Below are 72,089 nucleotides of genomic sequence, written 5' to 3' on the forward strand. Positions count from 1 at the left end.
GGACCTGTGAGGTCATTCAGCGCTGAAACGGTAAATGACAGTAAAAGGTTTGAAAGGTGTAAAGGAGGAAAACTTCAAAGCAGTTTCACTATGAATCAATTGTTAGGAGAGGATGGAAGAGAATATGAAAGGAGGTACAGTAAAAGGAACGAATGGGGTTGCTGCTAGGGTGCTGAACCACCTAAAAGCTAGTTAGATACCAAGGAATTCCAATATTCCTCGTGGGTACCTTTTTTTACGTAAATAAATGCCAATTTTAACACGCGACCTTGCTATCTAGAACATTGGTCCTTAACCATTTTATTACCACGCCCCTTCTCTAAGAGTTGGTCCTTCCTCCACGCCCCCGCCCCCACCCTTATGTCTAAGAGTAAAGTTCCCTCCTAGATTTAAAGGAAAATGAAAAACAAAAGAGAAAGCGAAGGAGTTTTTTATCCTTTGTGGAATGAATTAGTGAGATACCTGACACTGCTTCTTAGCGACTCTTGTTAAGAGTAACGAATATAATTAAGAGAATTTTTTTTATTTTTCCCTAGGGCTCGCTGCCCCCCTGGAAATTGCTGGCGCCCCCCAGGTTAAGAGCCACTGATCTAGAAGAAGGTGGCCAAAGATATAAACGAAAGATGTACAAAATCAGTACAGGATCGCGACATGGAGGTCGAAGTTCCCAATCGACAGACACTTCTGTACCCGAATTTTATGGTCCAGAGGACCAGGTAGTACCCCAAAATACCAGACACATACCCTTACGCATTTAAAAAAGAAAAAAAACTATCCCTGTGTACTACCCGAGATGAGATAAGGTGGGAGACGTTCTTGACATGCCGAATACAACCAGTAACTCACCGACTCTCTCTCTCTCTCTCTCTCTCTCTCTCTCTCTCTCTCTCTCTCTCTCTCTCTCTCTCTCTCTCTCTCTCTCTCAAATAATCAATTCAAACACGTACCAGTTCCCAAGAAATATTTACTTTCTCATGCCAAACAAAAATTCTCTCTCTCTCTCTCTCTCTCTCTCTCTCAAAAATAAAGCATATTAAAAAAATACCACTGCTTGCTGATACTGCTCTCTCACGCCCAAAAATCTCTCCACGCTCCAAAATCTCTCTCTCTCTCTCTCTCTCTCTCTCTCTCTCCTCAAAAAATAAAGCATATTAAAAAAAGTCACAGCCTGCTGATACTGCCTCTCTCACGCCCAAAAATCTCTCTCTCTCTCTCTCTCTCTCTCTGTCTGGGCTCGTTCCATTCTTACAAACGAGACACCAAGTGACCATCGGTGTAATGTCCACTTAACTGCTGCCCACTGTTGAAGATTTAAGATAAAGGCGGTTCTCCTTTATCTTTTATAAAGGTGGTTCGTCCGTCCTTGGTTCCAACTTTCTCCTTTATGAAAGAAATTCCTTTTTGGGAATTCCTAGATATTTCCAGACGAACTCTTAATACAGGAGTTAAAGAATCTATCAAGTGTTGAGAGTTTTGAATTCCGGCGCGAAAAGAAGCACGTGACCTCATTCATTGCTCCTAGACATTCATAAATGCGAAGTAAATTCGTCCTTCTTCATCATGAATGACAATGTTTATTCACGAGAAAATAATAATAATTTTTATTATTCAGCAGATGAACCATATTCATGTGGAACAAGTCCACCACAGGGGCCATTGACTTGAAATTCAAGCTTCCAAAGAATATTAAGGTGTTCATTAGAAAGACATAGCAGAAAGTAACTGGAAATACAGAAAGAAGATAATTATTATTATTATTATTATTATTATTATTATTATTATTATTATTATTATTATTATTATTATTATTATTATTATTATTCAGAAGATGAACCCTATTCATATGGAACAAGCCCACCACAGGGGTCCATTTTACTAGAAATTCAAGCTTCCAAAGAACATTATGGAGATCACTTATTAAAAATTAAAAATTAATGAACAAACTAATAAATAAATAGATAAAGATGTAGGTAAATTATTTTAACACAAGGGAGGTTTTACCACAATAACTACTTTTTAAAATTACTAAGGAAATTGTCAAAAGTTAGAAAAAAAAAAAAAGTCCCATCATCAAACTAAAAGTCAGGAGGTCTTTGCACATATCCTTGACCCAGTGGTAAATCTGACAGGTATATATTTATGTCTTGGGGTCCATAAATAAAAAAAAAATTCGGACAGGAAAAATCATAAACATCAATATAAATGGTATCTTGAATATCTCTGGCATTTATTCATGGAACAACATTCATGGTTTTTCTTTGAATGAAACGAAGTTATTATTGTTATTATTATTATTATTATTATTATTATTATTATTATTATTATTATTATTATTAATATTATTATTATTATTGGTTTAGAATTCTACAGTGATGTCCGTTTAAATGTATATTAATATATATATATATATATATATATATATATATATATATATATATATATATATATAAAACGAGAGTTTGCAAATATACTATTTTATTATTATTATTATTATTATTATTATTATTATTATTATTATTATTATTATTATCTACAACAAAAACAACTCGATCAAAAAGCTCACTGAATTAATTTCCTTTTCTCTTCAACAGAACGTGTTTACTCAAAATCTCAAAATAACCAGAAAAAAACTCCCAGAAATAAATTCAAACGAAGAAAAATCAAGAATAAACAAGAATAAACTTATTCCCACAGCCAAGTGAATCTCGAAGATTAATTCCCAAAACATCCGTCCATGGCCGACGTCCTCAGGAGATCGCGGATAAGAGATAAAAATGAAGTTTATGACCATCTGGGCACGAGGAATTCAAAGAGGAAGAACGCTCCACGAGGGAGGAAATAAAAGTGAAATCTGGGAGTGTTTTCCAAAGAACCTTTATAGGCCCAAGCCGCGGGCCCCCACCCCCCAACCAAATCACCAGTGCATTCTTACAAGGCCTATAAACTTTGCATCTAATAGAACGTTGGTACTTACTCTTTACTCCATTATGTAATTCATGGAGAAAATATCGTTGGGACGAAGTAAATACCAGGAGAGATATATATTAACAATATAAAACAACTCCATTCAAAATTGAGGTCAAAGTTAATGAATGAAAAAAATATATTAACAATTTAAAACAACTGCATTCAGAATTGGAGAGTTAATGAATAGAAAAATTAATTAACAATTTAACACAACTCCATTCAGATTTGGGACAAAGTTAATGACTAAAACAAATACATTAACAATTTAAAACAACTCCATTCAAAATTGGGACAAAGTTAATGAATGAAACAAATATATTAACAATTTAAAACAACTCCATTCAAATTTGGGACAAAGTCAGTGAATAAAACAAATACATAAACAATTTAAAACAACTCCATTCAAAATTGGGACAAAGTTAATGAATGAAATAAATATATTAACAATTTAAAACAACTTCATTCAGAATTAATATATTCCCTTATGAAATATACATAGGAAATGTAAGTACTTATACAAGATGGCCATAAAAGTAATACAAATAACATTAAGCATTGAACAAAATGAGTCTTATGCTAGAATGTTTCAACAGTATCCCAGAGTTTCTAAAGTCACATCTTTCTTCAGATATAAAATATAGCTCTATATATTCGGGGCGTATAAAATTACATTGACATTTCATCGGAATTTTCCTTCGGAATTCTCCCATTTTAAAAGACAACGCTTTAATGCCCTAAGTCAAATTAATTACAGACTCCTTGCAAAGATCTCACTTCTATCATTCTGGGTACTTTAAATTTTCTATTACAAAACATAAACAATTATTCATTGACGTGTAACTCTGGGTGTAAGGCAAAGTTAAAACTACATTTATAATGCTTTCTAAAGACAAAAAATACCATAAATATTTTATTATATATCTAACAATTAAGTAAAACAAAGCAAAAACTATTTGCACAAATATCAGACTTGAAATTTACCGGATTGAATTTATCGTGATTTTCGAAGTTACCAAAAAATCTAGTTTATAGAACACACCCAAACGAGGAAGCCTATTTTTATCCTCACCTCTGCTCCCCTTATTTCACGTGTAATTACTGGTGAGTAACCGTAATAATACCTGCCATTAAGGCTGTGCCCCCAAAAGGATATTTCCCATCCTACCTTTTCATAAGTGACTCAACCGAATGATTTCCTGCCTTTCTCAGTCATCACTGACTCACCAGAACAATTCAAATGTTGTTTCATCGCTGACTCACCAAAACAATTCAATTGTTTTTTCATCACTGACACACCAGAAACATTTCATTCTTACTTTTTTTTTTAACCACTGATTCACAAGATCAGACTCACTCTTTATCATTTCATCCAACACTCCTTTGATAATGGTATCTTATGTATTGATATCTGCCAATTTTTCTTTAATACTTTATAATGGACCTGGCCAAGATTCTCGCTAAATTTCTTTAATGCTACTGGGTGCAGCTTTCAGCATCCAATGAAGTTTCTCAAACCGGAGATGGAATCTAAAAACAATTGGCAAATATTCCTCTTTTATTCCTCCATTGTATAATCCATATCTTCCTATCCTAGAAAAAACTAAGACCTAGCCCTGGACTATTTTCTCCTCCAACTGATATGCTGTCTGGGTATTTATACAAATGCTAGATTAAATTCAGACCTGCTTGCCATAAAATAATACGATTCTTCATCTCCCTCATCCAAGAGGATATTTCTACAGGATAAAAATTAAACATTTGCGAGTTTTTCTGATTCGCCTTGTCTTCTTGACTGAACTATTAACTGAGCATACCATTATCGAAAGGATACAAGCCTCTGAAGTGAAATTTTACTTAAAAACATATTTTCTCTTACCTACACCTTGTAAAAAAATTTTAAAAATTTATATCTCATTCAGGAAGACAGTTTCTAATCGTGATGACGTCAGTCACTCAACAGGTGAAAATCGGCTCCAGATTGTGAAAAATGGAAACAGAATTGCACTGTAGGAGCCGAGTGTGATTGGCCTTTCCGCCTGCCACCCAAGACCCCGTTTAAAACTGATTGATATGTGAGCAGCAGCAGCAGAGAGAGAGAGAGAGAGAGAGAGAGAGAGAGAGAGAGAGAGAGAGAGAGAGAGAGAGAGAGACCCAGCATTTCTTTGTTTGAGGTCTCGGTCTCACTTGGGTCTCGAATGCCACGGTGGAGGAAACAAGAAGAAGAAGAAGAAGAAGAAGGTGGTTGCTGTTGATCGTTGGTGTAACGACCATGTTGAGTATTTACGATGCAGTGCTTTTTTTCTCTCTTGTGTTTAAACAGTTAGGTGAAATGCTTACACGCTTAAAGAAATGAACACACTAAAAAGTTAAAATGTGTTCCATTAACACAAGTAAGACCTCAAAACCAATATAATTCAAATTATGTATTTCAAAAACGCCAGTTACAGTAATACCTCTCAAAACATAACTAAAAAACATTCGATCCTAAGCAAGCACTTGAAATTATGCATTTCAAAAACGCCATTACAGCAGTACCTCTCAAAAACAGCTAAAAAACATTCTATCCTAAGCAACTAACCCCAAAAATAAACAACCCCAGCCGCCTGTCAAACTGAAAACCCATCTTTCCAAAGCAGCAAGACCCAAAAAAAGCAGTCTAAGTATCTTCTCGTCTTTCGTGATGTGTGTGTGTGTGTATGTGTACGTGTGTGAGTGTGTGTGTACATCTGCCTTTAACCCACAATATAAAGCGACTGATCTCTAGCTCTAAGTGGATAATGATGACGAAAGAGCGAGATAGAGGCGTGCTAATAGCCAGTCGGGGCTGGCCGATGCACACACACACACAGGGAGATGATATTACGGCCGTCTTATCATGAATTCGTGCGCCATACCGCAGGCGGCAGCCGGCTAGCCAGCCTCTGGGAGCGTAGTAAGGTTACCTGGACGGGGAAAATGTTATATGCTATTATCGCCAATTCTAATCTGATTTCACTCGTTCCGTTTAGGAACTCGGCCGCTTTTGTGTTTTCAGCAATTCCAGCAATTTCCTTTCTTTATAATCTGTTCGTTTGTTGTTTTAACAGAACAAAATTGAATATAGAATTTAGGCCAAGCCAAGAGATGGGACCTGCGATGACGTCATTCAGCTCTGAAACCGAAATTGAGAGTAAAGAGGTTTGAAAGGTGTAACGGGGGAGAGGGTGGAAAGTCAGATGGAGGAAAGAGAATATGAACGGAGGTACAGTAAAAGGAATGAAAGGGTTTGCAGCTAAGGGGCCGAAGGGTCGCTGCAAAGAACCTTTAAGTAACGCCTACAGCGCATCGCATGAGGCGCACTGACGGCACTACCACGATACGGGGGTTGTTTTATTACCAAAATTCCTTTTCTTTAATTGTATTGTTAATTGTTTCAGTACCTCTGTTAAAACGCTTTTTTATTTTTTTATTCTATTTCACACTGAGACCTTGAGATTCCTGAATATTATAGCACTGGATGCTTGAGACCTTGGGTGTCAAGATAATGTTACAATTATTCAATTATTCCTGACAGTTATTTTAGAACTATAGCAATTGTAGTAATTATGAGAAACTGTGTGTGTGTGTGTGTGTATGCGTGTCCATATATATATATATATATATATATATATATATATATATATATATATATATATATATATATATATATATATATATACACATGAATATATATACATATATATAATATATATGTATATATATACATATATATAACTATGTATGTATATACATATATAATATTTCTTATTCTATCCTTAAGAATATGACGATGCCTACTTTGTTACCAATGATTTTAATCCCACCTCGCCACATAATTCTTCACTGAATATTTACGATCGTCCAAAAACGGCTTTAGAATTCAAAACCACCTCTTATTAAACAATAAAGAGAGAGAGAGAGAGAGAGAGAGAGAGAGAGAGAGAGAGAGAGACGACGCGCAAGTCAATTGGAGCATAAATCATGCTTGTAAAACCTTAATGATAGGGCCAAAGTGCACCTACTTTAAATAAGCTCGGCTGTGCTTGGACAGAGCAGTGGCATAAATCATGCAAATTGCCCCACCGAAGAAAAGTGAACTGCTTGAAAATTAGATCGCGTCGGTGCTTTTGACTGCACGAGCTTCGAAAATTAAGAAGGGAACGAGAGAATTTTTTTTATTAGATTTTTATTTATCAATTTTTTTTTTTTTTTTTTTTTTTTTTTTGCTTTTCGAGGTAGTAATATTATTATTTTTCTTAAGTAATGTCAGTCATATTTAACTGATACGTAGACGAGAGGATTTTTTTTTGGGGTAATATCATCATTACTGTATTTTTTTTTTTTTCGAAGCAATGTTCAACGAGATTTTTTTTTTTTTTGCTTTTTGGGGTAATATTATTACCATCATTATTTTTTTTTCCAAGCAATATAAATCATATTTAACTTATACGTCGACATTTGAGATATATATGTAAATAATTCTGTCCTTGAACTAACTCCTTCCAAGTTTATTATTGTGGAATCCCTTTGTATTAAAGATTTTGATAAGGAAAATATTTATTAATAATAATTTTGGCCTTAAACTCCTTCAAATTTTATTATGATGGAATTCCTTCACAACACAGGTATTTATAAAGAAAATATTAGCCTGCTAAATTACATATCAGATTCAACATTTGTGTGAAAATCAAGAAAATCTTTATATATATAAAAGTATTTTCAATATAAAAATTTCTTTCCTTTATAATAAATTTGATATATTATTCTATAAGAAGGCCATTTATGAGAGTTTTTAATCAGCCCAGACCGCTGGGCTGATTAAAAGTCTCATAATAATATTATTAAACTATTCTAATAATAATAATAATAATAATAATAATAATAATAATAATAATAATAATAATAATAATAATATTCTATAAGAATGAAAATCCTGATGCAGGCTGTTTCCTAACCAGCTAGATTATAAAAAAAAATTCATTTGAAGAGACGTCATACAGTGTCCTAAATTTAATGCAAAACGAACGCACAAATTATCATTAGGTTATCAATTTTATCTTTATTTTAGTCGTTCTTGATTTTTTTTTTTAGCCTTCACCAGTTGAGAATCGAGTTCATCGGCTTTCTTTTATTTTTAATTTGATTTAATTTGATTTTATTTGTTTCAGAGGCAAATGATCATAAAAGCTTCTATGAACTGATGACTGTCTTACCAAATGTAGATCATGCAATATCCGCCAATGCTTACTTCTTTAAAAACCTATATTTCATAACCTTTCATTTCTCCTCAAGCCTCAGAGGAACCAAGAGTGATGGGGATTGAATATAACACACTCAAATATCTACAAGTTGTGTTCAAAACGAAACCAGCTGAACTTCCTGTTAAACATTACACCTATAAAGCCTGCTTCCTGGATACAAGAAATTCTAAAGCCGATCGGGTAAAGGTCAGGAATTGGGTGTGTATCTTGAAACTGGTTAAAATGCATAACTGTTGTCTTATTCCCAAAGACTCAGAAACCTTGTTTCTAAGCCCAGCTTACAGTTTTATTGATTAATGTTTTTATTTTATTTCCGCAACCGCCTATTCAGGAGATAGGAAAAGATGCTGACAATTCCTTTACTAACAGTGTACTTGAAACCTCAGTGAATAACAGTTGCTACTCAAATAATACCAAAGGCAAAAAAAAAAAAAGAATAGTGACAAAGCACACTACCCTGAGGAACACCTAAAAAAAAAGTGACAAAGCACACTACCCTGAGGAACACCTAAAATAAAGTGACACAGCACACTACCCTGAGGAACACCCAAAAAAAGTGACAAAGCACACTACCCTGAGGAACACAAAAAAGTGACAAAGCACACTACCCTGAGGAACACCCCCCAAAAAAGGTGACAAAGCACACTACCCTGAGGAACACCCCAAAAAAAAAGGTGACACAGGAACACCCTGAGGAACACCCCAAAAAGGTGACAAAGCACACTACCCTGAGGAACACCCAAAAAAAAAAAAAAAAAAAAGTGACAAAGCACACTACCCTGAGGAACACCCAAAAAAAAAAAAAAAGTGACAAAGCACACTACCCTGAGGAACACCCAAAAAAAAAGTGACAAAGCACACTACCCTGAGGAACACCCCCCAAAAAAATAGACAAAGCACACTACCCTCAGGAACACCCCAAAAAAAAAGTGACAAAGCACCCTACCCTGAGGAACACCATCTTCCTGTCATCTCTCAGCAGATCAAGTATTTCCAGCTCTGACTTGGAAAATCTCAGGGACAAAAAGTCCTTGATGGAAAGAGGCAATTCTCCTAGCATGCCACAATCACACAGTCTCCAGAACTCCACATCTCCAGACAGTATCGTGTGCCTTCTCTAGGTCAAGGAAAAGAGTTACATGATGCTGGTTCGAGGCAAATGCTCGACATGCAAAAGAGGTTTCAAGCTGCTTTAAGAAGTCTATTCTGAAACTGATTTTTAGACAAATCAAGAGAGAAATGTCAGCCACGCTCCACGCATAAATATCAGCGATTTGTCTGCATTATCCCAATGAAATTATGAGCAAAGCATCCCCCAAATGCAATGTATCACAATACGCCTGGTAAGCACATATCTTTAGCATACACTTCACCATCCAGCAACGCTTTTTTGTCAGGGGTAAAATGGCCTCTCTGCCCGATTCGAAACCCGATAACTAAGGCGAGGCAAGAGGAGTGCTCGAAACCTGTTTCCATTTTCATCTGAGCAGAGGCCCGGCTGCAGAAATATGTTTTGGTTTTCGTGCTACGAGATTTTATCGAGGTCTCAGTCACGCATGTCGAAAAGAAGAAGAAGAAGAAGAAGAAGAAGAAGAAGAAGAAGAAGAAGAAGAAGAAGAAGAAGAAGAAGAAGAAGAAGAAGAAGAAGAAGAAGAAGAAGAAGAAGCCATTTTTCAAGGAGGACAAGTCAATGAGGACCATTTGATTTTTGCTGTGGGACCTAACGGGAAATTGCTGACAGGGAATAGGGTAATAATGTATTTAAGTGAATGGCTGATGGATAATAAACCTGAATAAATGAGATCTTATAAAACTAACATTCGTATGCAAAGGAGCAACTAAATTACTTTTCATCAGTCAGTTCTTAACTCATTTAAACTATGAAGTTCACTCCTCAAAAGTGTGAGCACTCATCAATTTTTATATTTTTACGTATTTCTCATATAGTATGGACATTTCTCTTCAGATTTTAGAAACAACTTTTCCTAATTCAATTTGCTTGCATGCAGTCAAAACCAAGTTCATTGGAGAGGAATACCCTAGTGAACTTTCAAAACTTTTCGATTTTGATACTTCAGAAGATAAAAAAAAAAATAAGCTGTTTTAACAACAATCACCTCTAATATCTGTTCATTATAGGTCGCGATCTAGAACATCTCATGAATTACAAAACTACAATCGTAAAACCAAATATAATCTACAATATCTCACAAACTCAATTACAACCTTGCTTGAATACATGTGACGGTAAATATGAGTAATTACAACTGCAGATGAAGTTAACCGGATCAGTTCTGTGAAAATGTGCATCAATAAATTGTGAACTGAATTATTATGCAATGATGATGCCTTTTTTTTTTTTTTTACTTCACGAGCCATGAACCTCAAAAGTAACTTTCGTTTTGTCTAGCAAGTGAATTTAGAAATCTAAATAATAATTATTACAGAAGAAATCTCACGTTTCAATCCTGGAAATGATTGAAGTTCAGACAAGTCTGCCTTCACATAATTCCAGAGATTTGAATTAGCCTTCCTCTCCTGTTTCGTATGTCTGAAAGGCTATGTTAATCCCAAGGCCCGGTATCAGCAAGATTTGATTATCATCCTATCGCATCCAAACAGCATTTTCTGAAACACAAATAAGCGAGAGCTTCTGCAAGCCAACAATTATAACTGGATTCTCACTCTTCCAAATATCGCAAAAGAATTATCTGTAGTCGAAGCATATAATCTTAGATTACCCTCCACCTAAACGACTGTGAACCGTTTAGTCTTGGAATTTAAAAAGGAAATACATTAAGTGCACAAAGGCTAAAGCAAGCAATATCAAACAAAAGAATAGATACTTGGGTTTTATTACATTATCACTGCATGGACATCAGCTTCAAATCAGCCGATTTCACACGACAGTTTAAGCGCTCCGGGGAACCTACATGATATTCTCCTTTTGACGCAACAGACGTGATAACGAGAAAATGCTGTAAAGATTTTTAAGATTCTTTGGACATACTAAATAAGGATCGACAGTTCTGAGCGTGGTGGATTTCACAATGGCTCGATTCGATTAAATATCAGTTTCTGGGAAGACAGAGGTTGTGGCATTTTCACGATTTTAAAAAGATTTCCACTTTTTTTATATATATTTGACGGTACTTTTATTCATTCGCCAGCTTACTGGTTTTTTTTTGTATTTATACATGTAAGGACATTCTCTCTCTCTCTCTCTCTCTCTCTCTCTCTCTCTCTCTCAGAAGCCCATGAATTTGATAATGAATGAATTCACAGTTTTTGAAATGGAGTCAGTAATAAACATAGGGAATGGAATGCAATGATAAATGATGAAATTACTACAGAAATTCTTTTAGTCTTCATTCAGGATGTGGAGGTAAAACCTGATAATTGGGAACTGGAAGTCATACTAATCAAGATACAGAAGAAATGTAGCCTAAATGAATTGCACTCACGTCGCTTTTGATAAAATATTCAATGTGCTAATTATCAATAATCTGGTTTTAGTTTCAGAGATCGAATACTTGTCATATTCTGCTATCTGCAGCTTATATCATCCCACTGATATCTTTATTCTCCTTATAACGAAGAATATATGAAACATTTATTGAATTGATGAATATAATGTTCTACTTGCAACAATACTTGCTGGCAAATAAGTTGTTGCTGCTTTTCTGGGAAATTTAAGGCATATGAAGCATATAGTAAAACTGCTTAGGAGTTATAAAGAGAAACGGGTAGTTCCAAGCCTCAAGAATTTCAGCTTCCATTTCTCATTATTCAATATGTCTAGACAACTAATGGAAGAATAATAATCCACAAGGTTTCTCCAGGTTAGTCTGCCTCTTGGTGATAATGACATTACCTAAAGAAACCACACAGTGTGGTTAAGGGGCATAAGGGAGTAAGAAGCCTGCTGTGAACTTCAAAATTCTGTCGACACAAATTACAGTTGTAATGAGAAACATGAGAAAAAATATCTTAACATGAATTACCTGCCAACGAAGACATATACACTTGAACGAAGATTTATATACAAGACATATCAAAGAAACTATCTCAGCAACACCAAAAAATATATCACAAAATTCTCGTCGGATTAAAGGTCTAATCTCCTGCCCCACCGTTCAGTATCAAAACCGGGCATCACTAGAAGATAAAGTTATGCCCCATAAATGTCAAAATTTCAGAGCCCGGAATCCGCGTGAAATTTTATGAGGAAATTTGAACCGTTGTGTCTTATTATTACCGAATTCTTCATCTTTTTTTTTTCTTATTTTTAGGTTCGTGATACAGTTTTTCTGCTATTAAATCAACCACGCCCAACAGCTCAAAATGCAATAACCACGCCATAAGCAACTGAATAAGATAATCTTGCTTTCTTGATATTACTGGGAGGATTCTCAGATTTATCACAGTACTAATTAATCATCTCTCTCTCTCTCTCTCTCTCTCTCTCTCTCTCTCTCTCTCTCTCTCTCTCTCTCTCTCTCTCCCCTGAGAAGCTTTAGCCTGACGAGAAAAACACAAGAAGTATAGACTGATTCAAAGTCTAGATAAAAAGACAGTCTCTGCAAATAATGCCATTGACTTCGATAGGAATTGCATAATATACATACATACATACATACATATATATATATATATATATATATATATAGATATATAGAGAGAGAGAGAGAGAGAGAGAGAGAGAGAGAGAGAGAGAGAGAAACACGTAACACCCCCCTCACAAAACCGATTAGCATGACAATGGTTTACTAACTACCGATCCCGAGAAAAACAAATATATTTACCAGAGCAACAAACAGCCTGACACATTCCCCATAAATATATCCGATAGTGTCAGGAGGCTATAAAGCTTCCTGGACCTTTGCAAGGGTTATAAATCTCTTGGAACGTTATACAGTATTACTTTGGTCTCTCGGCATTATAACCGAATAAAAAAAACAAGTAACTAGTCTACGGGTATAGGGGTTATACGTTATAACAACATGATATATCCATGGTTTTTATATCCAGGAAGATTGTGAATTACTGCAAGATGCATGTGATTGATTCAATGTTTGTTGGGGGTTCAACACACTGCTGAGGATACTTCTATGAAAGCAGGTTAAGCAGCTAATGTTTATGGAAGTTTTTTGCACAATGGTTCATCCACGATTCGGCATCTTTCATAATTTATTACCAATACACTACGTCTTCCCAGGCACTCAACGGCCTGCCTGCAAGAAAATCAATTATCAGACATTTTCCGTTCGAGTAATAGGACTTGAGAATATTACTGAGGTCAATCATTATAAATTTCTATACATAAACTCGCCCCTTTTTCATATCTCATTATACATCGTATAAAATTTGCTCTCAGATGACCACTGAGACCAGAAAATGAGACAAATAATTCAGGGATATTATCCGAGCTTCAAGTGGTAAAATTAATGCGGAGCAATATTTTGCGAATTATTAAAATAAAAATGAAAAACCTTCTAAACGCAAAACAAAAAAATCTTTGCAAAAGAAAAATAGATCATTTGATGAAATCAATAGGTGATGTTAATGAGTTAATGACAACCGATACATATGAAACAGACTTATAAATGAAAAGAGTGATGGTAAATACAATAAGGTAGAATAAATGGGAAAAAAATTATGGTCTCTTCATTGCAATGAGAAATATAAGAGACACCAAAATAAATATATAAATAAAACAACTAAATAAATAAAATAAATAGGACTGCAGTATCACACATCACCTCACCCGGCAAATGGAGATACTTTTGCTTGTTATTATTTAATATAATTCGTCGACCACACAGTGTAGAAATGTAATACTTCGATCTCCGAGCGGCTAGTACTAAACACGGCGTTCCAAGGAGCTTCCGCCATATTTAGTACTAGCATTTCGGAGTAAATGACGTTTAGATGACAGGCCAAAGTAGCACCGGATAAATCCTATGGGCCGCATCATTTACAACACATGAATCCCTGACTTGACCACTTGAATAAATCTTAAAAAGAGCAAAGGCAATAAAATAAACAGCTATATATATGAGCATGTGAGAGAGAGAGAGAGAGAGAGAGAGAGAGAGAGAGAGAGAGAGAGAGAGAGAGAGAGAGAGAGAGAGAGTCCAAGGAAGAGAAAACGACCGCAAAAGCTTTTCACAATACATCCGAAGGTCGTCCGTGAAGAGTAAATTCGGTTCCATTCCGGCACCCGAGGCCATCTTAGTCCCAGAGGAAACGGTTGTTGTGAATGATATGATCCCACTTCATTAAGCTGTCACACTCCTTACACAGCTGTTGCGAATAGGAAGCTTTTTTTAACAAAGCTTTTTTTTTCCACGAAGTGTTTAGTTGATTATCTGTTTACGAAAATTGTGATTCTTTAAATGATCTTGAAGCGCAAGGTATATATTAATTATGTAAACTTGAACGCATTCACATTATATATATATATATATATATATATATATATATATATATATATATATATATATATATATATATATATATATATATATTAATCATTTTCATTCCTGGAAGAGAAATTACATTTCGCTTATTTGCAAGTATTCTTGGGGTGAAGTTCCTAGCCCCACGCTTTTTTCTACACTGGCTACGACTCATCACAGTTATATGATTAATTATAACCAGAATTTATTATAATCGGGACATACAGGAATGAGCAGCCCTCCGCACAAACCCATGAATAAAGTTTGTAAATTTTTTTATCCATTATTCTGTCTGAAAATTTACTTTTTCAGGTGATTAGATAATTTTTTTTTGGTGGGAATTTGAAAATAAATCCTAAACCATATAATATTTAACAAAATCAAAATATTTCTTAATAAACAAAAAGACATGATATCGACTTCCCATTTCACTTCTGTATTTAAACATTCATCTGTACGTTAGTACAAAATTTCCACGACACAGGAATTACGAGAGACCATCCCATGTTTTAGTTAAAACTAAAAAAAGAAAGAAAGAAAAAAACTCATGGAAAAAAGCGAGTAAACAGAAAATCCTTGAGGAAAAAACCACTCTTCATTTCGCGTGGTCAGAGAATCTTAACGGCACCTGGGAAACAAATTAGCAGGTGACAACCACCTCAGCAAAGGTCTCGGGCAGGTAAATAAAACCAGGAACTCGTGAATCGTCAATAAAAAAAAAAAGGAGCTAAAAATAAAAAGGCTAGACTCGTGAATCGTTAAGAAAAAAAAAAAATAAAAGACGGAAAAGATAAAAAAAAAAAACTTACTTTCTTCCTGCCCCGAGACTTCCCCCAACCAAGTCATTTTTTTTTTCAAGTCTAAAAAATGACCATAACTAAAGTTTCTGCTCCCCCATCCCTATCCCACCCATACATACACTTCTTCCCCCTTCCCCAACTTCCTCTTTCGTCATTTCCTTAATTTATCCACATCACACGTTCTCTAAGTATCGTTCGATTTATTATTATGTTCCTTCCTCTCTTTATTTCATTCCTTCGCTGACTTGTAATATCATTAATTCCTAATAAATCGTGGCCCGTGTTGTTGCGTTGCCAGAAGCACGATTATGGCTAACTTTAACCTTAAATAAAATTAAAACTACTGAGGCTAGAGGGGCTGGAATTTGGTATGTTTGATGATTGGGGGGTGGATGATCAACATACCAGTTTGCAGCCCTCTAACCTCAGTATTCTTTAAGATCTGGGGGCGGACAGAAAAAGTGCGGACAGGAAAAAATGCGGACAGAAAAAGTGCGGACGGACAGACAAAGCCGGCACAATAGTTTTCTTTCCAGAAAATTAATAAGTAGCTAATAAAACAGCAACACTCGTCACAGAATGAACTTTATACGAGAAAGAAAACAAGAACGTATCCAACTGCGTGAAATTATATACCCTTCTTCCACTTAATAATTAGAAACAATCGACTTTCCCTTTCGTGAAAGCTCAACTGCCCGTTCATTTAAAAGGCTTTCCCTCTCGCTTTCTTTTTCCTTTCTCCCTCCTCCAACCTCGCGTGTCCTTCAGATTCCTTCGTGTTCATCCTACTCCCACAAAAAAAGGATAAAAAAAATAAATGCTCTCATCCGGCGATTTTGATAATAGGTCGTTTCCTTGTATATATCGTTCGCCATTAAAATTTCTACCTGTTGATTCTAGTTTAAAACGTGGCATTTTTTTCTTAACATCAATCTTGTGCAAGCATTTCTTGGATAAGTTCTTCCTGAAGTCGACAGTTTTAACCGAGCATTTATTCCCAGCGTTTCTCTTGAAATAAAAATTTTGAACTAAGCATTCATTCCTAATGTTTCTCCTGAAATTAAAATTTTAACTAGGCATTCATTCCCAGTGTTTTTCCTGAAATCAAAAATTTTAACTAAGCATTCATTCCTAATGTTTCTCCTGAAAAAAAAAATGTTAACTATGCATCATTTCCCATTTAGTTAAACATTTTTGAAATCAGAAATGTTTAACTAAAAACATTTATTCCCAACGTTTCTCCTGAAACCATCAATTTTATTACCAGCGTTTCTCCTGAAATCAATTCTATCTAAGCATATATTCCCAACGTTCTTCCTAATTTACCTCCCATAATAAATTTATCTCCCTCCCTTATCCATCGTTCTTCTCTCTCTCTCTCTCTCTCTCTCTCTCTCTCTCTCCTATAATCACTCCTCCTTTCCTTCAGGTGTCGTAAGATGGGTACGTCCTTGTGATCATTATATCATTCTCTCTCTCTTCTCTCTCTCTCTCTCTCCTCCTCCTCCTCCTCCTACTTTCCCAAGTGTCAAGATGGGTACGTCCTTCGATCATTATATCAGTCTCTCTCTCTCTCTCTCTCTCTCTCTCTCTCTCTCTCTCTCTCCTCCTCCTACTTTCCTTCCTTCAAGAGGTGATCATTATATCAGTCTCTCTCTCTCTCTTCTCTCTCTCCTCCTTTCCTTCAGGTGTCGTAAGATGGGTACGTCCTTGCGATCATTATATCAGTCTCTCTCTCTCTCTCTCTCTCCTCCTCCTCTTACTTTCCTTCAAGTGTCGCAAGATGGGTACGTCCTTGCGATCATTATATCAGTCTCTCTCTCTCTCTCTCTCTCTCTCTCTCTCTCTCTCTCTCCTCCTCCTCCTCCTTGCAAGATACGTCCTTGCGATCATTATATCAGTCTCTCTCTCTCTCTCTCTCTCTCTCTCTCTCTCTCTCTCTCTCTCTCTCTCTCTCTCTTCTCTCTCCCTCTCTCTCTCTCTCTCTCTCTCTCTCTCTCTCTTCCCCTTTGCCCTTCCCCCAGGGCACAATTTTCCCAGCCGACCCCAGGGAGCGAACAGCCGTTAAGAGTCACCATGGACTATACCCCTACCTCCACCCGGGGGCTGGAGCCATACCCGAGTCAATGCGAGGGTCATTAGCAAAACGCTTCTTCTCAACAACGGCGTGCAATTAAACCATCAAGAGGAGGCGTGGGCGGGCGTGAGGTGTGGGCGGGCGTGATCCACGGCTTAATGGAGGGAGGGGCTGGGGGGTGGCTTGGACCCTTTAGGTAAGAGAGCCTCTTCTTAATGAAAATGCTGAACTTTAAAGTCAGTCTCAATAAAAGCTTGAAAAAAAATGTTCAAACTGGTTTTGTGTATTAGGAGGCAGACGGATTTGCATAGATAAATGCGACTGATATAACTAATCTATCCCGTGCTTTCATTTAACTATTAATATCTGGCTATTTTAATAAAATGTGTAAGGAAAAAAAAACTATTAATAAGTAAAAGCCACATTAATGTATATGAGAGATTGTATTTCCAAAAAAACACAATCGCTTATATACACTATTGTGGCTTTTGACTTAATATTTCCGGTCGCATATAAGGCTTTAAAAATTCTTCAAACTGGTTTTGTGTTTTAGAAAACAAACAAACATGCATAGATCACTGTGACGAAACTGGAAACTTACAAACATGCGTAGATAAATGTGATGAAACTGGGAACAGACAAACATGCATAGATAAATATGATGAAAACTTATTCCGTGCTTTTACGTAACTAGCGAGAGTTGGCCACTCTCAATACATTGTGTAATGGGAACAATTATGTTTCGTAATGTGGGAGAGTAAGATCATTTATTTTTCAACGAATGCACCAGATAGAAACACGTAATCACGAAGAGAGAGAGAGAGAGAGAGAGAGAGAGAGAGAGAGAGAGAGAGAGAGAGAGAGAGAGTGCTTGAGTGCAAACTGTGAAAATGATGTTCTTTGTGAATAAAGACGAAGAAACAGTTTTAGGGAACCTTAGGAAAATGTAAAGGGGTATAATCCTATCACAACAGAGAGGAAGGATTTATGTACATAAATACTACGGACTGAAGGAAAAGGTTTATCATTTTAAATCAATTATTTGGGTAAAACTTAGGCCTCAAAATGAGGAATATGAATACTATACAAACTGGGGAAGAAGTTTATCTTCTAAAGTCAATTATTTAAGTAAACCTAAGACCGAACCTGAGGAAAGGAAATCAATGTTCTAAATGGAACTGGATTCGATAATAGTTAGAACAAACAACATGAAAATGGGTTTTAATTCAATTAAAGGAAACGACTTTATTAAATCCTATTTATAAACTCTTCAGGACTTTAAAAACGTCAGTGAAATATGTTCACTCATCAAAGAATAGTAAAAGACAAAATGTATTATGAAAAGCAAGACAGTAAAAGTGTGATAAATGAATTACATTATACTGAAATCATTATACTCTTCAGGAACAGAAAAACTTCAACGAAATATGTTCACTCGTCATAGAAAAGTAAAAGACAAAATGTATAATGAAAAGCAAGACAGTAAAAGAGTGTAATTATCAAATTACATTATACTAAAATCATTATAATCCTCAGGAATAGAAAAATGCCAATGACACTCTCACTCAACAAAGAAAAGTAAACAAAAATATATAATGAAAAGCAAGACAATAAAAGAGTGTGATAAACAAATTACATTATACTAAAATCATTATGAAGGTAATGAATGAATATAATGTTATTGCATCCTGTCTTCAGAAAAATTCACGAGACGAGAAAACTCAGAGATAAGCTAACAGGTGGTCTACGAAAGGTGTTTGGAAATGAGCATTAAGGGGATAACGGATAAACACGGCCAGGTAAGGTGGGTTAGGGGAAGGCTTTCAAGGGTATACGAAGCAAAGGGTGGTGGAGGGGGCAGGGGAGCCTAAAGGGTAGGGGGAGAAGGGAGAGGAGAAGGGGAAGGTCAAAAAAAAAAATGAAAGCAAATGAGGCAGTAAACTCAGGTAAACGGTTTTGCTTGGGACAGAGGGCTGTGGGATTAGGTTTACAAATAAGGGAAAAACACTCTCTCTCTCTCTCTCTCTCTCTCTCTCTCTCTCTTTTTCTCCTTCACACACCACTGAAATTTTTCTCCAAAAGGCTTACCTGGCACATACTAATTTTTAAAGCAAGCATAATATTGGCACTGGTAATTTTTTTCTTAAAGCAAGAAATTTTTCCTATAAACTGACCTTTTTCCTAAAAGGCATTTTTGCCACCTCTCTCTCTCTCTCTCTCTCTCTCTCTCTCTCTCTCTCTCTCTCTCTCTCTCTCTCCAGGGGCCCGCTGGATCGTTCGATAAGCCTTCCATCTGCGGATGAAAGGAAATAGGCAGAAGGCCTAAAACTAAAACGCTGAACGCACACACCAGGTGTCCTCCTCCTCGCTTGGTTGGTCACTTTCCGTTTAATCCAAATTTTTTCTTTTTTACAGAAAAATGCCCTACGTCTTCTGAACAGTTTGTAATGAAAGCAGAACCTTTAAAGGACAATATAGTTTTAATATATTCTTATGAAACATTTTCACTGGGAAAAGTATCAGGTCTGTTCAAGAAACAAGGAAATTATACTCATTTTCGACCACTTGTACCGTAAACTTAATCTTGGACCACTGATCACCACTATTCTTATTGGGAAAATAATAAAGTCCGCAGTAGTATGTATGTTGTATATTGCTAAATACAATTACCTTGATTAGTTGGCCTCTTCATACTGAGTAAACTTAGAAATCATATGACATTTAGGACATCATCTTTGAAAAATGGGGAAAAAAGCTTCTTATTCTTTCAGGTAACTCCAGAATTGCTCAGTAGTCTGTTGCTACTCTTATTGTTGTGAGATGTTCTATAAGTTACTGCATTTTATTAATTGTTTGAGTTATCGGGACCTACGTCAATTAAAGTCATTGAAAATTGATGCCAGAGGCCACTATTGACATCACCTAGAGGCTGGGAGTCTTGGTGATCTTTGATAACCAGATCCCAAGAATCGACTTCAGAACTTCTCACTCTCTCTCTCTCTCTCTCTCTCTTTTCATGTGCTTCCTCGTGCTTTAACATCAAAAGGTTTCCTCTTTGCCCTACTTTCTCCATTAACATAGTTTGCATGCAAACTGGCGAAAGCATTATGATCCCAATTCAAAAATGGGAGGCGTTTCTCTCTCTCTCTCTCTCTCTCACACACACACACACACATACAAAGGTCAAGATTCCATGTGAATAAGCCCAAGCCCAAAGTCTAGTTCCTTAATACGAAAAAAAAAAACACTTAATCTCGAAACATCATGAATTCCTAAGAGGGCGAAGAAGGAAGGCTCAAGCATCACCTGGTCCCAGTTTCGTTGAACTGTGGTGGTCCTGTTACAGCGGAACCCCGAATATGGGTAAAACTCCATTATCCCATTCAGGTGTCATACGAAAAAAACGGAGGCTCTGTCATCAACAGAAAAATCTCTTCCTGATTAAACAAATTCTAAAAGGCGTTTTTAGTTAGCTCACAATAGCCTGTGTCATCTTCAGGCGAGGGGACAACACACCTCTTTGAGATTCTCTAAGTCTTTTGGTGAAGTTCATTATCATACCTGCTAATGGCAAACCCCCTCCCACCCCATTTATTTGTCATCTGTCTATAGCCTGTCTGATTGGGAATTCCATGACAAAATGTTTGTGTTATGATTCTTTTGTATGATTCTGAATCTTAGGGAATATGCACTAGCTCAGTCAATGTAAGTATTAATTTTACAAGAAATAACTAATAGCTTAACACGAGCTCACTGCTCAAAATACATTAAAAGAACAAGTACTGTTTATTCAATAACCTACTTTATTAAGTTTTCCTCCTCACGGCTATTCGTCAATATTATCATCATAATCCTTACGAAATCCTAAATATGTAATCATCCTAAATATGTAATCATCCTATACTTTCATAATGAACACCTGTTTGAATCAACCCTGACATTTGGAAGAGTGAGCTCATCACTTTGTATTAGAGAACTAGATCAGAGAGAGAGAGAGAGAGAGAGAGAGAGAGAGAGAGAGAGAGAGAGAGAGAGAGAGAGAGAGAGAGAGAGAGAGAGAGAGAGAGAGAGACTTTGAATAAAAACCAGTTTGAACGCGTATATTAAAAGCGTCAGGTAACCTGAATACAAATGATTTCCTTACATTCAAGTTGGTTGGGCAATTATCCCAAAAACACCTTTATCAGTGAACTCAACCTAACTGGATTTGTAAGTCATCTAAATCATTTTAGTTACTTGTATTTAACAAAATTATTTATACATCAGTTTTAAATTTATACCCGTATTTTATTTATAAAAAACAGAAATGTGGAGAAACATGATTGTAAATAACAGCAACATTTGAAAATTAAAACTAAAAATATGAAAAATCATTTTTGAAATATTACAATGCTTCTTAACAAAGAAGAAGAAACATTAAGAGATACGAGAGTCATAAATTAGCATAATTTAGAAAGTGAAACGAATTAGAACTAAAAGAATAAAAAAAAAATAATGACGAAACACAAGTAAAAAAATAAAAGAATTTGAAAAATAAATAATAACTAAAACCAAAACCTGAGACCACAAGACACTGATGGATCACTGGGGATCTTTCAAGAGGTCCCCAGGGGAATTCTGAGGACCCTACAAGCGTAGGACCCCACCAGCATCCTACAATGCTCCTAACACCACGACCTTTACTGGACATTCCAAGCGTAATGGAAAGTGAAAACCGGTTAAAGGCATGTTAACGAGACATTACACTTACTTACGCTCGACAGTTATTACCCCATTAACAGGTTCGCCGACAACGGCTTCCTGGCCACTGAATGAGGCGAGGTCACTCTCTTCAAAAAGATTTTTATTATTTTTTTTTTACGGGTTTTTATGAAGTGGAAAGAATCGATAGTTTATCACGTATAATAAAGTACTTTTTTATTATTTTAAGGGTCCTTAAAAGTGAAAGTTTGTGGTTGGGGTGTAATGAAATTATGACGTAAGGTCTATGGTCATATGTAAAATCGACCGTTTTACACCTATTGCCTCTTTCTCACTTCCAAATGGTTTGCTTTTACTGAAATAACTGAATTATCACCCCTTACGAGGGCAGAGTGCCGTCAGTGTACCTCACGCGGTACACTGTAGGCATTACTTAGGCCCCTAGCTGAACCCCTTTCATTCCTTTTACTGTACCTCCATTCACATTACTTTTCTTCCATCTGTTGCCCAAATACCCTTAAATACTGCAGACGAAATGCAAACATTTGCCATGAGAGAGAGAGAGAGAGAGAGAGAGAGAGAGAGAGAGAGAGAGAGAGAGAGAGAGAGAGAGAGAGAGAGAGAGAGAGAGAGAGAGAGAGAGACTAAATTCAAATAATGACGAGGAATGGGAATCAGAAGCCGTCAACATGAAAGATCTTCAACCGTTTCTCGGCAGAGAAATCTAGGCAGCAAAGCGTAGAGTACGACCACTTTCTATCACAGGTAGGAAACCTCACAGGTGCAATTAGTACCTGTCGGTTTCCCCAGCCGGGTAACAAACTTCTTCATTAGGAGGAAAAACGTATTCCTCACGGGAGGGGGTGTTGGGGGGGTGTAGCTTACTGACTACTGGCCGCCACCATCATTTTGCGATAATAGGTATAACGATTCTTACTTTCGCAAGTTACCTCGGTGCTAAAAGAATTGTGGAATCATTGATGCAAATGATCACAAAATGGGAATGTTTCAAGGGGCGAAGTTGAACATTACTTAAAAACTGAGTAAATTATTTTACACAACTAAAAAAAAGTATCATTATCATATCAGGTTTTTTTTTTTTGTTTTCTGTTGCTTACGAAGCGTCTTCCTTAAAACAGATTTATGCGATACTACTGAATCACAACAGTTGGATGAACTACAGTTATTATTTGACCAATAAAAACTTAGTAAATGTCGTGTTTTACTTTTCTCTTTCGCTAGATCTAGCCTACACTCAACACGTTTCACGACGATTAGGGCTAATGGTTTAGAACATTCCCACAAAAACATTGCCACACTCTTTAACAAAAGCTGAAGGATTTCGGGAAATTAGGTAACTATAGGGAAGGCTGGGGTGTACATCAAGCCAATGCAGTTCATTCAAGTTTCATTTTAGAATCCTTGCCAGCCCAGGCAGGGAATGTTACCTTAACTTAGGCTAGGCTAGGGAAGGTAAGGTTAATATGAATCCCTTTAATTTGCTCTATAACTTGAAGGGCTCTAGATCAGGTTAAGTTGGGTTGGGCCTGGTACCCAAGGTCAGGAAAGGTAACTTGGATTAGGTTAAGGAAGGTTATTATGGATCCTTGTGACTTTACTATAACTTAAAGGGTTCTAGGTCAGGCTAAGTTGGGTAGGGCCTGATACCCAAGGTTAGGTAAGAGAGCATGAATCCCTGTTTTTACCCTGTTACTAATGGCACTCTAGACAAATCTTGGCAGTCTAGGACCCAGTGCCCTAGGTTAGGTTAAGGTAGGGGAGCTTAGGCTACGCATAATCCCTGTATTTCAAGTTTATATAAAAACAAAATAAACAGATATTTGGCAACAAATAATGACTAGGAACTAATAATGACCAATAACACATTACAAGCGGAAATGATAAACTAGAAAAACTAGGAGATAATGTCGTATTTTTGCCAGTCTACCCAATGATAAAAATTTAGTTATTGATTGATTTACAATTGCAGTATACCAATGTTGCTCTTCACATCACTGTCCACGTATCCAGGCGAGCAACAATAATCATATTTCGTCCGCGTCCGTGAAATTTTAAACCAGCTAAACATGAAAATACGAAACATGAAAAATAAAACGGTTAATTTTAACACTCACCGGCAAAGTCTTCTGACCATCTGCGTGACACGTGTTTCTCCTGTTAGTATTAGCAAGCCTTATGCTTTTGGGCAGTCCGTAAACGCGAATTTACGCAAAATAACGAATAGGTGACGAAACACTAATCAATAAATTGATCAAATGTTGAGGAATAACACAAAACACACGTAAAAGCACAAAGAACGTAATCGTTACGAACGCGAATTTGGAATGAGTTGTAAACAATTCTCGGCACCGGGAGATAATGTTCAAACCAGCCGTTTGGCTGTTAACATTGAGAACTCGAGTGTCCCTGTAATATGTAGTGTATTCTTTTGCACTAACTGAGTGATTTGTAATTATGCATTTTTTGTATCTTAATGGAATGTTAAAGTTTTGTATATATATATATATATATATATATATATATATATATATACATATATATATATGTGTGTGCAAAGGCAGGAAGTGAGTGACACTAGTAAATTAATACAAAACAAGTGAATAAGAAATGCAAGTTTACAGACCCTGAAAGTTATAAACTTCTTCAAACGCAGAGATATTTTTTAAATGTCAAATAAAGTCGTTACATTTTTTTTTTTTGCATTTGTAACCAACACTGAATACCATTCGATTAGCATTAATAAATAATTTAACGACAGTTACAGCAGTTACCAAAAATATATAAATTTTTTTATATCTATAATTAGTGGAAAGTCTAATATTCAAATCGACCTAAGGTAAAAAAAAATGGTTGAATGGATTACGTTTACAGCACACACACAAACAGACACACATACATACACACACACACACACATGGTAGAACTATAAGTATTACTTCCTCCGCCCTGCAAGTTTAGTTTAGGTTCCCCAGAAAGTAATAGTTTCTTTTCTTCAAATTTATGATTCGTTTTCTTTATTACCGAAGCGTAAACGAACTTAGCGAACATTACATGAAAGGAAAAAGTCGTATTTGTCTGTAGCACTGACAGGAACCTGTGGAAAATAAATAAGAATTGATTTGATTCGTTTGAATTTCTGCACATTAATTATAGCCAACACTCGTACTTGTTCAGCGCCCTGATAAGATGGCAGAATTTTACAAAATGTGAAAAGTTTGTAATTTAAACAGTTAATTGATTGATAGTCTGGTTATGTTCTCATAAGTGGACTTTTGACAGTGCGTGTAATTTGCACAATATTCTAGTCTACGGAAGCCTATCACATGCACATACACATAGCCTATATCTATGGACGTAAATGTACACACACAATATTTGTGTGTACACATTTACGCCTAAAGATATAAGCTATGTGCACGTTTATGTGATATGCTTCCGTAGGCTAGAATATGATGCAAATTACACACATTATTAGTCCACTTTTGAGAACATAACCAGATTATCAAACAATTAACTGTTTAAATTACAAACTTTTCACATTTTGTAAAATTCTGCCATCTTAGGGCACTGAACAAGTACGAGTGTTGGCTATATTTTTTTGTGCAAAACTTCATATTAATCAAATCGTATATATATACACTCATTCAAAATATGCATGTATACTTACAGGTGTGTAGAGACATACAAATTCTGTGCATATGTCCTTGCAATAGTGCAAGGAAATAGCAATTTTGCAGCAAATTGATAAGTACTAGAAGGAAATATCTAGTTGGTACTCTAAAAACCCTTTCCAATTTGGAAATTTTTGCATTCATTGTAACATTGTTATATTGCAAGCAAACTACAGCATATTGCTGTCATTTCTCATTCCTAGGTTTTTATCATGATTTTTACTTATGAAAATATTTAGACAAATTGCTTCCAGTTCAAATTAATGTTAATACATGAATATCAATTGTTTATTTATGTTAGTTGAAACTGTTTCTTCTTCACTGTTCTATAAAGATCCATAAATTTTATTTAGTCTTCATCATGTAAGACCAATACTGTTTATTAAATGGAGTATCAGAGTTTTGGACATCAACAAGTTGTTTGTATAACCAGCATTTGTATAATACTCTGTTAAGTAAGGTGTTCACTATCATCCGCAATTTTAGACATCATCAGGAAGTTTGAGAATGTATTACTTACTGATATGGTGGCACAACAATACACTTATTTCCATGTATACTCACTCTTAGCAGCCCAATAGACAGTATTTTACTCAGTCTAAATGGAATGTTCTCCTGGCACCAACAAAAACCCTTGATAATATGATGATTTTTTGCATGCCTTGCAACACTTCTATTGCAGTAAAATTGAAATTTTGCATTAATGGATTCATGAATGATGATTTTACAAATTTAAACATGCTTTTCCTAAAAACCCCTAGGCCACAGTTTATTTTTCCCTCCTTCCTTACCCATACTCTTCACTGTTGATGGTGATATGGAAGAATGGCACCTTGTATGATGCTAGAGGGTGGTCTGGACAGGCAAAGTGAGGTCACTGTCTTTCAGGCTCTAAAAATTCAAGTTTGATTTTCTTTGATTCATGGAAGTTTGGTTGGATGAAATGGCACCAGAACTGTTCTAGCAAGCTGGAGAAACTCGGAACCCTTTACATGAAGTACAGTAATATTAATTATAAGAAAAGGTTTACCATAAAAAACATGATCCAAAATTATAAAAACACAGTAATCTATTTTTTGAATTTTTCGTAATATACTGAGAGAAAAAAGTGGGGCATTTTTACTGGGGGATATCTTTATTTTGAGTTAAATATTTACATATTCATCTTCTAAACTAGTAAATTTTACACATTTTCTGATATATCTGTCAATCCTAACTACAAGCTGGGCACTACAAGATAAATTGTACATAATGCAAACCATACTGAGTGCATTATTCATATACAGCACATATATATACAATATAAAATGATAAATTAACTTAATACCTACACTGCAAAAACCATCAACATTTCAACAAATGTACAAAATACACAGGAAACCACTAAACTATCTTTAGGGCTTTCCTTCATTATCACTGCTGCTGCTGCTACTGCTACTGCTACTGACATTTTGACGATTCCTCCTAGCTTCCTGTAAATAAATATTTGAAATACTTTAAAAAAAAAGTAATTACAAGTCTAACTGAAAAGAATATATACCATTGTTTGCTCTCACACTTTAGTTGCATATCAGATATGACTCATTTCAATGATACACAAAAGGAAAAAAACAGTTAGCGAAGAGGAGAGTATGCACGATATTGGAGACAGGACTTGACGACGTGGCATAGGCTTGCCTAATTACCTCACGCAGCCAAAATGAAACAGTATTCTTGGACATTTCTTTCTTGGCTCGGCCTGTGCTAACAAAAAGTCTACGGCGCATAGGCCTTAGGTGACGAGTCCTTTCCAGATAGCAACGCAGTGCTCTGACGGAGAAAAGCAGTAACTCCTGAGGATCGCTGTTGACAAAATCCCTAAGGGAAGGAATGGAATACAGGGCAAATCTGTCATCGTGAACCAAGGGATGTTGAGTCTTAGCCACAAATTCTGGGACAAATTGGAAAGCCACAGACCACCAACCCCTGGTGTGTTTAATGTCATAGTCTAGACCATGGAGCTCACCAACTCTCTTCGAGAAGAAAAACCGTTTTCAAAGTCAGAGCCCTGTCTGACGATTGACGCAGTGGCTCGAGTGGAGCTCAGATGAGACTACTCAGCACCAGAGACTGTTGGACTCACGAATGAGATCAATAACCTCCCTGTAGGAAGCAAGAAACTCTTGACTCTCCCTGCCCTCTGCTTCACGCACAGGAGGCTGACATCCTGAGGTAGATGGAAGAGCAGGATCCCAATCACTTGACGGACGTAGGCTATCCCTTGACAACGAGGAGTCACGACCACAAACGTAGGAACACTGCCATGCATCAGCTCTTGGATCAGAAGAGTCACATATGTGGACGTTTGTAACTTTTATCATTTTCATTTCACTTAGAAATACAACCTTTGGGCAAGTCCATGAGTCTATAAATGTGACTCTGTGGTCTCTTGAACATTTTGATTAATAATAATAATAGTAATAATACCAATGATATTAAAGGTGAAGAAATTCACTACGGCGTAAACGTAAATATTGAGGAGAATCGAGCAGGTTCTCAAAAGCTCTTGTTTTGTACTTATATTTTTAGTATATATTTACATTTACACCATTGTGGATTTCTTCACCATTTTAGTGACTCATGTTGTTATGAGATTTTTATGAATACCCTGTAATATTAATAATTAAAAAAAAATAACACTGATATCAATATCCAATGATTTCCATCAGAAAGTTTACTGTAAAAGTTATCTTAAAAATTATGAATAATCCTCTAAATTTTTAGGCTTTCAACCTTACCTTTTGGGGAATTGTGTATGGGAATGTTTTGTTGGATGAAGCCAAGCCTTCTTTCAATCTACTTAGAGCTGTTGTGTTGAAGTTCTGCAGACTGATGGACTTCAAACTTCCTTCAACTACACCCAGTGCTTCGTCGTATTTCTCTTGTGCAGCTATTCAAAATAAAGATTTGCATTTATTCACAAGCTTTAATCTTTTCTTATACTAATAGATATCAGGTCCAATTCATGTTGAAATCCTGTATTAGTTTTCATATATGGCACTGCCTACTTACTTAGAACATCCACCCAACAGCTGTAAAGAATCCCTTTCGCAGCTTGAGGTGTACTGGGCCGGCTATTCAAGATTTCCAGAAGAGGTGGCAACAAATTTACATTACTAGAATCGCGAGCTTTCTGGTTGATTGAGGCGAACATCAAATTATCTTCAGATTTGGCCAGATACTTGTCATATACCTGTAAATTTTTATTGGTGAATTAAGTTATAATACCATTTCAAATATGTAACCCTAAGAAATCTAACTGAAATATATTTGCTATACATGTAAAATAACAATGATTCCAATTTCAAAAGTTATACTATATACTGACAAAAATCTTTTATGATTTTCAAAACACCTTTTCAAGAAAAGTTCGTGAAGAACCAATGACTTCATTCAACAAAGCTTTCCTAAATGAATTACCTCTTTGGCTTCTGTGAACTGTTCTTCTCTGAAGTGATGCATCCATAAGCAATTAGCTGGAGCGATGATTCCAATACTTGCGTATTTCTCAACTAATGCAGATACTGGGGAAGAACAAATTTGTTTGACAAGGTACTACATGATAAAAACTATTTTCATAATTTGTAATACTTCACTACAAAGTCTTGACAATTCTTGTTTCCATTTCAGATTAATCACTGACAAGTGCCAACATGAATGGTATGAGCCTATCAATAAAAGTATTAAAAACTATTAAATGTATAAGTATAATATCTTTCATTCTGGCATCTTTATTGAAAGACTCTCACGGCCCAACCTTTCATAACAATAAGATATCAAAAAGTCTTGCCTGATTTATTTGTTCTACACATAACAAACAAATAACTGTAAATTGTCTATGCAATTCATCACTATATCAAGTCCATCACTTTGCTCTTCAAGTTCTACGACAACACTGGATTAAGGTCAGGTTAGGTTGTGACCAAGGGTTCATTTTCAACCACTACTATGGTACCTGTATTTGATATTCGCCTTTTTATGAATTAAAAGTTTTACAATTAACCACATGAATACGATATTTATATAATAGTCTCACATTTATGTTTTCTGATGAACTATTAAGCAAAGACAATTCAGATGCCCTACCTAATGTCAATTCTATATTTAACAGGCTCCTCAATGTTTCTAATGGATGCACTCTCCCCTTAAGTTAAATGATACGGACATCCTGCTTCATGTCCATTCTATATATCTCCAAGTTCCTATGTTTCTTGCTTTTACTTTTGCTCTTGTTTCCCCCTTCTGATCATTATTTTTTCCTCATACAACCCTAGGTTGGCATCTCTGAGTACGGATCAGCACTGTAGCCAGTTTTTGAGGGTCAGAGACTAATACCCTGTTCTTCTTGTTTTTCATAAGGCACCAACACTCCTAATTGCCCTGCTGTTAGCAAGCAATACATTTTCTGGAGCACACACAAATGAAGGGTTTGACCAACTAAATCCTCTTCAGGTTCCTCTTAAAGTCATCTGGGATTACCTTTTATTGCTCCCAGGATGATAAGCACTACTTTCAATTCAACATAATGTCCTTATCCTGGCGCTTTGCCAAATTTTCTCTTTCCTTGTCTCTAACTCTTGTGTACCATGGTATAGCTACATTTATGTGAGATACTTAAACTTTCTTCATTGCTAATATTAGGTCCGGTCTTCTAGTCTGTCACGTTTAGTCCTCACATCGTAGTCTCAGAATACATGCACTTAGGTCAAGCCTACTGGTCTAGTCTCACATAAGCATACAGTTCAATAGCACGTAGTAGTGCATTAGCCTCTTTATAAAATTCTCATGATGTCATAGAAACCATTACAGTAATAAATATACAATGAATGTATTATCTAACATTCTAGTGTTTAAGAGATACAGATAGCATCTCAATGGAGATGTTTGGGGTCTGGCTTTCTGATAAGTAACAAAGTCTGGCTTTCTGATAAGTAACAAAGTTTAAGTAACCTAGATCCTAATTTATAGGCTGCACTTGAATATTTTTTAGACACTGTACACCCATTCCACATGCTTCCTACCCTAAACTAACCTGTACTTTACACTAGTATTCAATTTGAGTTATCTAGTATCACATCTAACGATAGCAAAACACAAAAAAATCACTTGTAAGCAAAGGCAGTCCCCGGTTATCGGCGAGGGTTCCGTTCTGTCAGCGCGCTGATGATTTTCGGTTATCGGCACCTCTGTTAGGTATGTACCGGCGCCGATAAGCATAAATCAGCGATTTTCGGGGCTGAAAATTGCCGATTTTCATCGCTAGACAAGCGCTGTAAAACCGGACCGCCGATAACCAAGCCCACCAAATACTGTACACTTCAAAACAAATTATACTCCCATTCTTATCAATAAAACTTTAACCACCAGTCACCGTGGCAAGAGAGAAGAAATCCTAAGGAAACCCAAACTTTATTTCAACTAACTGTGTATGGCTGCAAAACATAAAATAACTGCTTCAACTTACCTTTGGGCAAAAGCTCACTCTTGTGCTGAAGAATCCCCATTATACCACCAGCTGGGAATTTGGCCTTCATATTGGCAGCACTGACATCAGTTTTATCAGCTACGGCAGATAGTTCTTCAAGAAACTCTTCTGTGCGTCCAGCATTCATGTAGGCATTGCACAACCTATTATTGTATGACATGCTTCTCCTTTGGTTCTGCAAACACATCCCAAGTATGAACATATATTAGATCCATTTTTCACACTGGTTTTGTTAAATAATTTATTATATAACAACGAAGTAGTCTAACCAAAAGGATTTGTTCAAATTATGATATCTTTTAAATCATGATTCTTAAAATGATAGGTGATAACTGAATGGTAACATGGAAGACATATAGGTGAACTGGACACAGATAAACTCAAACTATGAGTCAGGGTTCAATTACACCTCTGATTCCAATAATTAATACTGACTACCCATGGATCTAATACATAAATTGAACAGTACATCTTAAGTGCAATCTCCAGTAACAATACTATCAAGCCAGTAGTAAAGCGCTATCAATTCAATACAAAGATAATTTTTTATTTGGCAGTTTTTCAAAACAGTTGTTATTTTAAATTTTAATTCAATGTAACAAAGTTGAGAAACACCAAAAAGGACTTTTAAAAATAACAGTTGCAACTATAAATAAAGGGCTTAAGCATCATCAAAACGAAATGTTTGGCCTACTGTCTATAAATAAGTCTTAAACTTACATGGTATTGCGAATAATCACAATTCTAACAAGCGGCAATGAATGCCTTTCATAAATATATTAAGAGATTTTAAATGATTATCAAGATGATAAAGAAACAGCGCTGAGTCATTTCTAGAATAATAGGGGTCACCAAAAAAAAAAAAACGTTTTTAAATTAAAGGTAAAAATTGAAGTGAAGGACAACTAAAGAACTTCAGACGCTAAAAACAATCTTTAGTACCATCTTTGTAGTCCATTAAGTGGTACCTCCTGACAGTTACACACAGAAAAGCCATTGTTTTCCATCTTACCTCATCAAGGTATTGGTCAAAGAATTTAACTGCATCAACATCTCCTGCAGAACTCAGTTTGTTTAGAAGGTATTTCATGATTCTCATCAGTGGGAGTTGTCCAGCAACCGCCATCTCCCTTGCTAGTTTGGTAGCTTCAGGCAACCTTGATTCTTGAAGTAAGCCCTCAATTAACTTGGACTCATTAGTAACTGATAACTTCATACCAGATTTTTCTAGTCTGAAAATAAGAAAAACTGAATAATAAGGATTTTTCTGAATTCTGCTTCTTGGGCAAGATCAAATACATATAAAAGCATACAATATACATACTGAATACTATATCTCCCTGCATCAAAGATACTAATTTTTTTTCGTAAAACAGTCTCGTAAATTTACCCTGCATCCTGGAGGCCAGTTACATTTTTTATAAGCTTATCCTAACCTTACAGGATGATTAATTTGCTACACAGGAATCAGAACTCCTGTATATGGCCTTCAAATGAAGTGTGTAAACTATACTTTGTTACAACAGCATATAAAAGAAAGTATCATACGCCAATATGCATAGTCACAAGATTCATTTTTGTACTGGCAGACAACGGTAGATGAGTCAGGATATCCTATAAAGGAAGAGGAAATAACTAAAGCAATTTGTGACCACACTTATGAAAAAATAGGGGGTGGGGTGGGAAGTAAAAAAAAAAAATAACCTCAAACAGTTCAGCAAGGTTACTTACATACCCACCCACAATAATGCTCTATTTCTTTTACACACTTAAAACTAAGGTAGAGAAAGAACTGGAGGAAAAACTACATGAGACAGTTTGCCACATAGATGGTGTTGGACAATTTCAATCTACACGTGTGATGTTACGTCATGAACCCTGCAGTCACAGAACATAATGACATGTTGTTTAAAATATAAACAAAACATCCCAAAATGTGAACCATTCAAACTTTACAAAGAACAAAATGGAATGAAGGAAAACTAGACACAAGAACTTGCCTTCTTTTTTCTTGTAACGCAGCATCAAAGTCTTTATTTCCGAGAGCCTGCTTGTAAGTAGATGTAGAGCTGGCCACAGGTTCTGTCACTGGAGCTGCGGCAGGTGTTTGAGTTGGTGGAGGACTGGCCGGAGGAGGGGCAGCAGGCATCACAAAAGGTACTTCCCGTCCGTGTTTGGTCAGCAACTGCCCCAACTCCCGAAGGAAAGACTCGCTGGGCTCGATATTCTCCTCTTGCATAGTTGTCCACACACCAAGGGCTTTGTCACAATCATTTTTACGCCCTGATAAAAAAAGGTTAATGGTAAGGATTTTTATATTTCTTGATTTCTGAGAGAGAGAGAGAGAGAGAGAGAGAGAGAGAGAGAGAGAGAGAGAGAGAGAGAGAGAGAGAGAGAGATACAAACTGCAACTGAAGACTGAAAAGAAGATGGGAGAAAGAGGAGGGAGAATTAAGGACTGGGCCAGAGTATACAAGAGGAGTTGAGAAGAACAGACTCAGGACCCCATCATAATATATGGAAAGATAAGATATTCCTGACAGCTAAGTGGCCCCACAAAGATGAAAAAGATGTAAAACGTGCACTTTATAACAGATGAAAATAGAAAAGTTCTGTTTAGTATAGAGATATTGGAACACTGAAAAATGAAAATGAACTGGAGAAAGTGGGCATCACAATGGAACCAGTCAAAAAGATAACAGCTGAAGAGGTTAAAGGTCTCAGAATAATCAAGCAAGCGACGTTAATATACCATAACACTAGATTTAGAGTAAGACAAAGGCGGGTGCATCAGAATTTGAGGAAGAGTACTTACTGTAACCTTCGAAAAGGTACATAAACATCCCATTTCGATCAATATCAAAGACATCTTTTGTTATTGCCACAAGCTGCTCCAGTTCAGTTAACCTGTTGTCCTCCAGAAGCCTCTTGCAACGGTTTTCTAGTCTTTGGTGGCGAGCTCTTAGTCCAGGTGTCTATGAAACAAAATTTTATAAACATTAAAAGAAACAAATTCACCTTTAAAATTCCTGTACTGAAAGTGGCAACGTTTCCGTACTACACCGACAATCAACACAAAAATGGTGCTAGGACCCTTTATATGAAATTTCATAATTCCAGAATACAGTAATCTGCTTGAACCAACATGACAATTATTGAAGTGTAACAGCTGCCTGTTAGGGAATCTTTGCATGTACTTTAGGTTACTATTCTGAATCAAGGTTTGTGACTTGAAAAAACAAATTAGCATGGAAATTTCTCTTGAAACTAAAGGAGAAAAAACTGTTTTAAACCCACAATAGCTATCCTATTCCACAACTCTGCTGATAGTATACAGCTCTACGTACTGACCCTAATTTTTGAAGCTATCACTACCTTTAATGTATTTCCACAGCTCTTGCTTTAATGTGGTTAATCCACTAGTAATGAATTATCTGTATCTTCCTTGTTTATCAATACACAACACAGCCTGGAATAACTGTTGGCTGCCTATAAAGCAAGACTCACACTGAACCCCAAGTGTGTGATACAATAGTGGTTTCTTGAGGGAAGAAGTTGGGGCCAAACATTACATAAAGGAGAAAATTAGATAATTCTATGTTTTGAAGGGATGATGAGGTGTTTAGCAATTGCTTAGAGATAATACTTTTGTAATTTGGAATTTTCACTACTCTGGACTCCTCAGGTTCCAGTGATGTCGGATAAATGAAGGTCTATTTGTATGGTCAAGAGTCAATACTCTACCATGAAAATTAACTGTACAGAAATCGAAAACTCACCTCCAAAATTTTCTTGGCCTGTCTAACTTTGCCACACTCGATGAATGCAAATACCAGGTCGTACAAACTGTTCATCTCGCCATGAACAGAAATGGATAGATCCATAATCTTTTGAAGCCTGAAATTAAATATTGCAATTTCAATATTAATAAAACAATCCCCAAAAATAATGACCATCTTTGATGATCTTGCCAACGAAAACATGATCTCAGATTATAATAACTTTTTCTGTTTTGCACTATTTTAATATCCCTATTTAAGGATTGAATTATGTTCCCCATATTACCCAATTTTCATACAAGATAGCCTTCAAGTAAAGTAGTCTAATCAGGCCAAGATATATATGAGAAATATATGACATTATTAGATTTACCTCTCATTCAAAACACACTCCTTCAAGACAACCACTCATGAGCTGATATATTCATACCTGGCAGTCTTATCCTGGTAACTTCAAGATACTTTACATAAATTTTAAAGAAACTGGTAGCACTTAATTTCTGTCTGCTACTAACTGAAATCCAAACATGGGTTGTTCATTACTGCAAGTCTGCCATTTTTATTTTTTGAACATAAAAAACTTACAGCTACTATACACTGTACATCAAATATTCTAAGACTGAAATGTATCATATGACCTTGAAATAACAAAAACTGATGTTAGCACTAATTATCAATTGAACTCAATAAAAACCTAATATATAATGGATAAATGGCAAAGTTGCCATGCGATAATGACAGGACATACCCAATAATAGTCAGTGAAGAGCACCATAACAAGATTTAATTTCTCAGCAGAGAGAGAGATTAAGAGAGAGAGAGAGAGAGAGAGAGAGAGAGGTATATCAGAGACAATCATATCAAGACAATCATCCAGGCTCAATGTGATTGATGGGTTTACTATGAACAAACCATGTATTTCACAGCTTGAAGTTATGTTATTTCTTAGGTTTCCAGTACGAAAATAACTGACTATGAACATAAGCAACTCTGTAACATTTAAAAGGGAAAACTAAAGTTTTACGCCTAAGAATATTACACTAAGGTTTGGTTATAAAATCCATGGAATTGAGAAATTAACTTTTCTGTTATTTTTCGTTTCAGTGGTACAACCTGTTAACAAAAATCTAAAGTCTTTTCATTTACACCAACGCATCTCCCTCGTGCCATTGAAAAATGAGAGAAACAATACTTTGTAAAACATTCACCAACATTCTAAGTACAAAAAGCTATACTCTGGTCAAACAAAACCTACTAACAACATATACTACTTACTTTTCAGTATCCTCCAACTTTATACACGCCAATGTCAATTCATGCTTCACTGCAGTGATGTTGTAGTCTTTGCAGACTTTTTCAAAAGCATCCATAGCAGCAGGCAAGTCATCACTGGAGAGGAAAATGAATAACACTTAAAAATGTACTCCTTCAAGAACTGCCAGCCATGCTTTTATAAATCAAGTTATCTCATCTTCTGGAAACCTCTTTACCAAAAAACTATGCATCACGCTGAGGTAAACAAAAGTTTGTGCTTCCTTTGTCAAAACACATCATAAACCAACTTAGGCATATATCACAGGCTGAAACCTTGGGTAAACAGGAAATGCAATGTGTGTGTGTGTGTGTGTGTGTGTGTGAGAGAGAGAGAGAGAGAGAGAGAGAGAGAGAGAGAGAGAGAGAGAGAGAGAGAGAGAGAGAGAGAGAGAGAGAGAGAGAGAATTTCAATGTTAATTTTTATACAGTATACGGCACAGTTTTGTGCTGTGTACGGTACTGTACAGTGTAATCTATTGTTTACAAGGATAAAGTTGTTTGTTGTTTATAAGCGTATTTAGTGTATAATGTTATGCAGTACTGGCAAGATAGGGGGAATAAGAGTGCAAAGTTGCTGTTTTAGAGCTATAGTATTTTTTTTATCATATCCCAAAATTTCCAATAACCAGCAGGGCCTTAGATGTATTAATCCAAATGCAGGAGAGATTACTGTATTGGCATATTACCTAAGTACCAACATAGACCTACAAGACATAAAACTTACTTGGACAAGTGAACCTTAATTAGGGCTCCGCAAGCTAAAGCAACAGGTTTCATGTAATTCTTTTCGATAAGCTTATCGAACAACTGTTGTATAACATCGGCAGTGACGCCATCTTTCCCAATGGCGTTAGTGAGGAATGAACCACCCATGAATGCCCCAGTTGCATCATCATGCTCTTCACTGCTACCTTCTGGAGCATTGTTGTCTAACAACTTGAAAGTTTCTGCAATGATAAGAAACGGATAAAAATTCGTTACAAAATATATCATAAGATACAAAAAGTAATAATGCTCAATAGTGATAATAATGTGATGGATTTCTACATGCATGTAAATCACAAGCAAAAATATTTACTTCAAACACATCCACAGATGGTAAATTCTAAAAAAACAAAAGAGACATTACAAGGAGAAACTGTTAACATAACTTCTGCAACCATTTACAGCCTCACTTTTTCCATCAATGTCCTTAACTGCTATCTGTCTGAAGCAAGAAATTCAATAATCAAACTTGCCTTCAATCATTCCTTTTGAAATCATCGCACCAGCTAGCTTAAGAACCTTGGAAGGAATCATTTTTATTTCTGGCTCCTTTTGTCGCAAGAGCTCATAAATGTTGAGGGCCTTTTCCAGTTGCCCATCATTGACGTACATTTCAATTAGGAGTACATGTTGACCTGGAGTGATGGGATACTCTAACGCCTCCAATTTCTGTAATTAAAAAGATATATGTTCATGAATAAATAACTTAGACATTGATATAATTACTATTCACTGCATCTAAGAACTTCAATGCCTGATTGGGGAGGATACAAAATACCATTTGCAGTTATCAAACATGTTCTGCACTTTTCCAGTTTTCAGTCAATTTATATACAGTACTGGGAACATTCCCTCAAAGTTTTCCCTTAAATTTCCACAATTTTAGTGGAGTGGGTAAGAACACCTAACCAATTCAATTTAGAGGAACTGGCTCGGACTAAGTTATGAGTCACTTCTGGGCAACTGATCTCTGAAGACTTTACCTCCCAAGCACAAGGCATTGTGAGTCTGGTGTGTGTGGTGTCACAACCTATATTCATTAAAAACAACCTGTTATGTAAATAGATTCTTCAATAATAAGGCAAAATTACTGTGATGTTTACCAAAGGTTTCAACCAGTGAAATCCATGGAAACATCAAATAATATAACAAGATAACTGGGCCAATTACAGACTTGAAGTTCAAAACAAACTTTTGCTTTTTCTAACAGACTGGATGAAACCAAAAAAGGACAGATTGAACAATAAAAGCTGGACATTTGCATGTGATCCAGTTTTAGCACTTCCCATAATCATATCAAAAGTTATCTGACATTTTGCAACTTTTCCACCTTACCTTCATGGTTTCTTCCGCTTTTTCGACATTCTTCATGCGGCAATACACGGAAAGAAGCTGACCGAGCAAAACTGAGCGTGGCTGATTCTTTATTTCAAGTTCTATGAGTCGGTGCTCCAGATCTGCTACAGTATAATGGCTCTGGAAAAAAATTGCTTTAAAAATTACATGTAAACTCATAAAGATTCTGAATTAAAATGTTTTTGCAGCCTAACATACATTGCAAGCTTAATAACATTTATACAACCAGTAAAAGTACAGTATATTAGAATTTATACAGCCACTAAAGTATGGTATATTAAAAACTATCACCTTACACTGTCTTCCTTTACTAGCATTTGAAACTGATTACTTCCATTTTACAAAGAGAAAAGACAACTCTATACTGCAGTAACTCTTAAAATATCTGACTAGGCCTATATTGGGATCAGCCTAGACCACTAGATCAAAGGACAACGAGCACCTGCAGGTTGAAAAGTTCTCCAGTGTTGGTTAGAAGAGTACAAATGAAGGACTTCCCTGGGCAAAATACAATGCCTAAGAGCACAGTGGCATTAAAGGTCTTTGGTACTGACAGGAAAAAAGACTGACAAAAAGGTACCTATGACCGGGAGGCAAAACGGGTTGATATAGGGGAAGAGGTTGAAAGCGCTCAAGTTAAATATAGCTGCCCGAATGGTGTTGGAAGCAGGTGTCTCTCCGTATTAAAACCAAGTCTTCGAGGAAAAATCAGGAGTCTTCCTTCCTAGTAACTCAAGTTATAAAATCTTACAAAGAAAGCTTAAGACCTAGATAAAAAAAACTAAAATTAGAGTTCCACCCACCAAATTTTAGCAAATTCAACTTTGATGTACTACTACATCTTATCAAAACTCTACCCTTACCATTGGCTTCGAGTCCCTTGCTATGGGTTGAAGAGTGAGTTCCCCTGATGACAAATCATTCAACAAGTTTACAACATCTTCATTCAGGTGTTCACCAAGTCTTGCCTGCAGGCTTGTTACACTATCCTTGCTGATATTTATTCCTTGTGCTTTCATTGCCTGAAATTTAAAAAACAAAATCAAGCAAAACCAGTACTAACAGCTAGCCAAAATTGTCTAAAATCCACTCTGACATCATGTGTAACATTAAATACCGTTCTTAATAATTTTGGTTTCTGGCAAAACCTGGTATGAAGTTTTTCAACCCCACTCTTTCAATTTGGCAGAGCAAGAAAAAAGCCTCAATCTCAATCACAGGGGAATTTGCTGTACACAGATCCTTATCATATTAATTTTTCACAGCAGAGTGGGAACACAAAGAGGTTTTATTCACTTCTTGGCAAAATTTCATGGATTTGCAAACTACAAGATTATCACAATAACACTGGTTTTAGTATGCTAAAAACTAAACCACTTGAGAGAGAGAGGGTGGAATTAAGTAAAAACTACAGTTACAACAGAGAGAGAGAGAGAGAGAGAGAGAGAGAGAGAGAGAGAGAGAGAGAGAGAGAGAGAGAGAGAGAGAGAGAGAGAGAGAAGATCCATATGAGGTAGTCATGTTCATAGCTACTTTAATCAGTCAGCCATTGCATTTCATAAGGGACCTGCAAGCAAATTTCCCTTTTCACTTTTTATTTATTATTGTGTGCGTATGCCATTGCTTGTGAAAAGTGAAAGCTTACCATTAACTGTTTTTTTACTTAAATGTATAAGTTTTGTGGAAAAAAAAAAAAACGTAATTTGTCCCTACCCTGTAGATGTCATGATGAATACTGGGTAAATGCTTACACAACTATGACCTCAGAGAGAGGATTGACAACTGAAAAGATTAGCCTAAATTAATGTAGCTACTACAATATATTTAATGAAATGATGACGACAAAAATCATAGTGGTTACAAATTTTCATGTCTACCTGGGACCAGCAACATGTTAAAAAACAATGCCTTGCATCTTACACTGGAATAAGGTTCAAATACCCAACATAATTTTCTCAATTATTTTATAACTTTTTAGCACTATCTTTCCCAAGTTTATCAACCGATTAATACCTCTTTTTTTTGTCTGGAGATATGGAGTATGCACTTAAAAAGATTCATACCTCTTTTTTTCGTCTGGAGATATGGAGTATGCACTTAAAAAGATTTATATGACTGGAAGAACGAAATTCAGCTTTATTATAAACAAATACGTAACTTTGTAATGAAATCATTAATTTAATACCTGAAGAACTGGAGGTAAACAGGATATGGCATCGGCTGGACGCAACATCATTGCAACATCTATCAAAAACAAGCCACCAACATCCTTAGAAGTGCTGCCACTACCCACTTCTTCCTGACCTTCCTCGCCAGCTCCGAGAGTCTCAGGGGGAGTATCTGTCGGAAGAAAATCCTTTTATAGCCTCAGCTAGAATGCTGCAGCTAATACACATTAAGTGTACAGAATTTATTCAACAGTGACATATTCATCACAAAAATAGCTTTTTCTAGCTTTTTATCTACTTAGTTAGGGAAATTCCTTCATGGCTTGGAAAACTTTTAATAGAATGTGACCTCTAAATAATCTTAATAAATTTAAATATACAGCATTTACAAAAAATATAATTTTTTTTATTAGTTTACTGGATGTGATTTTTTGGGGGGGAGGGAGTGCTGAAATTCTGTAATAATAGTAAGAAAAATTTTATAACTAAGAGAATAGGAACATTTTTGTATGACTTTGCACAATCAATGCGTTGGTGCATTTTGGTCTTGCTTACATTTATAATACAGACATTTAGTACGAACATGAAACAAGGATTCACATACACACAATTTGTTACCTTCCTTTACATTGGATGCATTTTTGGTAGCGTATTGTAAATTTCTCTACTAGTGTTATTATAATGCATTAAGATATTGTTTGGTAGTACATCCATAATATTTATTGAAATGGAGTCTAAAATGAAAATAATGATAAAGAAATGCTGAAAATTACTATACAAACAACTTTTTTATAACAATGCAAAGAGCAAGGGATTATACAGCATATTAGTGGACCTTGAAAAGGCTTTTGAAAGTATGTCAAGACAAATGGTTTAATGGGCAGTGCAAAGGTGGAGGAGCCAGTGTGCTTGTTCCATGTGAATAGGTTTCAGCTACTGAAATAATAATAATAATAAGCTGGTGAAGTTAATGCACCATACCCCAAGATCTAGAGTGAAGACAGTGACTCCTGTATCAAAAGAATCAAAGAATCTGACATGAATGTCAGTGTTTGTTACAGATCAGCAGTGAGTCTCTTGATGTTTTTCACTTAAAATTACAGACAGCGATATTACCTTTTCCAGGCAACTCCATAACCATTTGCCTCAGTACTGTGGCTGCAGCAGTTGCTTCATTGGTTTTCACATAGGCTTCCGCTAAATCCCTCCGCAACATGTTGGTGATTTTCACTTTGTATCGTGACACTGAAAGAGATAAGTATATTCAAAGTAAAAAAAAAAAAAAAAACAGAGGAATACAATAAAGATGGCGCAAAAACTATAACTGTTACTAATGCCCATGTCATACAAAAGGCACAAACCACAAATGCAAAAGTATACATAATGATTAAAGGTAATGTCCAACATAAGGAAAGACTTTACCAGCCATTTTATCCTAAATCTGCCAAGTTAAGTCTCTGAAAACTTCTGTTTTATCTTAAATCTGCAAGTTAAGTCTCACAACCTTCTAAGATGTCAAAAGTTCAGGCCCAAGTAAGTTTCACTCACAAGGAAACTGAGGGCCATAATTGGGCCCACATGTACTGTACTCATTTTGAAGAATCCCTGGAAACTAACATTTCTCATTTCCCTCTAATTTCTTTGTTTCAGAGACACTGAATGTATAAATGCAACCGACAAAATACGTTCCATTCTTAATTTCACAGTTATTCTTGTTCTGTGTCCTTGAATATTAAATGTATATTTTATCTTTGATACTTGACATAGTTTGCATTAAAGTAAACAGTAAGATACTTACACAAATGGGCAGCAGACACTATGTCATTGTCTCCTAGGTAATATGCAACAGATCCATTAATGATAGAACTAACAGTCATCCCACTTTCTTTAAGCTTCAGGATGACAGGCTCTTCATCCTTATCCTTCTCCAAAAGTGAGGGCATGATGTACTCACGGCAAGTTTCAAGACTCACAGGGACCTCTAATGCTAACATTTCCGAAATTGTTCTGTACAGTTCTGGAAATAAAAAAAAGTCATGTAAAAACATAATTGCTTTCCCTACTTTAATTCAAGACATCAATAAGACAAAACATACTTTAAGAATGAGGAGCACTCATCTACAATATATTTCTCTAAATACCATATAAAAAACAGGCCTTATGAAATAGATTAATACTAAGTCAGTTGTATGGGTTAAAGTTAGCTTATAAAGACTTTTATTACAAAAACTATCTTTTCCTTGATACCTCTCTAACTATTAAATGATCATAACCTTAGTCCTTCTCTAGCAAATACACTAAACTATTTGTTTTTAGCAAATACACTAAACTATTTGTTTTTTTACAGTCATTACTTCTTTATTTCACTTATATATTCGAACCTGAAATCTACATATTTAAGTACTTAGAACTTACAAGGAATTAGTGTTAAATATCTGAGTTAATACCTTGACAGTTAGGTGAAAACACTTCAACAAAAAAAAAATTGAAAACAAAACCCTTGATTCCACAGGTGAAGGCTATTTAATGGGTTTATATACGAACTCTTTTTTGTAAAAGATGTTTTTCTTTTTCTATAAAAGAGAACAATTTCTATTAAAATAAACATCAAACAGAAGCATGAATACTCACTGTCCTGATCTCCTTCGTTTGAGCAGAGCACAAAAACTGGCCAAAAATAATGTGACCTCACGGTCCCCCCATCTTCCACAATCACTCGCATGAGCGGCAATGCCAGTTCTGCTCTGCCCATTACGAGGGCAAATTGCAAACATCTCTCCATCGCATAGATATTCAACCCCTCTCTCTTCATCTTCTGACAGTACTGAACTATGGTAACGACTGAGTACTGAAAAGTAAAAATTACTGTTACAAAAATTTCAGGAAACAATACCAACTGAAATCTTTGTTACTAAATATAAACCATTCTAGAAAAACCTTAAGCCGGAATCTTTCAGTATTAATGGAAACTTTTTATGACAATTCTTCAGTATTATTCTTTTTGAATCTTCAAGAGACAACTTTTCTAAGCTAAATGGAAGCTTGAAGTACCCTCTTTACAACTGTCATAAAAAAAATTACTAAACTCCATATGCTTATTAATGACTAGTGAATATTTATGATTTAGCAAAGTAACGTAAAGTTTACCTATAAAACTACAGTATACAAAACAAATAAACATATGTTACACAAGCAAGGGCTGTACTTACCAAGCCAGACTTAATGAGTTGTCTTAAAAAGAAAGTTCCGACAGGGGCAATTTCACCTTCATGATTTTGAGGGACTGGCATGGTTTCAAACATCTGGTAAGCAACTTCGTCGCAGCCTGCATTAATCAGCCGATAAATCAGGTTCATTGCGTCTTGCTGGTATCCAAAAACCTTTTCTAATTTTTCAATGAACTGCAAGATAAAAAAAAATACAAAATATTTACACTAAAAAGTATTAAAAAGGAGAAGCTTTACAGGCACAACATTACATACTATTGACAATCTACCGTATGAACACTAATTGTCATAAACCAGAATAAAAGACCTTACTGTCCGTAGGACAATAATGTCTATGACAATACAATAGAGAGAGAGAGAGAGAGAGAGAGAGAGAGAGAGAGAGAGAGAGAGAGAGAGAGAGAGAGAGAGAGAGAGAGAGAGAGAGAGAGAGAGAGAGAGAGATTGTTAATTCTGGACAAACATTTCCAACATATCACTAATACTGAAACCAACCTTAAGATAGCGTTTTTTGGAAAGTTAGCTTTGCAATGGGAGACAATTCTGTTTTTTTTTTATATTTACTGTTTCCCTTACCAATTACTACAACAAATTGTTTCATCTTAGACATTTACTTTTGTTCAAAATTAAGGAATTGTATGTATTTTTGGTTTTATTAAATTTTTTATGTTAAAATAATCTCCTAAGTATGCTACTTGAGTTAAAGAGTTAACTAGAGCTCTGAAATGATAATAATGTGAAAAACAAAAAATAAACATGAAAATGTTCATCAATACTGTCACTAAAATGTTTACATTTAACAAACTGTGACGACAACTCAAAACGATAAACATAGTGAAAACGTGAAAGAATCGCAACGAGCATTGAGCAACTAAAATAGCTTCGCTCTACTCTAGTTGAAAATAGTTGTTTATACATATTACTACAGCTCCATCAGATTATAGGCACACCAAGAGTTTACATACACAGGCATGCATTTTTAATGTAAGTAGCCTTAACGAGTAATATACTCTCAAACGTGAGGTAAAACTTGCTGCTTCAGCTGAACAGCTTTATACATGCCTAAATTAGTTCTACACTGTATTTAACTCAAAAATTGCTAAACGAGTGACTTGTAACCCTGGCTGCTGCTACCTGATGCCCTGGGAAATCAGTGCTGCCTAACGTAAGAGACATTCTGTGAAATCTGTGTTGCCCTGACTTAAGAAGTCCTAAATACACATGTTGTAATAAAATGAAATAGAAGATAGGTCTCTTTTCAGTACAAAACTGAAAGTTAAAAAAATGGTCAACTGTGGTTTTCTGATCATAATAGGAGACAGAAAACTAGCATACTTATGAAAACCCATTAAAATTTACACAGAAAAGTTACTGCACTTAAATACTTTGCAAATTGGCCATGGACTCTGTTAGTTTACTAAACACAACCAAACTGACTAAATTCTTTAAAGTGATAACTTGAAATCCTTGTGACATACCTGAAACATATAATGAAGTTTAAAAACTATATAGGGAAATAATTAGAAGTAGATGCAGGAATTCTGCAACTGGGCAAATTCATAAGATATCAAGCACATGCACCAGTTTAGACTGGGATGCCAAATCAAAATAACTTCCCCTAAAGGTACAAACCTATCAAAAGCAAAGAAAATCCTTTCAAGTTCTGAAAAAATCCTTCAATACTTACTGCAGGTATATGCTGACCGTGACCCTTAGAAGCCAAAGCATAAATAACTTCCATGTATTCACGGTTCTGCAACAGAATATCTGACGATTCACACTCCTTTATGACTTTCTCCAGACTTTCCATGTCGCCCTTTTCAGCATAGCCAACCATTAAGTTCATGTACGTTTCTGCGCTTGGAGTCAGTCCAGAAGTTTTCATCACACCCAAGACACCATGGGCACTTTCCATGTCACTGTAACAAAAGTATACAATTCATGTCACTGTAACAAAGTACAGAACTCATGTATTTCAGCCAAATACCTAAAATATTGAGAATACAGCAAATCTACATTTCTACCACTAAATCTCGCCACACACTTCTCTAGCTTTAAGCAAATGCAGGGTATCATGGACTAAAAGAAAATCAATCCTCTGGATTGCTTATGACTTGCTGGTGAGTCAAACACAACCCAACCTGAATAATTTAGGAACCTTTAATACATCTACAGTGCATTGTGTCATATTTTGGGTCCTTTAATAAGTCTACTCATAATTTTGGTGGGATTTTCAATTCCCATTGTGCCTTATTCCCTTTTCATTCTTTTATTTTTCTTAAACATGCCACAATAAAGCACAAGTACTGTATTCTGATTTAAAATGACACCAAAATATCTGCCAAAGTATAAACAGTAATTTTACAAGATGGAAAAAGTAAAATTTTGCTAATCACAGCTCTAGAACAAACAAGACTGTGACTGAAAGGATTAATGTTTAATGTTCCAAAATACTTTTGTCTAATCCATTTTATCTATACTTTATTTCTCCATAAAATATGCACTAATCAAGAGAATTAAATTCGACACATGCAATTCTTAATAAATCGTCTTCATTTTAAAACTATACTGTACTACTAAAAACCTTAACCGTTGAAACTTACTTGGCTCGTGCATGGCCAATGATCAGGGAATTAAACACATATTCATTGACGGGTAATTCCTTTTCTTTCATAAACTCCAAAATTTTACTGGCACCTTCTATGTCACCCAGCTGGAAAGATAAAAATAAATAGGGCTTAAAAATCAAAAATGAAAAACTGCAATAAATTTTTTAAAAATCAGTGAAATTGCAAATGGGCGAAAACAATACATTACAGTTATTTTTGAAATGTTATTGTTTTCAACAGTAAAGAATCTCACTGGACGAAACAAAAGGTTCACTGTAAGTCCTTCTCAAGAGGCTAAGAGGACATAACAATGACAAGGGATTTCAGAAGAATCACATACCACAAAGTTTAGAGTACAAACAATGGCAGGTGTATTAGGTTTTGAGATAAAAGATGTTGTACATCATGGATCAGCCCTTGGTCTTTCGCTGTTTATCACAGCACAAGAGGAAGCTACAAAGGAGTGGAGAAGGGAAGGCACTAATGCTTCCTATAATGAACTAGTGTTAAAGCAGACTCAGGGGGATAGGTGCCAGAACTTTTTAAAAAATAAAGAGAGTGAAATTAAGGACAAAGGGTAAATGCTTTGGCATTTCTTCAACCTTATGTCATCCACAAGCCTCACATTCCTCGACTGCAGCAGAAGATATGATCCAGACAGGTAACATTGTCAAAGGAGCATGGCCTATGCTCAAGACCAATGGGTCACCTCCACAGACATGATGACCGTGAAAGACGGACTGCTGTGAATAACAAGGGATGGGCACAACTTCTTCAAGAGCCTTAATAGCAAAGCTATTAACACAGCATGGATAAATAGCAGTGAACCAAGAGTGTGCAAAGCAGCCTCATTTGGGGAGAAATCGGCATGTTACACCTGCATCAGCTCTGTCACAGAACTTATGCTGGTTGCCTACCTTCATGCTTGTAGCCCCTTGGATCACGCCACAGGAGAACATGCAGAAGGAACAGGTAGAGAGGAAAGAGCCAAAAAGATTCAGCAACGTCAAGGGCAAGGAATAATTCTGCCCTTGCCCACTGACATTCAGGTGTCTTTAGCCTTCCTTGATTCTAACCAAAACTCTTCCACTGCAAAAAAGACCAGCCAACACATTCTTGCAAAAAATAACTAACAAAGAGGACATGAAGCAGCCAAACATCTGCTTACGTCCTTCACACTGGAAGCAGGCAAGCAAGATAAAAGGGCATAGATGAAGATCAAGACCAGGTGGGAATTCAGGAAGAAAGAGCAAATTACAGGAGAGAGATGGGAACATATGTCACATCTCACTCCTTCATAGGAAAATCTTACATAATTCTGTTAATGAACACTTAAAATTTATCATACCATGAAGAGCAACAAAATAACTCAAAATTGTTATATAAGCATATACCCTCTCTCTTAAATGAGTGAAAGGCAACAGTGTACATTAACAAAGGCTTCAAGACTTTAACAAGATATAAAAGTTACCTTTTAAGTGAGTCAAAATAAAGGCACTTACACTAAAAATTCAAGAATTATACAAATGATAGAATCTTGAGGGTAATTATATACTGCATAACTATCAAAACTTACCTTTACAATTAATGGTTTAAACATTACTAATAAACCTATAACCAATTACTAAAAAAAAAATTTATTGCCAATCAAAAAATAGTTGAGAGAGTCTTGGAAAATAACTATATTTACACAAAACTAATCAAAATTATAAACTTTTTCCAATTCTTAATATTACTGTATTATTAACCATCAAACTGAAACCATGATAACTAAGTACTTACTTGACAGTAACGCAATATCAGTCGTTGGTACGTAACTCTATTTGGTTCGATGCCAGCCTTTTCAAGGGCAGACAGGAATTCAATGGGTGAAAACTCATGTCCATTTTCAATGTAGACTCTTAGTAATGTGTTGTAGTGACTGATATCAAGGGGTACATCTGAAACACCAAACAAAATTGATTTTTTACAGAAATTCTTATTTTTCCCAGGTACAAAAATCACAAACTTTTATGTAAGAATATTCCTCAATATAAGTTAGAATTGGTTCTTGGAGCACAGTAACAAGGTAGTTAACTGGTAGTAAGTGGGTGAGTGGAGTTTTGCCATCAATAAGCACTTTTCTTGTGCATCTAAGACTAACCAGGGTGGTTGAGGTGGCATTATGATAAAAGGCTATTGTTTGTATACCTAGGAGAAATACAAATTACTTCAAAATTTTGATTTGTTCCTTCCATAAGGGAATATGAACCATTGCTTTTATATATGAGATTCACTTCCTATGTGGGAGGTTGTCTCTAAACTGACTGGTAAGTTGAACCTCCACACGTATATGACATGTTCCCAGTCCAATACTGAGCAGGAGAGCTCAGACTCCTGTAACCTCATTCTGGGTTTAGCATCAAGACACCAGAGTGATAGGGCCCTAAGCCTGAGTGAGATATATCTGGACTCTCACTCATACAAGAAAATCTTGAGAACCCCGCTATGACGGATGACACAAGTCGAAAGAAAGGCAGCTTAAACCTGGTCAATAAAAGTTGATTCCAGCACCAATTCGGTCCAAGCTTCTGCCTCACAGAGAAAAGGGACGAAGGAAGTGAGAAACCACCCACTCAGCCATTAAACTCTAATATTCTGTCCTCCAAGTACCTTGGGCAAGATGCTTTTCTGTCCAAGAGGAGCCTGGGAGACTACAAAGCAGCTACCACAGGTCCAAAAGAAAAGATATCCAGAGACTCGGATGGCTTAAGTCTCCAAACACCTTGCAGGGATAGCAACGTTGCCTGGAGTTCCAAAACACTGATGTGCAAATGAAGTTCGTCCTCTGTTACACAAAAATGCCACTCTGGTGTGTGGAACTTGCACTAAAATTTTCCTGTCATCCAGCCCCAAACAGGGTTCTTCTTGACCTTCCCACTCTAAGGTATGAGCGGGGATGGTGGGACAAGGATGATCGATGTTACATCTGGAGCCAATGCAGGCGGAGTTGCCTGTGTGGGACAAGATTCTTTAAAAACGACCATGACCAAGGATTACCCTGCAAATGCTGAGCAGGCTTTTTCCCAAAACCAAAACAAAATGAGAGGAAGCAGTCTATTCTGCAGCTCAACATCCAGAAAGCACATACATATCCTGTGAATGGATAGTGATAAAGCTATTACCTGAGCCCATAACTTGTCACTAACCCAGATACTTGCTGTTTTCGAACTCTTGCCACCCTACCTTTAGGGCAGCACTTGGTTATGCAAAGTTTTTGGAGAGTGAGAGTTCAGATACATCTCACTCTGTCTCAGGCCCCTATCAGTCTTGTATACCTAAGCCCAACTGCACAAATTACAAGTCACTGCTCCTCTGCTCACGTGACTAGGCGTATAGCATTTCCAGGTGGAGATTTAACTTATCAGTCAGAGAAGAGACTATCCTTCCACATAAGGAGTGAGCCTCCTATAAAAAAGGTGATGGTTTGTATTCCCATACGAACAAATCATAATTTTTTAAAGTAACTTGTATTTTTCTCCTGTATACAAACCAGAACCTTTTGTTATAATCCTACCCCAACCATCCTGCACAGCCCTGATACTGAGGAAAAAAAGTGCTTAATATCAGAAAGTGAGTGGGTTTTTTTCCGTTCCCCACCAACTCACCCATCTATTGCCAGTTAACTATCTTGTTAACAAGTTTCAACAACTGATTCCAGCTTCATTGTAGGGTAATCCTACAGGAAATTATAAATACTGTATGTGATATATCAAGTGATATATCAATACCTGATACTGATATTAGATATCAATATGCAATGAAAATCACCTGGGAGAAAGATTTGGTAATATCAAGCTATCTATAAAGGCTTCCTAAATCTTTACCATAAAATCTTTCATTCCTAACTGGCTTCCAATTTTGTAAAATAGTTTGTAAAATAGTTCAGTAATTCACCTTACATAGCAATATGCCAAGCAAAAGTTACTGGACTTCAGCATCTTCAAAACACAGAAAAGTACATTACTTATTTACCATCTTAAAGACAACTTCCTAAAAACAGTGACCTTGAAAGCAAAAACAAGCTGGCTAAATGGTGACAAGCTATAACTGTGTAACGTCACGATACATACTGAATTTTAAAAGAGTATCCCAGACTTCCTGGACAAGTTTGTTCCGAACTTCTGGAAGCTCTTCTGTCAATAAACTACCCAGACAGCGCAACACCAACAGTGACTGGGTACCTGACGCAAATTCTGCAAATGAAAGTGATAAAACGTTTTATTAAAAAATAAAAAGAAAAAAGTACATTTCTATCAGTATTTTTTGCCAAATCTTATTCAAACCTGTAAGGTAAAATCACATGAACACATATCTGAAGAAAGCCTTTGTAAATTCAGAGAACCTGATATACAAAAATACTGTACTAAAAACTTACTTGTGTATTTCAGCTCTCCAATAACATCCTCAACCTCTTTCCTGGAGATTCGCCCTGTTCGTCGTATCTCAGAGTCAATTCGGTACAAGACCCTATCAAGTTTCTGTCCAGCCTGAGGAGCAAACTCTACAGCTTTCTGTGCGGATCTGGAAATTAAATATAAAAAATATTGGAAAATAAAGAGTCTTGTTTACAGCCCCCTGTATAGTTAAACACCACAGTATACGATTAACCTTATTTTCAGAGGTTGCAATCATGGTATAAAAAATGTAATGCCTTCATGCACCATGCCCACATATTTTACCTACAGTTTCCCCATCTACTACGTTTGAAACAAGTAATTACCCACAGGGCTGCTTAACTACTGTTATTGACAAAGTGTACATATAAAACACGTTTTATCTGACCATTAAAATTGTACAGGCTACATGGCACTTTATTCATATCTATGATAATCATGACATACAGGTAATTATTATCTTTCAACATCTTACATATACCCAACTGGCCAACTAAATAATTATGATAAAACTGCCAACTAAGCTACTACTGCTGCCAGATTCCCACCAGTTGCAGATTGTAATATTTGCAGACTTTTGTGAATGTTTATGATATTTACCATCTTTTGTTGATAAAATCTCAAACTACTACTGTGGCACGATTCCCGCCAGTCGCCGACCAGGATATTTACCACCTTTTGTCCATGTTTTTCTTTGTTTGTGGTATTCACATTCACTGTCTTATGTTTTCCGTTCATCCCCAAAGGGCTGGTACGAAACACGCCGCGCCCATTTTGCACGTAAACTAGAAGTTGCCGAACCTAGGCTAGAAGATTCAAGTTTTACTCTTTTGTTTATGTTACCAAGTTATATTCGTCCCCAAGAAGGTGGTGCTTAACACAAAAGCAATTTAGTGCCTAAATTAGTAGTTACTGAACTAGAGGGGTGCAGTACTTGTCTGTAGTTTTACTAACATAATAACAAAATAATAAGACTTCAGATTTTATGGACATTTCGATCTTATGAATACCGTGGATGTTAAATTAGCTTTGGCTATCAGGGCTACGCTAGCCAAACCAATAATTTGGCTGTAAGAGTGAATATTTAAAGTACAGACGGTAATTCTAAGTATTAGCTCCGTGCCTGTTTTTACCTTGGAAATTGGTATTTTCTACTTTTTAGGGCTTCTGATACTGGCAGTGGGTTTGTTTTTGTCAGCCAAATGGAATATCCCTTCGCCGTGTTTAGTACTGGCCCGGGGGAGCCAGGTTACCCATACATTAACAAGTTATTGCACTTGCCGGACGGGATACGAACCGTTCCAAACAGACGTGCCCGTGCTCTGCCTTGCGAAGATAGCGCATGGAAACCCCTTGTCGGATGGACTTCAGGTGTTAATTACAGGTTAATTACATTCGTGGGAAAAAAATTGAAGGTAAATCCATAATTGGCAACCAAGAAATGTAGAAAACGTCAAGTTAGAAGGAAATCGAAGCCGCGGAGCTACCACCGTACTTAAATCCACCAAATATTTAAATTAAAGTCAGAATCAGTTGGAGAAAACACCCAAATTCATAAGAAAAGGCCCAGTTTGGGTGTAACACGCCTTAGCTTATAGCCCTTCCATAACGTGTTAAGCCTGACCTAGCCTGAACTAACCCACCGGCAGGCTACGCTAATTTAAGCAGGTTCCCGTCAGTCTAACCTAACATACGATACCCAATCCGGGGTATATTCATAAAAAACATCGCAAGGGGCACATCTAAATGATGTGGGGGTCAGAATTACATCACATGCCCAATGCCCCCCCGTAAACAAACCAGGAGGTTCTGAAACCGGTGCCCTCATTTTGACCTTTACCTGACGATGGATAGATTGACCAGGGGCGTCTGCAGCTTGGGTATCCTCGTCACTTCGTATCTCGGGGACAGGATGTGCTTGAACCCGCTGAATATCCTTATCACGGGCCGGGATATTAGGATGGAAGCCATGCCGAATGTGGTGGCGGTGCGGTCGGCGTAAACACGAGCTGACTGGGATAAACAGAATTTGGGAGCGTTCACATCATTTACAGTCAGTTGTATTACCATTTACATTGATTTCACAGTATAATATTTATTTAAATTATATCTATAATCAATATTAAAACAATTTAATTACAAATAAATATAAAAATCTCTATACTATATGATTTTGCATGTGATATAAACCAGCAATGTTGAAGAGTGACGTATAGAACAGTGCTGAGTGTTATTGATCATCATCTTCTGGAAAAACATATTATATATACGTCGTAGTGATAATGCAATAAAAACTCATTTGAAATTAACTTCGTATATTCTGCATTTAAATCATACATAAGTATTAAAAGATAGCATCGTTTAAATAACAATGCATACGGCAGAATATTTACGTCGTTCGGGCTTCGGCGTTTGAGCCTGATCATCGTATGTGATTCTTACATCACAAAATCATGTGTCTACTTATTCCTCCATACTAAAATTTCTTATTTTAAATACAACGGGTTTTAGTTCCAGCTTAAACACTTAGGCTAAGTTTATCTAGACAGCAGCACAGTTTACCTTTAAATCATGTGAAACTGAAGCTTCTTTAATATATAAGATAATAATGTGAATCAGTTATAAACGTTCTTCACAGATTTATTCCCCGAATCTTTGTCATACTTTCTTTACAAAATTATTCTGTGGGTTTATATAGTATGTCAAAACACGACAAGCATATTTATTTTAGGATCCATACGTTACAACACCTTAATCCATTCTAGCATGATTTGCTGTTAATGTTTCAAATATTTAATTAACTAACACCGTTAAAATCTTACTTCATACATTTAAATGTCTGCCAGAGGTTGTCTTGAGATGAAATTTAGTGAATGACTAAATAAGGCAAATAAAAAAATTGGCCAAGCTGAATAAAGTACGGAAATAAAATGGGCTGAAATGACATACGAATTCAAAATTACAAATTAGTATCATCTGTATTGCCACAGAGACATGTTATGATAATGAAACTTTATCTAAAAGTTTGTAAGTCTGAAAATAAAGTTTTAAGAAGACTAACATCTGGTCAACTCGATCTGCCACCCCATATCCAGTTTCAGAGTCAGAACTGACATCAAGACTTAATGAACGGATCGAATAATGACAGAATTCATCAATGGGATGAGAAGACCTTGGCGAGCAAGCGAGGTAAGTTACCCTGGAGCGTAGAGCAATTCTCCAGATATTCAACAATTTAAGGAAGCCCTCACAGATAAAACTTTATCTCTGTCTAGTGTCTCTCAATGACACGACACGGCTCTGATGCAACTGCTTCCAAAAGAGAATGAGTGCCTAGGTATATAAGCGAAAGGAAGAGCCCTAGTCCATTCAGTTTACCTGGGAAAGTGAAGACGATGGGATGTGCGGTGGATTTCTTCTTTCTAGTGAGTAGTTCGGGGTCTCTCTCTTTCTCTCTCTCCCCAAATACTTATGCACAGTACATGCAATCATCGTTAACTTTAATACGCACCACACCTTTCTAAGTGACTAATTCTATACTTATTATTATTATTATTATTATTATTATTATTATTATGATGATGATGATGATCTAATGACAATTGACTCCGAGGTTTCTCTTGGAAATCGTAGCATGGATAAGTGCTTTAACGCATACCGCATCCATAAAAATGTATTATATTTTATCTGCAATGTTTTGCTACATTTGCCTGTGGCATTTTCAGCACTGTATAGAGAAAACACCAAGTTACACAGATGGAAATTTACAATTAAGGAATACACATAAATATATTAGAAAATATAGTAAATTGAAGATTCAAATGTTTAAAAATGTTAAAAAATACTATTCATCAAATTACATACAAGACTCTTGCACAAAAAACTGTATAGCCTATACAGAGAATAAACTGATATATTAGAATTTTCATATATAGAGAGAGTAGGCACTGCTATCTATATTCAGTCTGGTTTTTTTCATCTTTGTAAGAACAGATTCTTGAATTCTTACATCTAAATTTGAAGGTACTTTCGAGATCATTTCAAGATTTTCCCGGTTAAATTTGACTTTATCACTTTTTAAATTTGTTTCCTTATTGAGGAGTTCTTTGGTTTGACCAGTGTTCTCTGTGATCTGCTACCGACTACTCTGTGCTCGCCCACTCTTAAAAGAAGGTCGGTTAAGCTACAACCAATATACCATTGCTGGCAACAATACTGGAAAAGGTAGACAATGGACGTGCATAGGCCATCGGGAAGTTTATCCTTGATCCTAAAAAAAGTATTTGAAAATCAAAAAGTATTTGAAAATCTATTTAATCTCGTTGATTTTGTTTGACATAAAAGGGAAACGGAATGAATTCATTTCACAGGACTTAATCTCCTCTCTTAAGGGTTATATTATTTTTAAAAAACCGTCAAACGTGCTTATAAAAAATAATGTATCATCCAAACCACCCTTTTAAAATTAAAAATCTCGTAATTTCATTAAGATAATTTAAGCAATTGGCTGTAAGAGTGAATGCTCTGTGAAGCAAAATGAATATGCTTTAGGTCTTGTATTTTCGAAAGCAAGCTAATGAAATGAATGCAAAGATCAATAGATGTAGGTTTCTGCACACTAAGTCAAGAGAATTTTTGTAATTTGGTTAAATTAACAGGTTCAAAAATTGGATTTTAGTGTTTAAGTCTGTTTCCATTGTAAATTTGATTTTGTTGTGCTGGCTGTTCATGTATTCATAAAAATCTAAGTTAATTTTCATGTTAAAAGCCGATAAAGGTATCCCCTTTACCTCCATATCTTCTGCAGACAAGTGGTTTAAAATCTAAAGGTCAATTTGCTAGCCATTTCATCTCACGTTCTGGAATGAACATTTCTGCAAATGGAGAAGATATAGGACCAGGACTTTCCATGTCTAATCTTTCTGTTTATTTAAGAAACTTTCCACTGGAAGTTAATTGAGTATCTTTCATTACTGAGTAAATTTACAAAAGACATTTCTTGTCATACGTCTGAACTCGTTGTTCTAAACTATCAAATCAGCAGACGTATAGGTGTACTTTTTTCAAGGGTGTTGTACAACATTTAAAAAAATTATAAAAAAAAGCTCCTTGGGACGTTTTCGTTATAATAAATTGTCATATGATAAAACAAGTTTCAATAAACTGTCGTATGATAAAACAGGTTTCATGGAAGAATTACAGAATGTTAGTTTTACAAAGATTATCCGGCATTAAATTCCTGATACTGACTTGTCATAAAAGCATTAGAACATCGAACAAGAATGAACGATGAAAGCTTTCTAGCTACTTGGAAAATGCTCTTGAAACGGAGACCAGTTCTCATTATTGTTAGCACATGTCCATCAAAGGTCTCTCACCTTTCAGTAGCTCAAAAAGAATAACTGTAATGGTTTCATACACTGTATTGTTTCTATAACGTCAAAAGTGGACGCGCACCTGATACGCGCAGATGCACTATAGATCACTCATATGTGAAGCAATAATGTTGCTAATGAACCTTGCAAGCAAAATCGGCTATACAAAATTTAAAAAAAATAAAATTTAAAATTAAATTCGCTTCGTTTTCATTTCCTATATCACTTCATAACAGCTAGCTTCATGAGAGAGAGAGAGAGAGAGAGAGAGAGAGAGAGAGAGAGAGAGAGAGAGAGAGAGAGAGAGAGAGAGAGACGTCCTCACGATAAAAATATGTTGTCAATTAAAAGTGATTGCATATATAAGCAGGGAAAATGAGAAAAAATTAATGTTAGCGAAAATGAAAGCGGTTTTTTTGTAAGGGAAGGCATGGGAGGAAAGGAATTAAAAGACAATGTCTCATTCCCAAGCGCCATCTCGAAAGAAAGAGATGAAAAACTTGCAAGAAACAAAAGACAAACATACTCCAACCACGTTAACAAAGAATGAGAGAGGGAAAAAAAAAATTTTTTTTCGTATACACAAGAACAGATACAAAAATCAAATACAGTTAAACACAAACGGTAATGTCACAATGGAAAACAAAGAAACAAAGAACACACACACACAACACACACACACATATAACAACAACAGCCACTACAACAAAAGCACAAAAGCCATCCACGATAACAGGCGACGATATACAGCTATAAAATCAGAATTGTGGTCGAGTCACGGGTACAAGATTCTTCCCATGTGTCGCCTCTCCTTCTGACTGTTTCATCAGTGTTGTTGAGGCTAATCTTTGCTGCGTTTTTATCTCCATATCTCAGGTAAGAGAAGGAAGAGAGTTTTTTATTCGAGGGCAGTCTCGTAATACATATTGCGCAAAGTGGCGCGCATTTGTTCTCCCCTAAGATGCTCGTTTTCATTCCGTTCCTCGGAGGCCATTGTTTCCGCGTGACGTCACGAGCTCAAAAAGCAGCCCTTTCACGATTACCCTTATTGACAAACAATACTGAATTTCAAATTGGGGGAACTTGTTATTTCGTATACATAACCTTTCCAGATTATGTCAAGGCCTGGCTTTTCTGTAGAGAAAAACAATGGGAGATAAAACGCTCATCTGATATCGGGGTAAAACGCTTTTGATAGTCTGTACCGAGTCGATTTGGAAAATAATCTTGAGAACGTAGTTGTAATGGAGGATTGTTCTAGATTAGGACGCCTCTTGTTTATTCGACCAACGTTACTCTGGTGCCACATCTGATGAAAACAATGAAGACAGATAAAATCTCTTTTACTTACAGATTTCGGGCAAAAAGAAGGCTTCATTTTGATACTTGAACTTGTTTTGAGAAAGTCATTAGTTCATGCACGTTTGATCACACCATAGTAGGTTAAAACTATTAGTAACCACCCAGTCGAAATAGCAACACATACACACACACACACACACACACACACACACACACACACACACACACACACACATATATATATATATATATATATATATATATATATATATATATATATATTATATATCAGTAACATAAATATTATTGGAATACCCTTGTTGCTTTATATCAATCTTTCACGTCCGTTTGCAGCCATTCCTTTGGTATCTGTGTTCATGCCAACATGTGTGATGCATTACACATTTTCAGTGACAGTATTCTTCAAAGTCATAATGAGAAATATGGAAATTTTCTAAGAAAAGCAGCTACACGGATATAACACGTCGAAAACTAGTTTGCGTTCAGAGAGAAGACCCCGAATAAGAAATATCTGAATTAGGATTCATCATAAAATCTAGTCAATGCTCCCTTGACCTCTTGCGTTCCCATCAACAAAATTTCAGTGAAGTCAATGGGTAACGTTTTTAGATATTCTGCTTATAGAAAGACACAAAAACATTATTGAGCAAATACATAACTTCTTTGGCAGAGGCAAAGTCTACAAACATCGAGCAAAAAAAAAAAAAAACAAAACAAGAAAAAAAACGGGACAACTTGTGTTTCACAGAGCTGGCTTGACAGGAAATGTTAAGAGTGAACACAGGCCGTTTCTCTTCTGGAAAATTAGAATAATTTTTTTTAGCATTTCTCAACAGGGAAAGGCGGACCAGCTGTCGGACAGACGAACGCCCATTACCTGGCCCGGAGTCCAGAAAGATAAGATGCTACGAAAGCTAGGCAAAAGTAAACAAAAAAAGCATTCAGGTCGTCTGTAGCAAAAATGTCTACTATGCACGTGACAAATTATCCTTGCTGTTATGTCACGGAGGAGTGAAGAGAAATCTGGTGTACTAGCTTACGATTTCAATGAAAAAAAAAGGCCTCAAATTCACGTTACTCTTCATAATATGTTGTGCGTTCTCTAGACTACTTTTTTTTATAAGAAAGAAAAAACTAGAAATATTGTACCATACCTCTCTCTAGGCGGGTACAAAAATTGAAATACGGCAGTCTTATCCCACTATAAGCCTTGTGCAATACAAACTGTTCTAGATAAAGCGAGTTAGTGCACAGTAATGAATAGCATGTGCATTAAATTTAACAATAAAGCTTCACGTATTTCACCATCCTTTTTATCTTCCTACTAAGAAATGCAGTCTTTTTTTTTTTAATACCCAAGTTTACTGGAGGGAATTCTCAATGGATTTTGAGAAAAAAAAATGTATAATGAAGTCTTCTCCAACATACACTAAACAAGGTATTTGAAATGGAAACACATTCGGTTGCTCAACATAAGAAAGTAAGTTATTCCATATTCAATAACAAATTTCCAGTTTATAGATTTTTTAAATTATAGTCTTTCACCAGTGACTCGAACCATGTGACGATGAGGGGTGCTTCTCAGTAAAAAAAAAAAAATAGACAAAATACTTTTGAACAGCCTAATACAGGAAGTTGTGCTGAATATGACTACTTGTATTCGTAAACAACAAACACAGGAAGTATACATGATACAGGACATATTTTTGAGAAGTGTAGGAAGTTCTTCTGGACAACGAATGCTATAGACGTACTCAAAAACAACAAATAGGACGTATTGTTGATTAACTAATTTCTTACGTAATTCCAAAGACAAATGTAGGATGTACTTCCAATAACGAAAAACGGACATACTTCTGAGACTCGAAATCCGCATAAAGGGTGCGAAGGAATGCTACTGAATCCGGATACACGACGGGAAATTAATTTAGAATGATGATGAGAACATAGAATACCAGATAAGGTGCCTTCGTAGTTTATGAAGGTTTTACCCAGACTTCTTAGCATTAATGCATCGGTGTCTAATCCTAGGTGAGTATCGTAATATATGTTGAATAATATTCAAAACCAAGTCATTGATGAAGTTATTTTATATCTTATGTTTGTTTATGGATATGTCTTCCGTTTTATTAATTTGCTCGTCACTAACATTTTCCTGGATTTGCTAATAAACAGCGTTGGCACTTTTGGCTTGCTTCAATCGATAATAAGATCGATAATCAAACACAGTCATTTGAACAGTAGAAAATCTAGTTCTAAAGAAAATAATAATTGCCAAGGGAAAATGCAGCAACCTTCCAGTCTGAAGGAAAGAATCAGCCATTTCTCGATTTCCCCATCGGTGGCTGGGAATAGGCTAAACCATACATGACACTCATTCGTCATAATTTAGTCATTAGCTCGTGGTCAAAACAAACCAATATTATCATACCGAGTCTCCAAGTTCGTTGCATCTCCATATGTAGAACCCAAGTTACGTTTACTGTTATTGTTTGTTGTTTATTCCTTTTAGTTTTCTGTAAAAGAAAACTATTGTCTGTTTGCCCGCACTTTTTCTGTCCACCCTCTCATATCTTAAAAACTACTGAGGCTAGAGGGCTGCAAATTGGTATGTTGAGCATCCACCCTCCAATCATCAAACGTACCAAATTGCAGCCCTCTAGCCTCAGTAGTTTTTATTTTATTCAAGGTTAAAGTCAGCCATAAAGGTGCGTCTGGCAATGATATCCAGGACAGGCCACCACCGGGTCGTGGTTAAAGTTCCATAGGCCGCGGCTCATACAGCATTGTACCGAGACCACAGAAAGATAGAACTACTTTCGGTAGCCTTGGTTATACGCTGTAGCGGCTGTACAGAAAACTCGATTGCTTCGGCGCATTTTTTTACTTGTTTATTTTTTGTGCACTCCATGTTAATTGTCAAATCCGCACTGTCATAGCACTAAAAAAAAATTAAAGTCCTTTAATTTTTTTTCTTGAAAGACTTGGTATTTTCAGTCCTCCAGATACCAAGTGGGAGCTTCTTGTGTAATCTTGGAGCGGCAAATTTAAAGGGCTCAAAGTCTACGTTCGAATTGCACCCTGGCCCAAACAACTTGAAACTATCTGGAGCCATTCTTGTGTTGACTCGATCCGTTCGCTGCATTATACGTAGCCAGCCATTCAAGTATTTTGGACGCTTAGCCTTGATAGCTCAGTGAGTCACGCGGGTTTACGTATCAGATGGATGACACATAAGTGACTGCTGTGGATGTTTCCTGACAGACGTTACTAAGGAAGATCATGAATTGGTACCGCATCTACGCAACTAAACCAATTATATACTAAACTCAAAATCTTGATGAAACTGTACCGCGTAAGTTTTATCTACTCTACCTTTACTTCGAGACAATGATATTTCAGGTAGTACCGTGATCCGCTGCCAACGAAGTGAAGCAACAAAGGAATCGGTAAATGAACCCAAGATTTTATGCAGTGAGATAAAAGGTCAGAATCTCAAAGTCTAGGGGGTTAAAAGCTGTATTTCCACAGCTTCCCGAGACCAATTTCCCCAAATTATGGCAATGGGTTAGCTGTGACTGAGATATTCTTGGCTTTTTCAATTTCTTGCTTTCACCATTGACAACAGTAATGCAGTCTCTCTCAAGATGGGCAGGTTCTGAGGAATGTGCATCCATTTACTCTGCTTTCCTAGTATTTCCAAGTTTTGCCACTACAGTATATTCACAAAGATCCATTAATTAGCACTAATTGCTTTCATTAACCGCTGTAAGCGTGTCATTAACCGGTTATTTACATAGGAAAATTTTGAGCATATGCAAAATCATAAAATTTAAATTAAATCGTATTTCAAAATGAAATGCATCAGTACCTTCTCCACACAGGACATAATGATATCATAAAACCTTTCCCACGTCAGAATGCCAAGTTCCGGGTCAGTCTAACATCGATTTTATCTCTACAAATCAGTCATCCAGGACCTCATCTTAACGTTCCTGTAGTCACATTTAGCCAAGATGACATCGAAATGTTCCCTGACGGTCGGACTTCCCTGCAATAAGACTTTCATACGGGAAAGGCTGAGTTCCATCATAGTAAGCAAGACAACACGTGAATAATAGTGTATTTTTTTTTAACGGAACGTTTGTAATAAACTATTTTTGGAGTATTAGTCGATAATTAAGAGTTTAATATCAAATCAAGCCTGGACGACACTGAAATTTCAACTCTGTAAACTTTCAAAATAAAACTCTTATTTCGTGCCTGACGTGGGCAAGTTGACTCGCTTCAAGATGTCCGTAGATACAGTTTCATGGAACTTTAAAGGTAAATAAAATAATTTTCTTAACAAAACTAGTTGTGCTAAGGTCATATTAAAATACATTTATGCAATTATATGGTTTAGGTTCCTTTCATAATATTATTTCTTCGTTTATTTATAATTTTGAGATATTCTAATCGAATTCGCTCAGCAGGATTGAGAGCGCGTAGCTTCGTTGACGCAAAATTGAATAAATAAAAAAAAAAAAATTAAAGGTGGATCCATCTCAAAATCTAGTAAATTATTTCATCCAAAACTCTTCGACATATCTTATGAGCAGACAATTACACGTGTAAACAATCTCGCAAAGTTACTGAATCAACTCCAAATAATTACGCTGTCGGAGGTACAATAACAGGTAAAATAACGATGCTTTTGTGGCTGGAGTCAATTTTGTGGTTGGTCGTCATAACCAGCGGTTGGCTCACTTTTGCTTTTGGCATACGTGATACTTTCGAATAGCTTTATTCTTTACTGCCAGAATATTCTTTATTAGAACTTTAGGTTTTAGCTGCTAGAAAAGGCAGGGAGAGGCTTACATACAAAATGACTTCAAAGTTGTAGTCATCAGAATGTGAAAACTGAAATATATTTATACATACACACACACACACATATAAATATAAATATAAATATAATTTAGAGAGAGAGAGAGAGAGAGAGAGAGAGAGAGAGAGAGAGAGAGAGAGAGAGAGAGAGAGAGAGAGAGAGAGAGAGAGAGAGAATGTTCTAACACGTGTCACTCATGAGTTAAATGAGTACAATTTAATTTTAGAAAAGTCCGTCCTTATACAGACAACTGTGGCGTGAGAAAAGCAAGAAACTAATAATTTGTACATGCGAAAATGTCTCTAACGATGTATATCTACCGTTCTGCAGAACTCTTAGTTTTAGTGATATAAAATATACCTAAAAACTTCTAGGTAAGATTAAATGTATTTAATCGCTCTTATAAACAATGTTAAAAAAATGACAGACAGGTGTACATGATTGTTTTATATAATTCATTTTTGAAAAGATGCTATTTATTTTATATCTAGATGTTAAACTGTTCAACTCTTGTATTTTAACAACTATTTTAACATAAAACTTGATGTTGCATAGTTTCCATACTGAAAGAAAATATAATTATATTTTTTATTTAATATCATCTGTCTATCCACGCAAGTGAATTACCAAGATACTAATAACTTTGTTACGATATAAAGTTACTCGCAAAAGGCCTTTTAAAAGGTATCCCTATAGCTTTAGCCACTTGTACATAAACCAAAGTATAATGATTGTCCATTTGCCATATGAATAAGGAAGTCCACTGTACTTCTTTTTCAATTACTTTCAGCACTCAAACACGTATATATATATATATGTGTGTGTGTGTGTGTGTGTGTGTGTGTGTGTGTTTGTATGTGGTTGATGTGTGTGCGTATCAAAAGACCGCATGAATTAAATAACAGTTGAAGTGCTTTCGTGTTATTTCAACACACCTTCCAGATACAACGTGCGTGCAAACTATCCAGAGAGAGAGAGAGAGAGAGAGAGAGAGAGAGAGAGAGAGAGAGAGAGAGAGAGAGAGAGAGAGGAAGTTCGTGTTATATACAGAATACTAATGTACATACACACGTGCATCGTGCGTTCAGAATTACTTTTTTTTTAATCTCTCTCCAAGATGCGTCGCCGTAAATACCGAAAAAAAAATAATGTTCGCTACTTTCACTGGCTGGCTTTCTATAACATAAAACTCCTAACCCGGCGCCGGGTTAAGTGTTCTGAGGTTTTGCCTTTGCATATTGATGCTAACTTGCCGATTACCTTCTTCCATAGGGGAAGTTTTTATTGGCAGCAGAAATCTCGCAAACTATGTACTTTTAGGAAAAAATTAAGTGTTGAAAATTTCCGAGAATTGTTGAAATTTATCTTTTCAAATTATTCGCTCGAAGTTTTGCGTCATGAGGAAAAACTCGTTTTCAAAATTGGATCAAACAAAACTTTGATTCGTTCCTACTAAACTATTGAAATCACCATGACTGTGATTCGTTTCTACTAAACTATTGAAATCACCTTAAGTATCTGCAAATAACATTTGAAAATAGATAAGATTCGGATACATTTGTCCTTAAAAATGTCAAATGAGGTCAAGCGGCACATTTTGAAATATCAATTGAGTCTAAAGTAACGTTCATTAATGACGTCTCATGGTGACGTCATCAAATGACACCAAACAAGGCTGCCTCACTCCCATATATATATGTGACCAAATAAAATTTACCCGGAAGGGTTCTTTAAAACTACGAGGGTTACAGATGGCTAACACGTTAAACCCGGCCGCTGAAAAGAACGGAAAATGAGCAGTGCCGAAAGCTCCGGAACTTTCACATCACACATTCTAAGGTACATCGTCCATGTCAACAGTAATGGCGGCATTATGTTCGCATTCTGCTGTTTTCAGTGGTCCTACCTTTACGACTGTCTAAAAGTACCCATTTCCGCTTTCTGTGGAAGGAACAGGGGTGGGCATCATTACGCTGGCTTTATTATCTTTAGCAATTTAATAAGATGGCAACGATGGCTGCTTCAAACGAAATTAGAACCCGTCTTACGGGATCAAGTCCCTCAGTTCTCCTTTCTACGTAAATTTCGATCTCTGTCTTCAGTATATCATGGCCCTACCATTATTTCTCGAAGACTTTAAATCTATTATGCGATGCTGAACCACCAAGCAATAGTAAAATGGAAACCCTGACTGCTACAGTCCTTCCCTTTCACCTTCTCTTGGAGTCCCGGCCTCGGTGAAGAATCACCCTAATTCCCTTAAAAAACGGAAAGTTATTTTAAACATTTCGCTTGACTCCTGCTTAACAATGTCAAAGCCAAACAAACGTGTTAAAGTAACAAGTCACAATATAACAAAATTTGAAGTATGAACAACATCGTCACTAAAAATTAATTCCAAAGATTAAAAATGAAAAGAAGCCAAATGATAGAAGAGTTAAAATTGGAGCTTGAATCCCGATTCACGAAAGATTTATCCACACCCAGCAGCTTTTGGCTTTTAAGTTATGCCTTCCCAACTGACAGCAGGTCAGGTATCGTGAGGGAGAAGGGGGGAAAAAAAAAACGAGAAAGTTTATCTTTGACACTTCCTGTTCCCATGATCTCGGAGATTACTCGAAAACATTAATGACACCTTCACACACCGCAAAACAAAAAGCCGAGACTGAGATTAGTCTCAGGTGACGGTATCTGACATTATGAAACACGAAAGTGTGCATATCCTCATTTTATTTTTTTTTAGTTTCCAGTCAAAAATAAAGTACTTGAAATGCACTTAAGTACCGCAGCGATCATTACCCAAAATTTATTACCAGTATTATTTATCTGAGAAAAATAATTTTTCTAAAAACAGAACCGAAAGCTAATCCTATATCGTATAAACAAAGTTGAGTACTCTGTACCACATGCTTTCTGCCACACAATTCAGAAGAGGAATCATTGAAATTGATTAACGACCTAAAGCTGGCAATACAAGTAAAAACTATAAAATAAGTCATATCAGAAAAAATGGCTCAACACATTTTGAAAATAAATAACTTTTGGATAAGTTCACTAATCCTTGTGATGACTGTGGGAACAGATTGGATCTTCAGCAAGATCTAGAGAGTCAATTCCATACACCTTCCTCTCAAAAAAGCCAAGTACTGTTAACTGTATTAAAATTTTCTATTTCTAAGAGTGAACGAAATAGAATTCCATTCGAACTTCGTTTTAGATCTTAGACTTGGCACTCAGTACACAGTTAATGCAATACAGTCAAAATGATCAACCTAGTATATATATATATATATATATATATATATATATATATATATATATATATATATATATATATATATATATATATATATATATATATATATATATGAATATCAAATAAAGGAACCCATAAAAAACATAAAGTAGGAAAGTAAAGGCTATATTTCAGAGACCAAACTGTCTCTCTCCTCAGGAGAGAGACAGTTTGGTCTCTGAAATATAGCCTTTATTTTCCACATTTTGGCGTTTTTATGGGCTCCTTATATTTGATGGAATTCTGTTTTAACAGAAAATATTTCACAGTCATATATATATATATATATATATATATATATATATATATATATATATATATATATATATATATATATATATATATATATATATATATATATATATAACCTGTATTCTATAGCATTAACATTCCGTTTAATTATTCTTTGGTTTTGTCTTTAATTGTCGAGTTTTGATCCGCTTTTTTGTGTGTCTTGTTCATGTAGACAGTTACCAAAATCTAAGGCTCTATTTCCTAAATTATTTTTTTAATAAATGTTGCTTTAACCAAAAACTATTCTTATCCTTAGTAATCCGGAGCCGAGCAGGAAATCTGGTGACCACCTTTTGAAGAGGCGATACTTGACTGATTTTCCTGAAACTTTGATAATTTACGTCGTTGTCTGTCTGTTCATTCAAACTAGTGTTGAAACACAGAGTCTAGCCTCTGTCATTCATCAACAAAACTGAACAAGAAGGGCTTGTGATTTTTCAAGATGGCCAAACCACTTCCTGACTGCTTTCGACGCCTCTCATATCAAGCAGGAATTAACCAGAACATGTCAGACAGTTCACAAGGGTTTCTTTCTTCCCTCGAGACGTCCACACTCGCACTTTCAAACCCAAGCCTGTCAACTTTCCCGCCAGACTCAAGTAAACAAAGACGTTCCTAATATTTCACAGTGCCTCGAGTGACGTTACGCGGTTGGAACTAATTAGTCCACTGAATTCATACGGAAATGTCACAAGACCAGAGGGAAAATATGAGAGAGAAGGGAATGTTTTCTCATTGTTAGGCGATTTCATTCGTCCTGTGAAGTGACCATAGCATAGATCTCCACCGATTCTTCTAACGTGGAAACGAGCGGTTCCTCTTTTACTTAATGATTCGGTTAAGAATGGAACTTATGATGCAAACGCGCGTTTGCATAAACAGAACGAAAAATTTAGGAAAAGAATGCTAAGCGAAGATTGCAACTGCTATGGTCTTAAGTCTTCAATAGACAATAGGCTAAAACTTCTTAAAATCTACGATTAAACTGTTAAGAATATAAATAAGCATTTCTTCAGTAATTGTGGCTAGTGGCAACGACATACTGCTATTACAATGTATAAATGTCGATATATGAGTGACTAATCGAACGCCTGAAAAAAAGACACCCGTTTTATCTGGATGACCTCAGATAGTCCCACCCCTTCTGCTCTCAGCAAATATTTTTGGGATGAGGCTGCTCACCCTACGCCCCACCTCTTGGGTGATCAAGGACCTCATATGCCAACGAAACCTGACACTTCTTGGTGGCCATACATCCAAATACTGGCCAGAACAAAAGTTGAACTTCGTTGGCCGGACGCCTAGCGGTTTATCAAACGTATCTAAATATTCGCCTTTTTTTGTAATTACATGAATGTAGTCATCAAAGATGTTACATAATATTTCTTTGAGGTTTGTGCACTACACCAGGAAATCAAAGATGTTACTGAAGAATTTTTTTTATCATACACCATACAGAACATTTCATTGAAGTTTTATGTAGTACACCAGGAAACGACTGGTTCACCAGCCAATCCAGATCAAAGTCAAAGCATTCTGTGAATGCAAACGGCACCAAACCACACAGCTTGCAGGAATTGACCACAAATCGTTTTCAGAAAGCCAAAACCTCCCGACTGCTTGTAACACCTTATGCTGGAAGGGACGGCAACAGGAACCATCATATAAATACATGACTTACTGTGTCTTACGAATGCAAATAAAAATGCAACTTTATCCTATAGATACAAGTAGAAATACAGAACTAATTAGATCTTGTGAATGTAAATCTAGATTCGTTCATACTTGATCGTGATTCTGTTCAAAATGAAAAGGAGACAATGAGATACTGGCCTGTTTATCTAAAACAAATCTAGCCTATCGGAACGAAAGAGAGAGAGAGAGAGAGAGAGAGAGAGAGAGAGAGAGAGAGAGAGAGAGAGAGAGAGCCCTTAATGACTGATACCAAACATATTTTTTAAGTAGTTGTCACATTTCAAACTGTACCAAGAGGACGGGAGCGATTTGGTCCCGTTTCCTTTAGGCCTATGTATGCTTATGTGAGAACGCAAGGGTAGAGGTCACTTTTTTGTTCAAAAATATAAAAAAATAGGAAAAATTAAGTAACTACTTATACGTTTGGATTAATAACCAATTTTTCTTTGGCTAGAAATTTTAATCATGTGCTGAAAATAGCTGTGGGTTCATTTCTATCAGTCTCCAGAATGTATCCATAATCCTGGTGATTCTTACTTTCCTAACCATCAAGAAATAAAAGTAAATAGCACTTAATCAAGGCAGGTTCTCTCTCTCTCTCTCTCTCTCTCTCTCTCTCTCTCTCTCTCTCTCTCTCTCTCTCTCTCTCTCCCAGAAGCAGCAAATATGCAAATACCCATTGCATTCACAACTCCGTATGCGCGTGCGTGTGAAAACATCAATATTCATGGAAGTTCCAACGTAATCCTGCTCTGTGGGTTAACCACACTTCGTTGAATGGGACAAAATAACATTCTAGTAAGGCAAATGATCTCTGTGGTGACAACTGCAGGTAAACCAGACCACTATGTAAAAAAAATAAATAAACTCACTCGTAATATCAAGAAACCAGGCGGAAGAACAAAATACAATTACCACCTTAAAGAACGGAAACCTTGGACACAGTTGCAAGAGAATAATTAACTTGTAATTGCATTTGGCAATTTGGAAGAGGACGCACTCAGCGACAAGACTTTCCAGTTACGAAGTGACTGGGTAAGATAAAACTGCTTTGTAATTTTGAAGGAGAATTACAGTAACTTATCAATTATTTTAGTAATAATAAACCGGAATATTTGGTTTCGAATGTAGGTTTGACGTATAGCAACATAGGCGATTATTTCAGGCAATAAAACGCCCTTCAATAGACCAGAACCGAGGAAAAAAACAAATGAAGGAACTGAAGAATAATATTTAGGCCTAAAATCTACTTGAAGGAACGCGGAAGCAAGAGGAGAATTCCACAACCTAGAAGTAAAGGGACAAGGGCTCGAAAGCTTCAGTTTTTGGGATTCAATGCTTAAGTTACGCAATTTTTAATTGAGTGATTGGTTTGCAACCAACTGGCATCGCACAGAAAAAGTCATCGACGCCAAAAATAAATATTTGCTATTAATATGTAATGCTCGATAAAGATTTGTATCTAACAAAATATAAGACCAACAAAAGCTGGTAGTTCCTCATTGGCAGGGTTGGTATCATTCTCGGCTAACACTCTGCTGAGCCCGCGTTCGATTCTCCGACCGGCCAGTGAAGAATAAGAGGAATTTATTTCTGGCGATGGAAATTCACTTCTCTTTATAATGTGGTCCGGATTCCACAATCAGCTGTAAGTCCCGTTGCTAGGTAACCAACTGGTTCTTAGCCACGTGAAATAAATCTAATCCTTCGGGCCAGCCCTAGGAGAGCTGTTAATCAGCTCAGTGGTCTGGTTAAACTAAGGTATATTTAACTTAACAAAAGCTGATAATTACTCCATATGCTGGTATTACGGGCCGCCCTTAATTGCCGAAAAATATCTCAGATTTACTGTTTATAATTCAGCGAATAATGCTGTTTAGATATATTCAAATGCACGTCAATTCAAGTTAAGAGTTTTGCCCTCCAGTTACTTAAGAAGTTTCCACATATAATGACAATATAATGACAAAAACTCTATAATTAAACGAGGAGCAATGCAATTACAACATCGGATTTACCTCAGGACAACATAGGACATCTGCAATTAAATCATTTACACCACTATATTTTAATGTCTTTAAATATTTACAAACATTAAATTTTTTTTTTCAGATTTGTTTGTGCGCTGTGTCCACGGCTCAACAGCAGTCAAGGAATGGGTACAATTACCTGACTCCTGGGAACAGCCTCAACGTCAACGGCAATAGTGGGAACACCCAGGGTACCCAAAATACCAATGGGAACAATTTCAACAACCAGAACAGTGGGAATCCTTTCAACCCGAATAACTTTAACAATAACAACTTTAATAACATCGGGAACAATTTTAACAACCAAAACACCGGAAATAACCAGAATAATTTCAACCAGAACAACGGGAACTTCAACAACATTAACAACATCAACGGCCAGTCAGGCTTGCAAAATGGACAACAGCCGGCCAACATGAATAATGTGAGTTCACAGATTCTACGACTGACTTAAATCTTCTTCCTGAGCCACAAGACGACGAGACCATATGCCGGAAGAAGTCTTAAGCCTTGGGGGTCTTTCTTAAAAGCCCCGGCGACTGATACAAACTGCCCCCTTAGCGGCGGGACCACTTTGACAATGAATGAATCGAGAAGGGGTTGCAATAACTTCGCAGAGTGGTGCGTGATGCAACCAAACTATGGGCTGACAGACATCTGTGGCCAATTTGCAGGTTAATGAGACCGACCACGTCTTCGAGTTTTATAATTTTTGTGGAAGAAAATGAGAGTTCTTCGGTGGTATTTGATATGCTAGTTATACCGTAAACAGGTAAAATACACAGCATATCAGATATCATTTAAGAAACTTATTGCATTTCTACAGAAATATTCAGCCACTAGGTATCAGCTGGAACCAAATGAAGAATGAAATTTCTGTCTTTTCCTTAACATTCAAAGGGAAGAGGAGGGAGTAGCCATTAAAATGCTTGCCTTTCGAAAGAATATTCAAGAAGTCAAGGATGGGGACAAATAATATTCTTGAAACAGAGCTACAGGCATCAAATTTCATAAGGAAAATTAGAAGACGAAAGTGAGAACCACTATAGCAATGGTAATATTTAACAGACAAAAAACAAGCACCTCCTCCAGTATGTACGAAAGCACGGACGCAAAACATCTACTCAGAGATTTGTTTACCAGCTTAATGAATTTCCTTCCAGAGAAAAATGAGAATTTAGCACTCAAGGGCTTCCTAAACATCTACTTAAAATACTTTGAATACGTATAATTCCTACCGGACTCGTATAAAAAAATCTACAAGCAAACACAACGACTGCAGTAACATTTATTTTGACTGATAAAACGACAGCTGAGGAACATGTCAGCGACTTCATCAAATGCAAACAAAAGACAACAACATTAACAATAACAACAACAACAATCAAAGGACCTTTCAGACAGCATGCAAGGCTCCAGACTTCACCAAAGCATCTCTCTAGTTAAGTGATTCTCCCTCAGATTTGTTCAAATAAGCTGAACAGTGAAGAGTAAGTTAGCCCCATGAAGAAACCCCAGTTCATAATAACTCATCTTTTCCCTTAGATTTAACATTTTTCCGTCATTGGCCAACAGTACCATCTTGCGACATATCTGGCGGATTTGAATTCACTGTAATGTACCCACATCCCGGGCACCAGCTTGGTTTTTGTTTTTATTTCCATTGGTTGAAAAACTGCTTGGCAGATACAAACTTTAATGTTCCAATCACTGTTAAATTTTCGCAATCCAGTTTCCCCGTAGTGAAAGATTATTTACTTTTTGATGAAATACAGATATTGAGACGAGGCCATGGATACATTTTGGAACAAAAGTATTATTTCCAATGGCTGATATTATGCCTGATTTCTGTTGCATCAATAATTTTCTAGCATATACAATATCTTGTACGAGCATCGTAAAAACTACTTTTTTTTATTAAAACTTAAGGCAATCTGCTAGAAACACCTCCATATGGCTGCTAAATGAACTAGCTAATCTACATTTTCGAGTCAGATTTTCTTAATGGAAGTTAATTTTAAAGGCTCGTATACTTTAGGTGCTCAACTTACA

The 72,089-nt window shown here is 36.1% G+C and overlaps 2 protein-coding genes across 2 annotated transcripts in view; one reads left to right on the plus strand and one right to left on the minus strand.

The window, feature by feature from the left end:
• Positions 1 to 27,093: 27,093 nt before the first annotated feature.
• Positions 27,094 to 53,186, minus strand: LOC136826109 (leucine-rich PPR motif-containing protein, mitochondrial-like). The gene is made up of 25 exons (XM_067083084.1): positions 52,996 to 53,186; positions 51,137 to 51,282; positions 50,832 to 50,954; positions 48,502 to 48,659; positions 46,714 to 46,823; positions 45,798 to 46,029; positions 44,093 to 44,284; positions 43,515 to 43,731; positions 42,682 to 42,900; positions 42,000 to 42,128; positions 40,901 to 41,055; positions 39,579 to 39,737; positions 38,695 to 38,835; positions 37,833 to 38,028; positions 37,319 to 37,541; positions 36,556 to 36,669; positions 35,281 to 35,398; positions 34,317 to 34,476; positions 33,502 to 33,784; positions 32,514 to 32,733; positions 31,481 to 31,676; positions 29,437 to 29,540; positions 29,029 to 29,209; positions 28,755 to 28,906; positions 27,094 to 27,449 (listed from the first exon to the last, which is right to left on the minus strand). Exons 1-25 carry the CDS (start codon positions 53,124 to 53,126, stop codon positions 27,372 to 27,374), a joined length of 4,137 nt encoding a protein of 1,378 aa, XP_066939185.1. The 5' UTR covers positions 53,127 to 53,186; the 3' UTR covers positions 27,094 to 27,371.
• A 6,114-nt stretch (positions 53,187 to 59,300) lies between these two features.
• LOC136826015 (mucin-2-like) overlaps positions 59,301 to 72,089 on the plus strand; it is a 14,505-nt gene continuing 1,716 nt past the window's right edge. Inside the window, exons 1-2 of the mRNA XM_067082874.1 lie at positions 59,301 to 59,333; positions 70,120 to 70,461. Coding sequence (XP_066938975.1) covers positions 59,301 to 59,333; positions 70,120 to 70,461 — 375 coding nt within the window. The remainder of the gene's footprint in view (positions 59,334 to 70,119; positions 70,462 to 72,089) is intronic.

Source organism: Macrobrachium rosenbergii, chromosome 40 (assembly GCF_040412425.1).
Source record: "Macrobrachium rosenbergii isolate ZJJX-2024 chromosome 40, ASM4041242v1, whole genome shotgun sequence".
In the NCBI taxonomy this organism is placed as follows: Eukaryota; Metazoa; Arthropoda; class Malacostraca; order Decapoda; family Palaemonidae; genus Macrobrachium; species Macrobrachium rosenbergii.

What these genes read in the sequence shown, in the direction of transcription:
- LOC136826109 (XM_067083084.1), bottom strand. Translation starts at nt 53,126, where the DNA reads ATGGCTTCCATCCTAATATCCCGGCCCGTGATAAGGATATTCAGCGGG. An exon ending in GTCAATCTATCCATCGTCAG is followed by an intron (nt 51,283 to 52,995) that starts GTAAAGGTCAAA and finishes TTTAATTTCCAG; the next exon opens with ATCCGCACAGAAAGCTGTAG. An exon ending in AGTTCACAGAAGCCAAAGAG is followed by an intron (nt 29,210 to 29,436) that starts GTAATTCATTTA and finishes AAAAATTTACAG; the next exon opens with GTATATGACAAGTATCTGGC.